Source organism: Saccostrea cucullata, unplaced genomic scaffold (genome assembly GCF_032062105.1).
Source record: "Saccostrea cucullata isolate Sc308-1 unplaced genomic scaffold, CSIRO_AGI_Scuc_v1 ctg2135, whole genome shotgun sequence".
NCBI lineage: Eukaryota > Metazoa > Mollusca > Bivalvia > Ostreida > Ostreidae > Saccostrea > Saccostrea cuccullata.
The window spans coordinates 56366-128454 of record NW_026941106.1 but is presented as its reverse complement, the minus strand read 5'-3'; the positions used below and the strand labels follow the sequence as shown (position 1 = coordinate 128454).

At 33.0% G+C, this 72089-nt stretch overlaps 3 protein-coding genes across 3 annotated transcripts; all 3 read left to right on the top strand.

Moving 5' to 3' along the window:
- Positions 1–2992: 2992 nt before the first annotated feature.
- LOC134257211 (uncharacterized) lies at positions 2993–10466 on the top strand. Its single transcript, XM_062739855.1, has 2 exons — positions 2993–4664; positions 9736–10466. The coding sequence occupies exons 1-2, from the start codon at positions 2993–2995 to the stop codon at positions 10326–10328; spliced, it is 2265 nt and encodes a 754-aa protein (XP_062595839.1). The 3' UTR covers positions 10329–10466.
- Positions 10467–19941: 9475 nt separating this feature from the next.
- LOC134257210 (uncharacterized protein K02A2.6-like) lies at positions 19942–20691 on the top strand. Its single transcript, XM_062739854.1, has one exon. The coding sequence runs from the start codon at positions 19942–19944 to the stop codon at positions 20689–20691; it is 750 nt and encodes a 249-aa protein (XP_062595838.1).
- Positions 20692–24761: 4070 nt separating this feature from the next.
- LOC134257215 (uncharacterized) lies at positions 24762–44307 on the top strand. Its single transcript, XM_062739857.1, has 5 exons — positions 24762–24903; positions 25132–25496; positions 41920–42913; positions 43001–43381; positions 44288–44307. Exons 1-5 carry the CDS (start codon positions 24762–24764, stop codon positions 44305–44307), a joined length of 1902 nt encoding a protein of 633 aa, XP_062595841.1.
- The last annotated feature ends 27782 nt before the right edge of the window (positions 44308–72089 follow it).

The following is a 72089-nucleotide window of genomic DNA, read 5'->3' as shown; positions in this document are numbered from 1 at the left end:
AAAATAAGGAAAACAGAGAAAATTCGGATAAGCCAATATTCAGTTTGGTTAAATGATTTATGTAAATTTGGTAATATCATGCTATAAACACGATATAGTTATATCCTTTTATGCAAAAAGAACAGTCTTTAAACTTTTGAAATAGAAGTAGGCATAACATGATTTGCAAAAGTATTTTTTTTATTCATAATGTCAAGGAAAACAATAATGACCGTGACCTGACCTTGTCTCTAATATAAAGCGGTCAAATTAAATCTCATTGATACTATTACTAACTGATATTATCTTCCTGATTCTGTTATAATTTCATTTATTTTTAAATACAAGAAATATGAGAAGAATCCTACTTTAAGACTTTTTATATGAAGCTTCCAGTTAGAACCAAATACCATTTTTCCTAACATTCAGAGACATATCTATATTTAGCCACCTGATACTAAATATAAAAAAAGGGAAATCCCCTAAACAATTATCCATAACAGCTAGGAGTGTCCAGATCGTACCATTAACATCTCAAGTTTTACAAAATGTTACCTAATTATGCAGCAATTATTACATCTAAATGTTGCCTGAAAAAATGCAATAATCTACATTTTCTCAATTATTCGAGTAATCTATTGTGGCTATGAAAAAGAATGGGAGTCCAAACGCAATATTGTATCAGTTATTGTATAAACACATGTTCATTTAAAGATATATTGTTAAAAACTTTATATTTGTTAACACCTTTTCCATGAGGCTTCCAATTAGCATTAAACTGCCATTTTCCCTAATATTCTAAGATATTTCTATATTTAGACACCTGATACTAAAAATAGAAATGAGAATCCCCTACAACCATCGTCCACAACAGGTAGGGTGTCCATATATTGTCATTAAAATCACAAATTTCACAATGTACACCCTATTTATGCAACAATGTCATTTAAAACTGCCAAATTTTGATTTTTCGCATTTTTCTAAAATATATCTATTTATAGATACATGTTACTAAAAATAGAAACAAAAGCCTAATGATATTGTTTCATGACATGACATAACTAATTCTCAAGTATAATAACACACATAAGATTTGGAAAATTTCCTCGGACAAGTTTTGTTATTTTGCCTTAAAGATATCAAAAAACGCCAATTTCCCCATTTTTCAAATTTGTCAGAAAACATCTCAGTTTGCAGTCATTTTTCTTACAGGTAGAACATTTCTAGAATAAATGGCTATATTCCCTGTGTACCTTTAAGGTTCATGTTATCAAATGATCCAATGATTTGTGATAGTGTGTATTAGATACCAAAAAATATCCATTTACATTTCCTCAATTTTCATAATTTCATTTAGTCAAAAAAGGCCAAAAATGGACGAATTCCATGGATCTGTCTCCATGACAGTGCACGTGTGGAACTTCCAACACCATATTTATTAGTGTTGTACCAAGACACACCTATGGTGAAAATATCATCAAAATCCGAGACATGTCGTTTCCAAGATTTTTGGTGCTTACAGAGAATGTAAAATGTTAAATATGTTTCCTATATGTTCACTTGTAAATTATTGATAGCACATTGCAGCCCCACCTTACTTCCTGTATTATTACCCTGTATGTGTACACGTGATATATGAAGGACTATAACTTTGGTGCAGAGGTGACTACAGATAGTAGCTGGTTCCAGTATTAATTATTCAGCACAATGGGAACATGGTGAAGATATCACAAAAATCCATACCACAATGCAAACACGGTGGTGTGCTCAAAGATAATTCATCTCTCTGATTTTGATTCGATTTTAAAAATCTTTAGCATGAATTTTAATTGTCATATGATTGTAACATATGTAAGTTTTAAAAAAATTGCAGAAAGTAGCCTTATAATATTTAGATATCTCAAGTAGCTAAATAAACTTGTGGTAAGTAATTTTAGCTACGTCATAAAATATACTAATTGTAATGAATAAAAAAAAACTATTGTAAGTTTTAGAACAAATATCACCTTTTCTTTAAGAACATTTCACAAAATATAAAATCTGTAAGAAATAAGGGCTCTATCAAAGTTTTATGATAGTTTATAGTCCCAAATTTATGTTTTTAATCGCTTTCTTTAAAGTTTTTAAGAATCCACCATTGATATCAGATTAATATTTTGTATCAATTACTGTTACAAATATATCTGAACCATTACAAACTTTCTCAGGTAGAACCACACGGTATAGTAGTAATTCTATTATGATTTTCAGTTTACCAAAGAAAGAAGAATGGCCAGCATGCATCACTTAATTTTCGCAACACCTTATTTTCGCGAGATAGACATTGACACCTCAAAGCGAGACAAGATTTTTACGAATTGTGACCATTGCTCTATATAATCTTAAGGAATTCTATAATTCGCGAGAATGAAATTTTGGCGAACATATCGTTTCGCGTAATAACGCGAAAATAAAGTTCTCGCGAATAAAAAGTGATTGACAGTAATTTGCTTACAATGAGAATTTGACAAGGAATCTATATCATCCACGTGATCAAACAAAATCATCATTTTTTTAATGTAAATTACACAGGTATAGATAATGTTTGCGTCAACAAATTAATATATTTGTTCTTGTTTCTTACATGTTTCCTATCAATTGTTATGACATTGTTTTGATTTAGTATTGATTACAAATATCTATACAGGTAGCTTGAGGATAACTGGATTATTTTACCTCCAAATCATGAAGACTGAAGGATCTAACAACACTTTTTAAGTACGATTTTTCTTTGTGAAGAAAACGGAAGACTTTAAAAAATTACATGTAAACATGACTTTTGTTAAGTTTAAAGAGTGACCAGGAATTGTACTCAAAGACCATAAACATATCCCGGAAATTGTTAAAGGTTTAAATTATAAAAGAATGAAACCGATTAGCAATATGCAAGGAATTCATTCCCTTTTTTAACAATTTTGATTTTCTTTCTTTCCTTCAGGAGATTGTGTTCTTAAAGACTAAGATCTGCTAAATCATGGGTTTAGGATCTAGCGCCCAGTATAAGGTCCGACAGTGCGCTAAGTGTCAGGGAGATACAGAATTCTTCTGTAACACGTGTAATCATGATTTGTGCTTTCGATGTAAAGAAAGACATGTTATTGAGCTAGATACCAAACAGCATTATGTTGTGATTTACCGGGAGAAATATGACTTTCTAAAACAAGAGACCTGTATGAGACATCAAGACAGAATATGTAAAAAATATTGTTATTCATGTGAACTTCCTGTTTGCGCCAAGTGTGAAAAATACATACAACATGAAACACTGGACATTAGAAAAGCGTATAAAACAATCCGTGAACAACATAGAGACATCCTTCACAGAATCAGAAGTGAGACTCTCTATAATAGCCGTTTTTTCCTGGCCCAAATCAAAACAGATTTAAAAACTGCTCAAACAGAGATCATCAACCATCAGATGAAAATGTCGACAAAAGCCCAGAGACTTAAGGACCTAATTGATACTGTAATGTGTGATATTCAAGTCAGAAACAAAAAAATCATGGATTTAACGATTTATGGGTTACGACAACAGAAGAGAAATATAAAGAGACACCTTGCCAGCATAGAAAAATATGAATATTGCGATAAACAGTCAGCGGACAGACCTGTAGAATTCCTCTATTTTCTTAAAAACACGTTTGTCCCAAAGATAAGGGCCAATCATTATTGTGCACAATACGCCTTGCTCTTTCTATCTGCGGAAATCAACATGGAGGATGTGATTAAGCTTTTGAGTAAAATACAAATCATAGAGAGAGGACAAAGACGAGTAAGAAATGAATGCTTCCTGGAACTGATGTCTACACCTGTATTAGTCAGATCTGTTAAACTGAAAACGTCTGGTCTAATAACACACATTTCTTGTCTGAATTCAGACCGGTTTTGGATAAGTCAATGGCATAGCTGCATTAGTGATATAATCTTAATAAATACCGAAGGGGGTGCGCTGCATCACCTGACAAGTATAGATAATTTAAGCTGGAAAAATATTTATGGAACTCAGACAGTGAACAAAAAAGGCGAATTAATTTATTTAGACTTTAATAATGAAGTTTACAAGCTTTCTTTAGGTAATACAACAAAGTCTGCACTGATAAAAGGAACAGACACATGGGATCCTAGGTGTGTCTATTCCTCCATCCTGAATGGAGATCTACTGGTCGGGATGTTCAGTTATTTTGAACAAGCAGGTAAGATAAACCGTTACAACAATACAGGACAACACATACAGACAATACAACACAACACCAAGGGTCAGCAACTGTATAATGTACCTTACTACATAACAGAAAACCGCAATGGAGATGTCATTGTGTCTAACTTAGGTCGTTTAGTGGTGACAAATCGTAAAGGAAGACACCGCTTCTTCTACACTGGACCTTCAACATCATCACTATTACAACCGTATGGAATCTGTACAGACGCGCTGTCACACATCCTGGTGTGTGATTGGATAACCAACACAGTACAGATGATTGACAAAGATGGTCATTTTCTGTCACGGATACTGACACGAACGCAAGGAATATACAGACCAAACAGCTTATGTTATGACATCAAAACACATCTCCTCTGGGTTGGATCATGGAATGACAACACACTGTGTGTATATAAATACATAAAAAGAAAGAGCTGTGAGACAGGTAATTGTGGTATATCAATCTAATATATCATTCTTTATATGACGTATATGTACTGGTATCATCTTTCTCACAAGAAATTGTAACTAGAAAATCTTTTACCTTGTCTTTTATGTTCATTGGTATGAAAACAAACTTTGGATTTATCAACATGGAATCGTTTGAGCTTATCTGCTGTATTTCAATTTAAAAAAAAGGAATGATTTACTTAACCTTATTGTGAATTTGAGCAAAAGACACTTAAAATTAACATGGTAAAATATTTGAAAATATTCATGTTTCAGACAACATTTTATATATACATACACTGTATATGGATATACATTTTTTTTAAAAATAATACTTCGTTTACTTTCAGGTGCTGGAAAAGGTTACCTATGAATGCAGACCAAACAGAATATGTCTGGATTTATGTAATACTTTACAGACTTTCATATTGTAAACCACCGAGTTAAGCAAAACACTAATAACTGAACTAGTAGTATTTTCGATCTTTCTCTTTTTAATTTTGTTCCCTGAAATGACCATTTTACACAAATATCAAAATAAGGCAACATTTAAAATCCATTAAACATTTGTTTTCATGAAAGATATAGTCCTATAGCTGCAACGGTGTGTACGTACAAATTGAGGAACGTTCGATGGTTATTTGTTGAAGCATACCTAGCCTACATTTTTCACAAAAGAAAGATTCATTGTCTATACTTACATTTTTAACATTCTCATAAATTAAAAGAAGACTATACCTTTACGTTATGTGGATGCATTTAGCATTTAAGAACAGACAAGACGTTTCTTAATAATAGATATAATTTTCTACGAGTTTCCCATTATAGTTTTGCTATTTAAATATGTTTACTCACAAAAACATTAGGTCCTGTACCAGGCATTTCTGCAATATATCAGGGGTAATTTTTATATATATATAATCCTTCTGATAAGATAAAGACTTTTCCAATTTCAACTGTTTTGTGTGGTTGGATTTTTGAAAGACGTTTATTAACTGGTGTAAAAAAAGCATGTAATTAAAGATTTGATTTTTTTTTTTTTCATAAATTTCAAAGATATGCTAAACAGATATTGAGGAACGTCTCGTCTGATCTTCAATGTCCTTGTTCATTGAGGCTTGAGACTTGAGACGTGTTTCTATCTATAACGTTTCGGACGACTGAATCATATTCAGAATTAGAGCTTTTGACCCACATAATATTATAGTTCTACATATTCATAGAAACATAAATGACTATATACACATATAACACAGAAAGGATTAGTATTACAACAGACATATCACATGTAACACAGACTTCGTTAACGAGTTTCATTAAATAATACCCCGAATTCTAACCCGTAGTGTACAATTTTTCAACATCACATTGATTGGAGGAAAATTTTCATATGACTATAATTTACAAACACTATCATAATTATTTCTTAAATAAGCATATTTCTCAAGATTGTCTTTGCAGGAAATGCGAATTTTTATCCGCAAATTTATCAGTTATGACTCTTATGCACTTTGTTTTGAAAGTATTGATTATGTAACTATATTATACATGTATGTTTTTATGTGTGTCTGAATACACTCAATAGTAAGAATAAAGATATAACTGAAATTGGCAAGTTTTTAATGTTTCATTTTACTATATATAAAAAAGAAATAAAGGTACGACAGTTGCCATCTTTCATTACCGGGGTGCTTCGGTTAAGACTTGATTTTAAAATCTACACTTTTCCTACCAGTGTCAGACAAGTAAGAGTAACCTGAGTCTTGGGTCAGGCCCCCATGAAAGTTAGAATGCCTTGCATAAACCTGCTATGTAACAAAAGGAATGAAGGATTGCGAGCCGAATCGATTTTGCAGTAGAATAAAGTTCCATTAATCAGGATTTAGTAAAGGATATGGAAATAACGAATAGTTTTCAAGGTGAAAAGTTAAAAAAAAAATAGGAGCAGATAAACACGGACCTCTAAAATATCACAGATGGGATCACCTGTAAATTCTGACCTATACTCGGCACTCAGGGATATTTTGATCAAGTATCGACTCCGACACTGGACCTCGGGCTGTACTGTCTCATCCAAAGGACCGATCTTAATATTCCACAGTATGATCTGAATACTGAATGTAAGGATTAACTCCTATAAAAGCAGACATCATATTACTACGCCACGCGGGCGTAGAAATCAATTTTTGCGATCAAGTCATTTTGGATATCTTTTTAATGGACATATACACTTTAAGGACCCGTTCGTGGCGAGAAATATTTGCGATCACGAGGCTCTCGTACATGTAAACATCGCAAAATTTCTTGCACGCAAAAAAAAATTGGTTTTCAGTATTCTGATTGATATCACATCGAGGCTCATATATCGTGATATGTATCGAGCAAGAGGCTCAGGGGCCACATCACTCACCAGAGCAAGGGAAAGACAGAAGATTAATCGGTTCAGAAATGTAAAGTATAAATATGGCAAACCACATTGTTTTCTAGCTGTTCTCAAAGAAGAGAAGATTTCAAAGATTTTTTCTAGGAATTCCTGAATTAAAATTTGATAATTCCTTGTTGTTCCAGCCTACCCAACGGGGCCTTGATTTGAAAACTTGAATCTGCACTTCCTAAGGATACTTCAATTTAAACATGACCAATCACGACATTTATGTTCTTGTGAAAAATGTTCCCATGTATTCCTTTGTTAAGCTTTGGTCATCCATTATTACCTTACGCAGGGGGTCAAGATATGAACAAATTTGAAATCTACACTACCTGAGAATGTCTTCTTAAAAATATTACCATCATTGATTTGTTGTTCTTGGGAACAAGATCTTAAAATGTTTCTGTGTATGTTCATACATAAACTGTGATGGCCAGTTTTGTCACATCGTATTCCGAGGGACATGAACAATTTTGAAATCTAAAGTACCTGAAGATGTCTCCATTAAAATATTACCTATCATGGATTTGCTGTTCTTGAGAACAAGATCTATATTTAAATGTTTACCTTTCAACTACATTATTTACCAAATAATTTAGGGTAGTAAAGGAGGACGTCCAACCGTCTGCTTTCATCATTTCGAAATCAGGAATTTCAAAAATGTATAGTAATTACAATGGTTACAAATTGCTCCTCGTTATTAACATACTTTTTTTTTATATTTAAAATTTTAATTATTTTGAATATTTGTAAAATGCACTATTTTCTAAATATACGTCATTGTGTTTATTTTCTTTTATGCCCGTTAACAGTCTAAATACTACTTTAGACGATTGGCACCCATAAACGAAATAGTGCATTTACAAATATCCAAAATTAAGTCAGCGTTTTATTATATTTAGTAAATCTAGCCATAATGTAACCAGTACACGATTTTTCTTGTCAGCTAACAGAGTTTTCCTGATGAAAATGTAAATGAATGAGTTTTTGTCGAGGGGGTTCTCATGTACATATACATGTAATTGGATATCTTTTGTTATTAAAAGTTAAACCTCATTGACCATAATGACATTCCGGAAAATAGTTTCGGGACAGTGTATGATAAAATAAATTAAATGAAAAGAAAAAGAAATCAATATCTAAATTTCCAAATAATTCAATTTGGAAGCTTTCCATTTTTAACTATTTTGATATGCTTATACTTCTTTCAGGAGATTATGTTCTTAGAGACTAAAATCTTCTAAATCATTGGTTTAGGATCAAGCGTCCAGTATACGATACGGCAATGTTCTCAATGTCAGGGGGGGGGGGGGGGAATTCTACTGTGATACATGTAAACATGACCTGTGTCTACAGTGTAAAGACAAACATTTTACCAACCTCCCTACGAAACATCATCAAGTGATAATGTATAAAGCCTTGACTACACAGTGTAAGATACGAAAGTGTTCTCAATGTCAGGGGGACACAGAAGTCTTCTGTAACACGTGTAAACTTGACCTGTGTCTACAGTGTAAAGAGAGACATGCTACAAACTCCCTTACTAAACATCATAAAGCGGTATTGTATAAAGCCTTGACTAAACAGTATACAGTCCGCATTGTTCGCAATGTCAGAGGAACACGGAATACTACTGTAAAACATGTAAACATGACCTATGTTTACAGTGTAAAGACAAACATGTTATTGATTTAGATACCATTTACCATGATGTTGTGGTTTACCGTGATAAATATGACATTACCAAACTCGAACCCTGTGTGAGACATACAGACAGAATGTATAAACAATACTGTTATTCATGTAAATGTCCTTTCTGTATCAAGTGTGAAAAAACATGAACAACACAAAATACAGGACATTAAAACAGCGTATAAAACAAACCGTAAACATCACAGAGACATCATTCACAGGATTAGAAGTGAGGCTCTCTTTAATAACCCTATTCTCCTGGCAGACATCAAAACTGATTTTAAAACTGCTCAAACAAAGATTTTCAATCATCACTTAAAAACGTTGACAAAAGCCCAGAGACTAAAGGGCTTCATTGACACTTTAATGTGTAATGTTCAAGACAGGTTATACAATTGCAAGATTCACAAATTACAACACAAGAGAGAACTGCTCAAAAACCTCGCCAGAATAGAAAACTATGAACATAAATACGATCAGTCAGTGAACAGAGCGATAAAATTCCTCTTAGTTTGTAAAAACATCTTGGTCCCAAAAATAAAAGACACTCCTGATCTTACACAGAACGCCTTTCTCTTCTTGAGTGAAGGAATCAACCTGGAGTATGTTGTTGAGTTTCTGAGTGAAATTCAAATAATAGAGAGAGGACAGAGACAAGTAAGAAATGAGGATCTGCTGGAAATGATGTCTTCAGCCGTGTTAGCCAGAACTGTTAAACTGAAAACTTCTGACCTTGTAATGCACTTTCTTGTCTTTCTTCTGACCTGATCTGAATCAGTCTTAGTCAAAGCTATTTTCACGGTAAACACAGCGGGGGACCTTCTGTATCATCTGACAAGTATAACTTATTCAAGATCGAATGCTATGTATGGAACACACACAGTGAACAATAAAGGTGAATTGATCTCTATAGGCCCTTATAACGAAATTTTCATTTTTTCTTAAGATACTAGAACAACGTCTACATTGATAGAAGCAACAGACCTATGGAAGCCACGATGTGTCTTTTCCTCACCCGTCAATGGAGATCTACTCATTATACTGGTTAGGAAGTTTTGTTTTAATAGAAACAAGATAAATCGATACGATAGCACAGGACAACACATACAGACAATACGTGACAATAGGATTCAGCAACTGTACAGTAATCCTATATACATTGTAGAGAACCGCAACGGAGATGTCATTGTGTTTGACTATAACTGGTTACGTGGTGCTGTAGTGGTGAGAGATCGCGTAGGACGACATCGCTTCTCTTATACCGGACATCAATCTGGATCACGACTACAGCCACGTGGAATCTGTACAGACGCTCTGTCACATATCATTGTGTGTGATCTTAAAACTTTGACAATACAAAAAATTGACAAGGACGGTCACTTTCTGTCAACGATACTGACAGGACATTTAGGAAAAATTCCACACACCCTAAGTTATGACAACAAAACTCATCTCCTCTGGGTTGGTTTCTGGGACAGCAACAAAATATGTGCTTATAGATACTTTACAAAATTTGGAAAAAATATGTTAGAAAGTTAATTATGATTCATTGATAACGAAGTTTGATTATATGATAAGTATATATACATCCTTAATTGTCACGCATCATTTTTCTCGATCACAGGTATTGTAATCAGAGAATCGTAAACATTGTCGATTTTTTATTTGGTCATAACTTTTTACCATAGCACATTTTGAGCTTCTCTGCGTTATTTTCAATCTTAAAATAATAGATAATTTAGTAAAATGTCCACCTTAGTGAAAGGCATTTGAACTCGACACTCTTAAAACTAATACATTCTGCATATCTGGATAATTTTCATGTACATACATATTAATTTCTGTTGAGTTATTTATTTCATGTAATTATAGTTACTGAGGTTGTTGATAAGTCCTCAGAAATCCAATTCCTGGAGAATATGTGAATTTGTGAAATAGTCCTGCATAGTTTGTCCATGTCCAAATCTACCGATGGACTATGAAAAAAAATAAAGAAAAAGAATTAGAAGTTCAGACCTTTCTTATACCCTGACTTAAACACTTTTAGACCAATGTCAAAAGGATAAGAATATCATCAATCTTGTTTGATACATTCGAATAAAAAGAGAATTTTTATATGAACCACATTATTAAGATTAATAATGTAAATATCGAATAAATTTCCCTACTTTCATGTTTACATGTACCATTGAATGATAAAACAATCCAAAATATATAGATAAATCAGATATACATATACCTGTTATCGTCTTTATCTCATAATTCATGTTACATGTACGTAAAAGCATGCACAAAAATGATTTGAAATAATTATACATTGTTGATTTCCGAGTTTTCTCGTGTTCACTTATAATCAATGCACATAAACGCTAATTTGGTTGAATCTTACAATCTTGTTCAATATGTACACAGTTTGCTATGTATGTATCCAGTTAGTTTTACAAGAATCCAGTTTTTTATGTATGTTTCCAGTTTGTTTTTAATGAAACAAGTTTATTTTGTGAGTATCTTGTTTGTTATGATTGAATCCGGTTTCTACAGTATGCATCCATTTTGTTATTCATGTATTCAGCTTGTTATGTATGTATGCGAATTGTTAAGTATATATCCAGTTTGTTATGTATATATCCACTATATAATAAAATTTAATGTCTCCAGTTCGTTATTTATTGTAGCTGGCCAGAGGTATGTTCCTACAATGTAAATGGCCTAGTTTTTTCAAAGACCTAAGTACATACCGAAAATCTTTACCTAAATATAATTGTACGTAACAGCAAAAACTGACCTTTAGGGCGAAAACTGTGTGATGTGTCCTCTGGATTTTAAAAGAGTCCTAATTCGTTTGGATAGACTTTGATATAACCTTCTTAAATATTGATGAAGCTCCTAGTAACCAAAATTGACGACACCCAATATATCACAGACTGTGCAAGGAAATTCCCATTCTTGTTGCCATCTGTTGGATATAAATAGCAAGGTAGGATGCAACAGACTCAATCATCCAGAAGAGCTTAAAGCTAGTCGGATTTCCTAACCCCAAGAAAATAATGATATCTCATATCACTGATTAAATTTACGAGACTGCTAAGGGAATCACCAATGACTTTGATAGCAGCCTTGAAGGTGTCTTCCCACAGAAAATGATTCAGATGTTTGGGAGAAGAATCTACTACCTTAAGCTTAGCAATCTCAAGAAACTCTTGACATGGAGGTTGAGAAAGAATCATGCATGTAGCCTTCAGTTAATTTAGGAGAAATACTACAGGAATAAAGGAAAGACCCAATACCAGAAAACAGATGAATCCATTAAGACCATGACTGAGAAATCATTCTGGGACTTGAAGATTTCTTTGTGAAGAAGCGCTCTTAAAGAGCAAACACCGCGCTGGACATGCTTTTTAAGTGATATATTTAAGATACGTGTGTGATTTCTTTCCTTTACAAGATCTTGACCTTGATACGTTTATCGCCCAAACAGAATTAATTTATTTATATGAAGCAGTGTTGTTCCGTTCATAAATTTTTTCAATATCTAAAGTGTTTTGTTGCTCGTTATATTTAAGTATAGTGTAAGTAATAAAAATGGTCACAGTGTAAAAATTTAGGTGTTTTACGAGAAGGTAGTAAATCATTTCAAGTCAAAAAATAAAAAATGCAACCCTTACGACGAGTGCAGATACTTATTCGATAATAATTTTTATCAAGCTCGTCTAACCACACGTCGTGCCATTTGGAGCGTCTACACTCTGACGTCACATGACGTCTTATGTATGTTGCATTACAAAACATAAGCCTGAGAATTGCTAATTTGAATGAAAAATCGTCTTCTTAACTATTTATTCATTAAAACAGAGCGAATGTTTTATTTGTTTAACTTTTATGTGATGTTTTAGGGAAATTGTATTGTAGATTCAGAGTTACTTAGGATTCTGATGAATGAATTCCGAATTTTCTCTGAACTGTCAAACTAGAGAAACGATACGAAAACAATTTATCATTGAATGAAATGCTGACTGACAAATTTCCAGATCATGCCAAGGAACAGAGGGCGGATGTGACCGGTCAGAAAGGCTGCTCACTCCTCCAAGACACCTGGTCCCAATCTGATGTTTTGAGACCCGTGTTTTTTCTACTCCTATATTTTATTTTTTTATGGACATTTGATCTAATATACTGTTTGTTATCTCCATTTGTTTCATTTATTCTTTTTGAATGCAATTTAATTGCAATGTTTTCATGAGATATGGTTCCATATTTAATGTTTATATTAGAAATTATGCAAAATTTTAGAAATAAAGGTCCTTAATCGAATCTGCTCGAAGGTTCAGGATTGATCATCATTGAAATAATGTTCGTGTTATCGAGGCTCAGCTATATAAATATAAAAGTATGAATTATATTTTCAATCCTACAAAAGAAAAAAAATATTTAAGTACAAGAACATAAATGATTAAACATTGAAAAATCAATGCTCAAGAGCTTGCTTAATACACCGAATTTATAAAACAACATAAACTTTTGACAAAAAAAATCAGCCAAACACATGTGTACAGTCATCATTTCGAAAGTTCTATGGTCCATATTTTATGAACTTATCAGCAAAAACAATTTTTTCAGGATGTCGAATGCTGACTGGCTGACTGACATTTTCCAGCCATTACACGCTGAAATATCTAAAGGTTTCTCCGTTTAGGAGTAAGCAGTGGGGGTTGTGGGACTATGAACTTGATCTGAAGACTTTTCTGGCAGATGTCCAATTCTTCTTTTAAAGATTAAATCTTACTTAACGAGAATTTGTACAATCTGTTTTTTAATTATACGCTTCATATGTACATTAAGTTTTCAATGGTGATGAAGGCCAAGATTATTTATACTGATTTATTGACTTCTTTTTCCTCCATCTTCACAAAATTGTTATTTCTGCCTATTGCTTTGCTTTGTTAATGATTTTTCGTCATTTAGCTTATTGTAATCTGTTAATTTTTCAATATTTTTCTTTTACTTCATTTAATTTAAACAAGAAAATAATAAATTGATTAAGTATATACTTTAACGACTCAAAAAAAAAAGAAATTGGAAATGGATTGTAGTATTTTTATCACTAGTAAATCTAATCTAATACAAAGCCAAGAAAAGCTGATTTCAGTTAATGCTTATCAAATATATAAATAAGATTTAAATATTAAAATTGTAAAAAAAAAAAAAAAAAAAAATTCATTATATTAAAAGACTTGTTATTAGTCATCAATTCCCTCATCAAAAAGAAAAACATGCAAATCAAATTAATTAAGAAATAAGAATTTCAGAAAAGGGCATTAACACGACCTCCGGAAAAATTTATAAGTGGGATCAGGTGCCCGAAATAGTTAGATTCCCCTGTTGACGAGTCACGTCACATTCACCATAAGGCCTTTTTTATTGATCAAGTAACACATATAAATATACAGGAGGAATCTGCCATTCATTTAATGACAGAGGTTCAGCCTGTGAAGATTGATTGATTAATTGCGCATTTGAAAATTCCACAAATGTGAAGACGTCAAGATTTACCAGTGAACGGCTTCAAATTTTGACCGTTACTCGGAACTTAGGGGAATTGAGCAGTGAGTGATCTTAATAGTGATAAGGGACATCGGTTTGGAAGTTTTCAAAAAAGAATCTGTAACTGTCACTTCAAAGGCCTGTGCATGGCGAAGGAACAGTTGCTACCCCTTTTTGGACTTAGGTAAGACGCGGCCAAGATTCGAAATTCGAACTCAAGATAATCCAATCACGGTGCAACTGCTCTACTGACTGAACTACAGTGAACGGTCATCATTTGAAGATATCATAAAATTGAATTAAAAAAAAATAAAAATGCAAACAGACAAAACTATTTTAAAATGTACAAAACAATACTATTAACGTTTGCTTTATTATCACCAAGGTTGAATTTTTTTTAACAATACTGTTGTATATCTTTAAGATGTAAATTTATATGGAATACATGTCTTTTTTCTTACATTATAACGAAACTGTGTGTGATTGATATTTATGCAGTTACAAATTTATAGCTTTCTTTTATTAAACTATACGACATGTACAGCAGCTATTATTTTTCCATGGTGTTTTCCATCCAGTATTGGTCATTTCAAGTGCGAGATGCCTTTTCTAATAGTGTCATATGTCTTTAATAAATTAATTATAATACAGTATGTTTCTCATCACAAGTTACATATTAAGATTGTAAAGTAACTGATAACAGGCATTTATCACAAGTTTACTTTGTTATACATTTGATTTCGGTCATATGACACTATGAATATGATAAAGTCCTAATAAACAACAGTATTAGTGTACCAGGTTTTGCTAGGTAAAACATGGGACAAGAAAAATATGCTTTTAACTGTGATTGGATATAATATTCATATTAAGTCCTCGAATTAGGATTACATCGGGTAGTTTGATATTTACCAAGTTACACTAATGAAGTATTTTTTTCTTGCTATACTTCAATAATTACTTTCATTATTTTCTGTTAAGAAATTGCACTTACAGACATAATTCGTGTTTTTTTAAATATTGAAATACTTGTAGAATACATGATCTTAAGGAAAGCAATCCCATATATGTTCATCGACTACCAAATCTCTCTTATTTTTCTTCAGTTTATCAAATGCGGATATTTAGTAAATAAATCATAGTAGGGTTAACAGAGAGCGTTCATAGCTGAGTCAACCAAGTATCTTAAATTTTCAATAAAATTAATAAATATTGTTAGCCATGGCTATCCTTTGATTTGGTCCTGTAATTAATTTCAATATTTTTCTAATGATCGGGCTTGATATAAATCTAATTTGGAGTTTTCTCATGAGGCTTTGGGGTAAGTAGATTAGGTTGCCTGTCTGATCCTCGATATCAGTATTGTAAAGAGATCCCTCTTCCGGGCGCGCTCATTGGCTGATAAAAACTCTCGCTGACGTAGTATTTAAATACCTCGGGGAAACCAAAACAGATCGTGCAGAGTGCTATATTATGGATGATTATCGCTTCCTCGAGTTTACTTTGCGTTCAAAAATTGCACTGAGAGAAATGAATTGCGGAAGATATTCAACATTAAATTTTCTAAAGCCTTTGCTTTATCTAAAAGCTCTTTTGCTTAACCAAAAGAATTTTTGAAACAGGTCTTAAATTTGTTATTTTGGATATTTGAAGTAAATATGTAAATACTCCAAGTGCATTGGTCATTTGAAATTTGAATGTTAGAATCATAATTCTGAATTAAAACCAAGATGTGTTCGTGAAACACTATGTACCTGGCGGCAACAAAGTTAAAAAAATATTTTTGCATTAGGGTCACAGTCAAGGTCAAAAGGTAATTGATCTTGATGTAATTTGAAAGGACTTGATTAGTGAAGTATGCATTCCAAAAATTAAGTCTATCTCTCATGGTTCAAAAGTTATGATGAAGGTTCAAAAAAGATATTTTCAGCATATAGGTCACAGTCCAGGTCACAAGGTCATTGACCTTGGTGACATGTGAAAGGACTTATTCGGTGGAGTATACGTGGCAATTATTCCCTTTCTTTCTTCGTTCAAAAGTTATTGCGAAGGTTATTATTTGCAAACAAAAAAACTATATTTAGCATGTAGGTCACAGTCAAGGTCACAAATCTATTGATGTCATATAAAAGAGCTTTATCAGTGGTGTATGCACACCAAATATGAAGTCTCTATCTTTTATGGTTCAAACGTTAGGACGAAGGTTAATGTTTGTAGAAAAAACTATTTTTAGCATATAGGTCATAGTCAAGGTCACAAGCCATTGCCCTTGGGGTCATTTGAAGAAACTTAATTAGTGGAGTAAACATACCAAATATGAAATCTCATCCATTCATGGTTCAAAATTTATGGCAAAAGCAAGCAGACAAACAGACAGACAGTGTAACAAGAGTTATGCCGCTTGTCTTGTGATCTGTATTGTCTTTGTATTTGTGACGTCATTCAGTGTATTAAAAGATGGCTACTGAGCACATGTGTTGTTGAGAATCTTACATGGTGTCAGAAGAAAAATGGACCGGTTAAACCCTCCAGCCGCACTCAACTTAAACGGAAACTTAAAGGAGAATTGGAGGCGATTTAAGCAGCAATTCGACATATACAATATAGCGTCCAGAACGGCGGAGAAAGATGATAAGGTGCAGGCTATGACCTTACTCCACGTGGTTGGCGCTGAAGCCATTGAGGTTTATAATACGTTTACCTGGGATGACAAAGATAAAGAAAAAGTCAAGGACATTTGTGAGAAATTCGAGGCTTATTGCAACCCGAGGAAGAACATTACATATGAGAGGCACATGTTCAACACCAGGGTACAGAAAGAAGGTGAGCGCATAGATGCGTATGTTACTGATCTAAAACAAAGAGCTGCAAGTTGCGAGTTTGAAAATTTACAAGATTCTCTTATCCGAGATCGGATCGTATGCGGGATCAAGAGTGACTCTGTAAGAAAGAGACTGTTGAGAGAAGAAAACCTTACATTACAGAGGGCTGTAGACATTTGTCGTGCTAATGAAGCCAGTGAATCACAAATTAAAAACATCGTAGATGAGAAAGCTATAAATCACGTGGTCGCGCAAGGAGCACATGGCGGGTTCAGACGTGGCAGAGGAAATTCGCGTCATAAAAACAACAAACCGACACGGGATAGAGACAAAAGCAAATCACGGCAAAGAAAATGTAATCGCTGTGGAACTTCTCATGCTCGAGGAAACTGTCCAGTGTACGGTAAGGAGTGCAGAAAATGCAAGAAAATGAATCATTTTGAAAAAATGTGTAAAAGTCGGGGAGACCGTGTGCACATGCTTCAGCATGAGTCCAATTCAGATGCAGACGGAGATTCACTGTCGGACAACGAATTCCTAGCATACGGGATCGAGAACACAGACAAGGATAGGGAACAGGACTGGATGGTTCAAGTGAAAATCAATGACATTTCTGTTGACTTCAAGATAGATACAGGGGCACAGTGTAATGTGATCACGCAGAAACTTTGCAAAGAAGCAGGAATCAAGGATATTCGCAAATCGAAGTTGCGATTATTCTCATACTCCAAGGATGAAGTTAAAGCTATTGGCAAGGCTCACGTTGCGTTAGAATACAAACGGAAGTATTATGATGCCGTAATTCATGTTGTGGATTATGATGTTGTACCTGTACTTGGCCTACAAACTTGTCTGGATTTGAAGCTTGTCCAACGTGTAAATCTGGTCGATGAAAATCATAGTACTGTGAGTACAGACAGTGTCATCAAAGAATACGAACACTTATTTTCTGGCATCGGATGTTTGCCAGGAGAATATGACATTAAAGTGAATACAAACGTTACACCTATAGTACACCCTCCACGAAGAGTTGCGCACGCATTAAAATCGAAAGTCAAGGAAGAGTTAGATAGGAAGGTTAGTGAGAAAGTCATCACGAAAGTAGAAAAACCAACAACATGGGTTAATCCGATCGTCATTGTAGAAAAACCCAATGGAAAAGTAAGAATCTGTTTGGACCCAAGGGACTTAAATCGCGGAATTCAACGGGAACATTATCCGCTGAAAACAGTTGAGGAGGTAGCCGCAACTTTAAAAGATGCAAAAGTTTTCAGCACTCTTGACGCTGCCTCAGGATTTTACCAAATCAAGTTGTCAGAGAGGAGCACTTGGTTGACAACATTTAATACTCCTTACGGGCGATACAAGTTTGAACGTCTTCCCTTCAGAATTTCAAGTGCGCCAGAAATTTTTCAGAGAACAATATCGCAAATCTTTTCCGACATAGATGGGTGTAGTACTATAGCTGATGACATTTTAATTTATGGACGGAATCAAGAAGAACATGATCATAGACTTTCATCTGTGTTAGCAAGAGCACAAGAAGTTGACTTGAGGTTTAACAGACAAAAATGTAAACTCAGGCTGTCAGAAGTCAAATTTGTAGGTCATGTGTTAGGACCTGATGGATTGAAGCCTTGTCAAAGTAAAGTTCAAGCAATAGTTGAGATGAAGAGTCCGGAAAACAAGAAAGACCTACAAAGATTCCTGGGAATGATTAACTATTTAGGAAAATTCATACCCAATATGTCAACAGTGAACAGACCGTTGCGTCAACTTCTAGAAAAGAATGTTGAATGGCATTGGACACAGACACACCAACAAGCGTTGGAGGAGTTGAAAAATGCAATTACAAGTGCACCTGTTCTCAAATACTATGACGTGTCAGCTCCAGTGAAAATTTCAGCAGATGCTTCTTCTGCAGGACTGGGAGCATGTCTTCTACAAGGAAATTAACCGATAGCTTATGCGTCGAGATCCTTAAATTTGGCTGAACAGAACTACGCTCAAATTGAAAAAGAGCTACTCGCTATAGTGTTTGGACTCATTAAGTTTCATGATTACGTGTATGGGAAAGTAGTGGACATAGAAACGGACCACAAGCCATTGGAAAACCTTTACAAAAAGCCATTATCCAATGCACCACTGAGATTGCAGAGAATGATGTTAAGAATCCAGAAGTATGACTTGAGAGTAAAGTACTCTCCGGGAGAAACACTTCACATTGCGGATACTCTTAGTCGCGCAGCATTAAGAGATGATGAATCAGAAGATGACTTTGAGGTTCATATACTCGAGAACAAACCGATTACATGTGAAAATGTGGAACGATTCCAGGCTGAAACTGCAAAGGACGAACTACTTATGAAACTGATGAAAACCGTGATTAATGGTTGGCCAGAATCCAAGTTGAAAATTGATCCGGAGTTAAATCTGAATTGGAACCTCAGAGATGAGATCAACATAACTGACGGACTTGAGTTCAAGGGAGATAGAATCATTACTCCATCATCTATGCGTGATGAAATGCTGAAAAGAATTCATCTAAGCCACATGGGAATTGAAAAAAAGCTTAAGCAGAGTACGAGAATTACTGTACTGGCCTGGGATGAGTCAACAAATTAAGTGAAGTTTGCAATAAACACAGAAATAAACAGCAGAAACAACCACTTTTACAACATGAAGTGCCTAACCGACCATGGCAAAAAGTGGCCACTGATCTCTTTTACTTAAATGGAGACTCTTGCTTAGTGCTAGTGGACTACTTCTCTAAGTTCTTCGAACTGTCAATGTTACAGGATACCAAAAGTCTGACGGTTATCAAATGTCTTCGTCAAAACTTTGCTAGATATGGCATTCCAGAAACACTCATTAGTGACAACGGACCAGAGTATTCAAGCTGCGAATTTCAAGCTTTTGCTAGTGACTTTGGTTTCAAGCACATCACATCATCTCCAAGGTACCCCCAGAGCAACGGACTTGCAGAGAGGACCGTACAGACGGCCAAAAAACTTCTGAAAAAGGCCATTGAAGACCATCAAGATCCATACTTATCTCTTTTAGAGCTTCGCAATACACCACTTTCTGGTGTGGGACTTTCACCCGTGCAACTTCTGATGGGCCGCAGAACCAGATCTTTCATTCCAGCCAAATCATCACTCTACACACCTAACAACTTCCCTGGGAAATCCGTCAGGAAAAATCTACAATCTAAACAGCAGAAGCAAAAACACTACTATGATAGAAATGCCAAAGAAAGGACGCCATTAGCAAGAGGAGACGTAATTAGAATTCGTTCACATCAATCATCATCAACTTCATGGAATCCAGGACAAGTCGTCAAACAATGCGAGGAACCAAGATCCTACATAGTAAAATCAGGAAACCGGATGTTCAGGAGAAATCACAAGGATTTGGTGAAAACCAAGGAAAAGTGTGTTCCAGAAAATTCTAGGGAGGAAGAAGACGAAGTAGTGATCATTCCACCAGTGCAGGCAGATTCAACGCAGACAGATTCAAGGAGTGTTATCGATACTTAAGAGTCGTGTCAGCCAGTAAAGGCAGTGAAAAGTGAAAGTGTCAAAATATGTGAAAATAATGAAAATGTGAAAATGTCAAATCCCAAAGTCCGATTCACAAGGTCCGGAAGAGCGTCAGTGTTACCGGCAAGATACCAAACTTAAAGCCTGTAATAATTTCAGTGTTTTTTCAGTCTACATGTATGGATGTTTCCAAACTCTTTTTATGTTTAAAGTTAATTCATGTGTCCAGTGATGTTTTGAAATGCGGCAGATTTGTTTTATAAATATTTTATTGTTACACAGAATTCTAAATTTGGGATTTAAAATTTACAGTACATTTATTTAGCATTTATTTAGCAGTAGATTGTCTGATTTGTAAAAACTGTTATTTCACAAATATCTTAAAAAGGGAGATGTAACAAGAGTAATGCCGCTTGTCTCGTGATCTGTATTGTCTTTGTATTTGTGACGTCATTCAGTGTATTAAAAGATGGCTACTGAGCACATGTGTTGTTGAGAATCTTACAAACAGGACAAACACAGTATATGCCTCCGATTTTCCGATCCAGGCGCATAAAAATCTAGAATGTTTTATAAGTTAAAATTTCGAAGTTTTTAAGCTAATTTTGTTAAGATTGTTAAGTGTAAACTTTCTAAACAAACGGTAGATTAAAACTCAAAAGTTTAAAATAAAGTTTGTTATTGGAAATTTGAAATTTGCATGTTTGAGGTAAAAGATATAAAAACTTAAAATTCTAAAAACATGTTTGGAAACTTGGAAATTTAGACTTCTGAAATAAGATATTAAAATTAAATATACCAAATAAGTTTGGGTTTTTAAATTTTAAAAATAAATATCAAACAATACAATACAAACATACAATATAAATATTTCTCTTTCTTTTTTTCTTACAGATTTTTGTTTCACGGGAGTGTTAAACATGTGATACAAAGCCAATATATACAATAAACTGGAATTGCCTGTCTTTACCCTACGCACAAAATACCGTGTACTACCTATCGCGGATACAAGAAGGCAAGTCAGTCTATACAAGAAATTTCACTTTGATAAATTTATTCTAAATTTTCAGACGTGTTATAATATCAACAGATCAGCAAGCCCCTATGTCATTGCATGGCCTACTTTTAATTAATTGGATAAAATAGAAGTGCAACAAATCTGCAAAGTAGTTTAATTTATTAGAATTGACCAATCTAATTAACGCAGGAAACATTCATCGATTTAAAGCTGTCTCTCTGAATCAGCAGATCGCCTCATGCTTAGTTGTGTGATCTTATTTCCCAAGCTGTATCGTCGAGTACTCAAGCAAGCAATCGGAACATCACTCGTCCTTTTCCGTCAAGTCAAGTTTCTCGACTTGACGGAAAAGGACGAGTGATGTTCCGATGGTGGTGAACACCTGTCGTTTCGTACGAATAAGATAGGAACTGCAAGTCAATGGGGTAAGATCATTTGAAAATCTTCGGGTGTCTTTACGAACGCAGAAATATTGAGTTCACAAAAGTATCTGCAAAGTTCTAATTGGGAGTATGATTGGAACCCAAGGTTTGTCAGGGTGTCGTTGGTGTACATACATGTGTAAATTTAAGATGAAAATCCATGTTTTAACAATTTTTTTTAATATCTGACAGGTCAGTAATATATAATATTATACTTTCATGTAAATTAGTTGAATGTGATTGGTTAAGAAACATTTGTTAAAAAACACTATTACCAGCTGAATAATGAAGCCACGCACTCCAGCATAGCAACAGTCAACATTGCTTGACGACGGGTGATATTCCACAAAATAGCGACTGCGCAGAATTTATGTGTTCGTATAAAACATTCAGTGTAATATAATAAAAATTGCATGTAAGTGAATGTAACATTAAAAATATTCAACCCCCCCCCCAAAAAAAAACATTGTCAATTATGAATGGCTGCGCCGCGGTTAACAATGGTTTTCTTGGGGTGAAAATTTTCAACGTTACACTCAACTACATGCAATATTTATATATTACTTCCTGAACTACTCAAATAAAAGTTAATGAATATACAGTTCGGTAATACATATACTGTATAATTAGAATTAAATTTTAGGGGTGATTTAATGTTTGCATTATTAGTAAAAATGGTTGGATTGCAAAAATTGAATATCGCTAAAAATTAATTGTGTTTTATTTTGTTTTAGCTTGATTGCTGAGCATATTAAAATCGCAAAAACTTCTTCTCGCTAAAATTAACTACCAAGGAGAAATCTCTAAATTTGCGTCTCGGTTAAATTTCCATTCATGCTGTTGATAATTTTTAGGCGAAAGTACATTGTGAGTGAAGATATAGCAAAATAATCAGTATCTTTTTAAGTGGAATATTAAAAAAAACATATGTAAGGTGTTTTTTGTATTACAATGTCCTGTAAAAAAACTACTTATTTCAATTAAAAATTTTCAAAAGTTTTCTGATGCTTTATGATCCCTGGGTCATTAAATTAAACTGTATATGATAGTGTGCCTAATAATTCGTGAGATAATGTTGTTTGATGTTTATTTCAAAGTCCCTTTAATTTCTTGAAGGCTTTTTTAATCCACTTTTGATTAACATCACTAAGGAATTATTGTAGAAAAAAACATCCAAACTCATCACATTCTTTGTCAGCAAGAAAAATAATATTTAGTAGCACTAATTTATTTATAACATTTTGTTGACTGGTTAAACAATTAAGGTAGAATAAATTGGAAACCCTTTGTTAACATTACTTTCTTTAAAGTTAAAATGAATCTTTTTGAGAAAATTCACTTGTATAATATTCCATATCATCATATAACTAAGATAATCTTCTTATTTCTGATATGTTTTGTAATCATTGTTAAGGCCTTGTTTAATATTAGTTTTGAACACAGATTGTTCTATACAGATGACTTGACTGCTCTGTAGGAGAGAATAAATCTTCCAGAAGTTATAGCAGTTGCTCTGTCTCAATGTATACCTTAAAGGATGTATGAGATAAATCACTATTAATATATTGTACAATTCAAATAATGAACACACAAATATAAAATCTCCAATGTAAAGTAAGACAGTGTTTCCTTGTTAAGGAGATGCAGAACTGTAACGTACCGAACGTAAACTTGACGTGTATCTACAGTGTAAAGACAGACCGAGGTTTGTTTCCTCTCAAAGATTAGGATAATACCACAGTAAATAGCTAGCACATGCTAAAAATTTAAATGGTAAGGCGAAGAAATTACTATTTAATTTGCAAAAAATTCATTTTAGAAGCTTTATTTTTCTTACTATTTTCTTTTTCTTCTATTTATGTCAGGAGATTTTGTTTTTAGAGACTAGGATCTTCTAAATTATGGGATCAGGATAAAGCACCCAGTGTATTAAAGGCCAGCACTGCTCTCAATGTCATAAACATACAGAATTCTTCTGTAACACTTGTAAATGTAATCTGCGTCTGCAGTGTAAAGAGATACACGCTATTGTTTTAGATACCAAGCACCATAATGTGATTTACCAGGAGAAATATAAATATATGTTAAAAGAGGAGACCTGTTTGAGACATCCAGACAAAGTTTATGAGAAATACTGTTATTCATGTGAACTTCCTGTTTGTGCAAATTGTAAAAAATACCAACTACACAAAATGATGAACATTAGAACAGCGTACAAAACAAACCGTGAACAACACAAAGACATCACTCGAAAGATCAGCCGTGAAAATCTCTATAATAGTAGTGTTCTCCTTAAAATCATCAAAACTAATTTAAAAACTGAACAAACCAATATAACCAACCTTAAAAATGTTAAGCTAAAGATATCAACAAAAGCCCAGGGACTAAAGGACGTGGTTGACACGGTACTGTGTGATGTTAAAGTCAAAATTTTCGAGGTTAATCATGAATAACAACAACGGAAGCGAACCCTTGCCAGCATACAAATTTATGAACACAGATATGAACAGTCAGCTTATAGAACGGTAAAAGTCATCTTTTTTCTTAAAAACGAATTTATTCCTACGATAAAAGAAACTTTACATATCACCAAAAACGCCTTGCTTTCCCTGACTATGAATATCAACATGACTGGGAATATAAACAAGGAGAATGTGATTGAGTTACTGAGTAAAATCCAAATCACAGAGAGAGGGAAAAGACAAGTAAGACTACTGGAACTGATGTCTACACCTGTGTTACAGAAAATGGTAAAACTGAAAATGTCTGGTAATGTAACACATAATTCAATGCTTACTCCAGACATGTTCTGGATCAGTCTTAGGCAAAACTGTTTTACTGTGTTAATCTTGGTAAATATCGGAGGGGAAATTATGCATCAGCTGACAAATGAGGCTAATTATAGATGGTATAATATATATGGAGCACACACAGTGAACAATAAATGTGAATTGATGTATAAAGGTACTAGTAATAGTATTATTCAACTTTCTACAGATTACAGAACACGGTCTACATTGATAAAAGGAACAAACACATGGGAGCCAGTGTTTGTCTTTTCCTCCGCCGCCAATGGAGATCTACTAGTCTGCATGCTCCGTTATGTTGACAAGACAGGCAAGGTAAACCGTTACAATAGAACAGGACAATACATAGAGACAATACAACTCGACAACAAGGGTCAGCATCTGTACAGTGTACCTAGATACATCACAGAGAACCGCAATAAAAATGTCATTGCGTCTGACTCTAACCAGATAGTTGTTACAGATGATGGAGGAAAACATCCCTTCTCTTACACAGGACTTCCATCAGAATCACAGCTAGAAACATATGGAATCTGCACAGACGTGCTGTTAAAGGTACTTGGACACAGATTTGAAGTTAATATTTTCTTATTTTTCCTGTATAATATCACGAATTATATATTTTAATAGCATTTCACACAAAAACTAATTAAAAATCTTTTTTCATTTAAAAGTTATTAAAACTTTAAATTTCTTGGCGGGTTTGATTGACACATCCTTGTACTTTCACAAATTTTAACTTTATTCTTAATCATTTGGAAAAGTGGCAATCTTGATGTGTATTAATGAGAGATATTAAAACTTAAATCAAGAAGAATAATTTTAATCAGAGTAGAAATGTTAGAAAGCAGAACTGCTTCACAAGTATCGTCATTCCGTTGTGTACAAGGTTTTGTGAATCGATCACACTCGTGTTATGTACACAGGTTTTTTGTAAACATGTTATTGTTTGGTGTTGACGATTCATCGGGTGCGTTAAATCGCCAAAGTCTGTTCACCACATCTGCACGGACTGACAATAAATTGTGTGTTTGTTTTGTTTTAGTACTTGTCTACTTTGAATTTTCTGGATTGTTTTAATATTTTTCATTAAGACACAACAATATGGCCACTTTTCCTAAGTATTAAGAATAAAGTTAAAATTTGTGAAAGTGCAAGGATGTGTCAATCAGACCCGCCAAAAACTTTTAAGTTTTAATAACTTTTAAATGAAATAAGATTTTTAATAAATTTTTGTGTAAAATGCTATTAAAATATACAAGTTGTAATATTATAGAGAAAATATTAACTTCAAATCTGTGTCCAAGTACCTTTAAAAATCCTAGTGTGTGATGGACAAACCCACACAGTACATATCATTGACAAAGATGGTCACTTTCTGTTACGGATACGGACATGAGAGCAAGTCATAAAGAGAACATACAGCTTATGTTATGACAACAAAACGCAAATCCTCTGGACTGGATCATGGGAAGAAAACACATTGGGTGCATATAGTTACTCAAAATAAAAAAAGCTATGAGACAGGAAATTGTTGTTCATTGATTAGATAAAAGTACCTATCCTTTATGTCATATATAATCTATCTCAAAGGAAAGTGTTATTAATTAGAGAACCATTATTATGGTCTTTAAGCAAATTAATTGTTGTTTGGTTATAAATTTTGATGTATCAAACAATTATTTATTTTGAGCTTATCCATTGGAAAATGGTGACATTGACTGTACAAAGGTAAAAAGTTAAAAAGTGTGTATCTGAGTGAGAGGCACTTAAAACTGGAACGCATAAAACGAATACATGCTACAGGTCACATTGCCATAGGAGTTCACCATGCATCGGACACATACCTTGCTTCGGACAACTTTAGGCAATAAACTCTCTTTCAACTTATGAGTTCTATGTATTTATTTGTTTCTGTCTTAAAGATGAAGATTTGATTTTTTTAATGACACCGATTGTTTTTATCATGTTGTGATAAAAATACCCCAAAATGGCCTTGAAGTTACGTCATATTTTAAATCATCAAAGGGGAATAACCAGAAATTCATGATTTGCAATTCTTAGAGTTATCGTTCTTTTAAATTCGACTTTCACGGAACGAGTCGGAGCGAGGTGAATTTTGTCAGGGATTGGTTATTTTACATAATTCGTAAAGAAATTTCACTTCAATGTTTGTTTGATTCTTATTAGAGCTGGTTTTTACTAGTATACTCATTTCACCGTACATCGGACACAAATTAACCATGCATCGGACACTTTCTGATGCAAAGTTAATCACTATTTTCATACAGAACACAATTGACAGTTGTTTTTTTTAGGAAATAGAAAATAAAAACTCTAAATTTACAGTCAAAATACAAGTTATTGATATATTACGTCTAGAATCTGACTCAATTGATTTCTACAAACCAGATTATTTTAACGCATGAGAAAAAGGCGCGAATTACCACATTACAAGCATTTTAAAGCCTTTCTTAGGCAGAGTAAGGCATCTTGAATCTTTCCATATTTGTGCAACGATATCGTCAAATAAATTTAATTTGAGGGTTATTTCTTAGATATAATATAAAAGTATATCAATATCAAGGATTGTAATGCACTGTGATAAAGGTATATTTTTTTCGGTTGAAATACCGTCTTTCCGATGCATGGTAAATAATGTCTGATCCATGGTGAATTTTGATTTTTTTTGGAAAATATCAATTCTTGGTGATAATTTCTCAATAAAAGGCACAAAATTGTGTCCCAAATTTATATTTTAATCACATACTATTTTGTTGAGCTCCATTTTGATAATTTTCCATCGGTAGCGATATTGCTAGAACTTGTTAAAGTACAAGGGTGTCTGATGCATGATAAATTCAACCTAATTATAAACATATATGCACGTACATTTATGTTGATTCATGCATTTCATTTGATTGCAGGAAGCTGACCAATTCCTTTAAATGCAATCTAAGGAGAATTTATGTGAGTTTATAAAATACATTGCCCAGCCAGTCCAATACATTCATCATTTATTTCCTCTATAAAGAGATACAGAATTAAGAATTAAGTTAATCAACACATTAATCTATGTACAATTCAAATAATATTTTCAAATAAATGATAAGCATAAAGTGAAAAAAGAGATACAAATGTCACATTTGCTCTATACAAGTCATATGCGCGAGAGTACTGCACATACCCTTTGGTATTGTGCGCATGCACGAACTAACAGTTTCGAGTTTAGAATCCTGAAGTTTCTTTCCTGAGATACAGATAAAACGGTTAGTGGTTCGCGTTCCAGGAAACCAGAAAAAGATCCATTCACAAAGGCCACACAGTTCTGCTCCAAGATCAATATGAAATGAATTGACAATTGTGTTCCACCATTCATTGTTGCAGTCAGAGAGAGCACTGCAAGACAACGTTACGTGACAGAAAATGTCCTCAAACGTGGAATTGCACAGATGACAGATTGAAAGACATATGTATTTCGCTGATGCAATTAACTTGCAAGTGAACTTTAAGTTTCGAATATCACTTGCGTTATCCGCAAATGACCAGATGTTACAAGGTTTGTTATGTTGAAAGACGGAGTTGAAACGGTGAAAGTCGGGATCCATGAGCATTCTTGCTTGTCTCTGTTGAATGTAGAAGTCGTTGATCGCGGATCGGACAATAGTTTTCCAAGAATATTTATGCGGGAAGGTACCTGTGGTCATCCAGGTAAGCAGGTAAGTGCGTATGTTGTATTTCCTGAGAATATGGATGATATCTGGAATAAAGCCCCTTAGATCGGCAACCAGCTGTGTCAGGCAGGAGAAAAGTCTTGAGATGAAGGTTTGTTTGAGAGACAACGAGTGCTGATGTTGCATAGCCTTCCTAAGAAATAAGTTTTCTTGCATCGATTTCGGCATGGATGGGGAGTATATCCATAAGCTGTTCACACATATCAGATCGAGTGGGCTTGGGCAGATTTAGGACAGCTTTGCAAACCCCATGTTGAAAAGTGCTTAAACGTCTGTGATCCTCTTGTGTCAAATTGCTCCACAATTCACAACCGTAGAGTACAGATGGAAGGACAATAATTTTATAGAGTCGAGTCATAGTAAGAGGATTCACACACGAGATATCGATGTCAGATAGGACATAGAAGGATGTCCACCCTTTGTTGCATGCGTACAAGATGCGGTCTTTTGTTTTTGCTTTGTTATTTATGATAATATCCAAATGGTTGTATGGTATTTCAGGGTTCCCAAGAAGTATTGGTTTATCCGGAACACTGTTATATTTGACACGGAATTTTAGGAATCTGATACATTGAATGTAAAGCGCCATCTGCATGCATATGCGTAAGCTATATCCATTATGGACTGAAGATTTGCTGGGGATGTGGCAATGCAGGAGATATCGTCAGTTAGCGTAGGACTTGTGCATTTTGGATCCAAAACGCATTTTAGTGATGTTGAGTCGCAGAGTTCTAGTTCGTGTAAGAGCTTGTTGACAAAAACAAGGTACAAAAATGTCGACAAGACGCCACCTTGCCTGACTCCTTGATAAACACTGAACCATCTGGATTGTTTTGGTTTACGATACCAGCAATTACAGTATTGCAGTGACTGTCATCAATAATCTGCCATAATTTGCCTTTAATACCTAGGTTTTTGATTTTGTAGATCAATCCCTGTCTCCAGACTGTGTCGAAGGCTTTATTTGTGTCCAAAAACCTGACATATTCCAGATTATGGTTCAATGTTTCATGAAGGTTGAATAAAGCAGTTATACATCCCAATTGTTTTTGGAAACCTTGTTGTTGTGTATTGGGGAAGGTATTTGTTGTTTCTAAGGTAGAATTTCTATTAGACAGAATTTTTTCAAACGGTTTGTAAATACAAGGCAGAAGAGCAACAGGCCTGTAGTTATTGCAGGAAGTTTTTGGTTTATCGCCACCTTTGTATATGGGGTCATTATCGCATTGTAAAACTTACAGAGGGAATTTGTAATGAGATTGCGAACGCAATGTGCTCAATTGTTACGCCATCAATGCCTGGAGCTTTGCGCATTTTAAGTGAAGAGATTGCACTCTTTACTTCATTTTTTGTTATGTCATTATCGCTGGAAGATTCAGAAACACTTGTTTTTATGCGTGTATAACGACTCTCGATGACAAGTTTAAAGCGATTGTCAAAGTGATCGTCTTCCAATGGGCGGTAAATCTCCTCATTAAATTCAGCAAAAGCATTTGCTACGCCGTCAGGATCGTTGTGGGTTATACCACTGGCGTCGCAAATTTCTGGATATATTTAAGAAGGTCGAGGTCGCCTTTGTTCGACAAGACGCCAAAATAAACGTCTGTCTATCTATTTCCGCTGCCTCATCCAGGTCTCGGTGAACAGATTTTAGATATTCCTCATATTCCAAGTTTGGGCGTTTCTAAAGTTACGTTTTGCTCGTTTGTTGTCCCAGTATAATTGAAAACACGTACCTCTGGGCCTGCCCTCGGAAACCCATATGCGGCGCAGTGACCTTTCTATTGTATTGAGCTGCTTTTCGTTCTTGGTCCAGCTAGATTTTGTGAATGGGTTCATTTGGTTTTCGGGATAAAGAGTTGGCACATGTCGTTAGGATGCCTACAATTGTTTGATTAGTACTTTTCAATGTTTTGTATCTTTTGTATGTATTTGCTCATTAAGTATCTTGTACAGCTTCTGTTCAGTATGTTGTTTATAGTTATTGATAGCCTCAGGACGAGCCTTATGCCAAGCTGCGAGTTTGCAATGAGAATTTTCCAGGTAGTGCAGTTTTGCTTTTAGACTGAAGGAAACGAAAAATGGTAAATGGTCAAATGTAATTGTAAGTGTTCCTTCTTTGAAAACAGAGTAGAGATCTAGATTACATGCAATTTTACAGTCAAACAAAATGTAATCGATCATTGTTTCCTTCGGTGTGAAGGAAAATTGTTCACATTCAACGCGGAAGTCTATCATGTGAGTGCACAAAGAACATCGTTCCACAAAGTTGCGTAAAATTTCGAATTTTTTTTAATTAACGTGGATCTCACGTAGGAGGCTTGCATTGAAGTCACCAGCAAATAACACTTTAAATATACGGAAGTGTCAATTAAATAGAAGATATGCGGAAAATATATTTCAAAAAACATTGGAAGTTTGACATTGTAAAATTTTATTGCAAATTCGTAATTAACTAATTTAAACAAATAAAAATAAATCATTTTTAAACTCCTTTTGTTCATATTTGCTATTGAAATTTTTTATTAGCTTTGATTGAAGCAAAAATGAATTATTTTCGTCCAGTACAATAATGATTTCTTATATAAAACTGTATATTCGATTGTACAGAAATATTTTTCTTCTAAAACATTTTAAAACTTTATTTTGGTTTCGATTTAAATTACATACAAATAAATCATAATAGCACATTTTACAAGCAACATAAATACCTTAAAGATACAGCTCTTATTGTTTTAATTTTAGAATACGCATCATGTTAAGCTTGACCTGGTATCACTAAAGTAAAAAACGTATTTTATGTGCTGTGCATGGCAGATTTTTTTTCTCCTTTATTGATAACAAACAATGATATAAATAACGCACAGATAGACTACATTACACATTGACATTTGATTATTCTTTTCACATAGAATAAAGAAAAAAGAAAAGCATTGACATTAAAATTTTGATGATTCTTTTCACATAGGATAAAGAAAAAGAAAAGCTATAAATAATACGTACACAGATAAACTGATTTTTTATACATAGAATAAAGAAAAAAGAAAAGCTATAATCAATTTGAGACAATAAGTAAAATGATAATTATACTAATAATTATGATAATAATAATGGATAAGATATGAGAAGCTATGACAACTGTGTAAATACTTGTATAATGGAATTATAAAGAATATAGTATGTTCCTATGTTAGCATGATAGGCCACCTTCCATACTTTCAAGAGTCCATAATGCCCTCATGCTAACACAGAGACTCCACAACTGGTTTTGTGGATCTGCTGGTAACATATATTTACATTTACAAATTAATACAAACTTTTCTCAGCAATTTGTGAATTTGTACATTTTCATATGAAAATTCTGCAATATAGTGATATGTATTTAAAGATGATTTAACAAAATTAAACAGGGAATCTTTGTTACAACTTGTATCTGTCAATCTACACTTCATCTTATATTTAAAAAAAAATTAAGGCAATGTAAGATATCAATGTATTCATGCCGTTGGTAACATCTGTGTTTTCATAAAAACCTATTACAATGTGCTTCCAACTTATTTTGAAACCTAAAATTGTATTTATTTTGTGCCATATAAAATTTGAGTCATAACAGTTAAATAAAAGATGCATTATATTTTCACATCTCCACAGTTAGCACAAAATTTTTGCACATTTGGATTCCATTTGCTCACACTCAGATAATTGTTTAATAATTTATGAAATAATTTATAATTAAATTCTGCTATATGCTTATCAGACATTTTCGAGATTTTCACATGATAAATGGAAGATACGTAGGAGTATCAAACAATTCACTCCAATAATTTTCCGTTACTGGACACAAAAATTTCTTTTCGATGAATATTTTTTAAAAAACAGATGATTTTATTTTATTTATTTGTGTATATCTGATTCCTTTTAATAGTACAGTAGTACTGCGTCTTATATTAATATACTGTGCCTTTTCACACTCATATCTATTTGAAAATTTATTAAAATAGTCTTCATAATGAGGTATTCACACAAGATATTATTTTTGTATAAAATTTTATCATAGAAGTACCAAATATATATCCCATCTGCGCTATAGAGGTCTCTTATGTACAAAATTCCTGATTTGATCCAATTTTTAAGATAAATTGGTTTGTTTTTATGTTTAAAAAGTTTGTTTTTACATATTGGTAAAGATAAAAATTCATCCGTGGATAGCTTTGGAAGATCTTTAATCATTTTACATGCATTGAATGCACAGATTGATTCTTTGTAAAAGATGGGAATGTTTTTTAGCTCTTTGAATTTATCTACATTTGTTAAATTAGTTTTTAAAATGTATTCTAATGACAATGTTTCCCTGTTAAAATGATAGTTTAAGAATGATACAAGACTAGAATTATATTACATGTTTTCGAAATAAATCCATTATTTTTTACTCTAAATTTGGGGTTTTTTTGTAAAAATTTTATCCAATTCATAAAATTTGGTCCAAAATTCAGAGCTTTTAATGTTTCAAACATGAAATACCATTCAGTAGTATCGAAGCTTTTTTCTAAGAAAAGTAGGATTCCGTTTTCATTTTGATATGATATTCACATTAATTAAAATTATCCTGAATTAATCTGGCGTTTCATCCAATATATCTACCTTTTATATAACTTGATTGGTCATTGTTAATGAGTTTTAAAATAACTGTTTGTAGTCTTCTAGCTAGAACAAATGCTAATATCTAATAGTCACAGTTAGTAAGACTTATAGGTCTTTATTTTTTTAGAAAAGATTTATCGCCTTTTTTATGAATGAGAATTATGATTGACATTTTTTGTGTCCCAGTTAACTCCTCAGCCTCAAATGATTTTGATAAAGCATCGTAAAAGTATGTTTTTATATCATTCCAAAATAATTTATAAAACTCTACTGGTATCCCGTCTAACCTTGGTGATTTATTATTTTTCATATTCTTTTTCACACTCTTTTAATGTGGGAATATTCATCACAATAATTTTTTTCACTGTCTGTCAATTTTGATGAGATGTCTGTTTTCGAAATATAGTTTGTGATTTCCTCCTTCTGAGGGATTTTAGATGTTTAAAGATTTTCATAAAAATTGCACAGTGGTCATTGTTTTTATATAACGTTTTTACCTCGTCAGTTATTTTTTCAATTACATTACTTTATTGCCGTTTATGTTCTAAATGCAAGAAATATGGTGTACATTTCTCACCGTATATGATCCATTTAGCTCTAGATCTGATGTATGCACCTTTTGATTTTCTCTCATAAATCTCGTTTAATTCTTTTTCAAGTTTTTGCTTTTCTTGGTTATTTATTTCATGAAAAGGTCGATTTTCAATTTCTTTGATTTTTCTTTCTATCAATTGAACTTTTTAATTCAAGCTGCTGCTTTTTTGCTTTGAGAAGTGTATTGAAAATTCTTTTATTAAGTATTTCAAAGTTTCCCATCGCTCGTGCGGACAAAATATTTCTTTAAATTCAAAATCTTTATCTTTAAGAATTTTTCTGAGTTTAGAAGTGTAGTCTTTATCTAGTAAATTAGATGTGTTCATTTTCCAATATCCTGAACCTCTTTTATTTAGGTTCAATATGAAATCTATTCTTAATCCAAGATGATCACTCATCCTATTTTGTTTAACTTGTGGAGAATTTATCACAGTTAATGAGTCAATGAAGAGGAATAGTTATCCGAGATCAAAATATGTATAATCAATTCGACTACTTGGTATATGTTGTGCATTGCACCAAGTAAATCCAGGTTTGTTTTCATTTAAATTTCTCCATGAATCAATCAAGTGAAGTTGTTTAATTAAGGAATAAAATTGATGTGTACTTGTGTCAAAAGAATTATTTTTTTCATCAAGTTTACAGTTTAAATCTCCGCCAATGAGTAAATTATCTTTATTTATAGCATACTTTCGTACCAATGATTTAGTTGTAACAAAAATAATCTTTTTTATCGAGCACTTTGATAGGAGCATAAAGGTTTACTATACAGTATGATTCATCCTTAATTTTAATATTAAGTAAAATTTTTCGACCATCAGATGATTTATGACAATTGATGAATTCAAATTCTAATAAGAATAGAAACACTAGAGGATGAACTCAAAAAACAATGATAGCTGTTTCCTAGCCATCCATTATTCGTAGTTCATAGAGGTACCTTATTTGCTGTCAGGATGCTGGCTGTCATCCTCTGCATGGAGGCTATCGCGTGAGCGTTTGGTTGGACCGTCTTTCAGCTGATTGACGAAAGAGGTTATCTCTTGTTGTACATTTTTCGGAGCTTTTCGTGCGGGTTTTTCGGGACTGAGAAACTGCAATTAAGGAAAATTTTTGGGCGGTGCTTCTGAGCAACAGACATGATAACCTGACCCAATTTGTTTAAGCCAGGCCATGCTTTGGGTTTGGTATTCAGTGTAGTATGATCATGCAGACCACTTCCCCAGAAATTGTCATATGTCGCTTCGACAATGACACATTTTGATTCACACTTTGTAATTTTCTCACGAAACGGATCAACTTGGCTGAATTTAGCATCAATGATATTTGTCATGACCTCTGACTTTTCAGTTTCCCAGGCGGAATTTGTTGTAACGGTGTCGCCGATACGCTTTGCTTCAAGGGCTGTAGTCGCTGTTCTTACTCTTTTTGTGGCATTAATGTCACCACTACGTAATGCTATTCTTAACTGAAAAGCATGTTCGGCAGATCTATGGATTTCACCGAAGACTTTAATATCTGTGGTGTAGAAATTCGATAGAATACTTTTATGGCCGTGGAAAGCCACGACATTATCATTTTGCTTTTCGTGGTGTTGTCAATCCTCTGAGCCAGGATCATGACCTGTTTGTTTGCAGACTTTGCATCGCTGTTCGTTTTTTGCAGTGGCCTGCATGGTGGCCGTTTTCCCAACAGTTCTTGCACTTTATGTCTTGATTAGGTTTATTTTGACCATAGTGAAAGATACGGCATTTACGACCGGCACAGTATGCACACCTAGGCAAAGAGGTTCCGTCTGGTAGCGGAACGATATACCGGTATACGAAACGATTCCCATTAAGAACGCTGGTCATTTTTCCTGTGACAGGATTTCTGATATTTTCAAAGTGTAATTCACTTTTAAGATTAACATTAAAGCCAAGTAGCATTTTATTGATTTCTGTATCTTGTACTGACAGAGGAATACCAGACACCTTTTACTTTCAGCACAGGGTCATTTGGATTCTTGGAACCTGAAGAGAATGGGTTTGAGTCGAATACAAAAACAGTTTGGTTCCTAAACTGTAAACTTTCGAGAAGCAGTTTTTGTCTGCATTCTTTGTTTGTTAGGTAAATGCGCCAAGTATCTCTATCTAGTTGTAGACATCTCACAGTGTCTCAAACACTCAATATAACTGATTTAAGAATATCATAGTCTGCTATGCTTTGGCTGTCAGCAACCAATTCGCTATTTTTTTTTTAAATAAACCGGTTTATCTGTCCTGTTATCCATTGTCCAGTGATCACACTGATCGCGCTGATCAGACAGGTAAATGCAAGTGAGAAGTTACTCGCCTGAACACTCCATAACCAGGTAAACAGAAGTATATACACACAATGGAAAATGAATAAATCACCAAATAATCCAAAGAAACACAAAATTTGTAGGAAATTAATCCATATTATATACAATGAATACAAAAGCACTGGCTAGTGCAATAAATTCGAGTAAAACCTCGAGTTTAATAGAAAAGTTTGGTCAAAATAGTCATTATTTCTATTTATAAAGTTTGAGAATTATTTTTCTTAGATCCAGAATTTAATATTACCAAGGTATCAATCACAGCATTTTGATTTTCTTATTGGATACGGATATTCTCATCGATGGGGTATTCTCAATATGTACGTACATATAAGTCAATTATATTATTACATAATTTGAGTTTTATTTCACTTACTGAAACATAATTCACACAAATCAATTGGTAGATCTTCTATTCGTGGCTGAAAAAAACAACTATTTTCATGTGAATTTTTTATATCTTCTTGCAAATTGTAACTGTCTTTTTATTCGTTCTTTTGAAATCAATAGCTCTTCGCAGAAACGTAGACATTGGTACAGTACATGTACTGTAACTTTTATTTTCTATACATTTTGACTCTTTAAGGATAGATGATACAAAAAAGATTTAATATCATGTCACAAGTTTAGAAAAGTGGATGGTTCTTATAATTATTTTTCTCCTCAGAACTGGAATATGAAAAAGACTTGGAAAATATTACTAATATTTCAATGAAAACACAAATATAGACAAATCACATTCAGTATAGGTTTACAGGTGAAAATTAATTTCAGAATATGTTATCATGGTGCTAAAAGTGTAATATAAACTTAAGAAAAATATACCACAACAGGTGAATTATGTTAGGAAAAGCTAAATGGTAAAAATCAGACTATTTGATATTGCAGTATTTTTGTCATTTTGATATTCCTTTAAAAATGATATTATATTAAATCTTTTTCGAAGAAAAAAATATGTTTGTATTATCTGTCCTTAACTGGGAATGGTAATAGTATTTTTCATCTGTTTGACTGTTTTCTATGTTAAAAAGGTGGAATTTTTAAGCGCCATCTTCTAAAATCTAGAATCATGAAAGATAATCCCACTGCAAAATTCTAACATTTCAAACCGTAAATGCAGAAGAATTTTCCTTTTCATAGAAGGAATTTACTATTTAAAAAATAAAACAATATTTCATTATCCTATTTTTTAGTGTGGATTCCTTTTGCAATATTATCCCTTTTTCGGTGCTAATTTTCGACGAAATATTTCTGAGTAAGGTAAATGAGCAAAGCTTTTTAAAAAATACTCACATTTAAGAAGAAACTTTGAAAATTTCAACGACTTGGGATCAAGGAAAGTTCGTTTATACAATTTGTAAAAACCCATTGTAGAATCGTATAGTCGGAACACTACCATTTATTTTTAAATTTTCCTTTAAATCATCCACTTTGGAAACTTAAAATTATAATTGTAAAAGACATCTACGCTTGACTTTATATCTAATATAATTAGCAAATTCAAAGAATATGGTCCCCCGCTTTCGGTGTCTTTGTGGGTGAGATGTTATCTTTATGACATATTGTGTGTAGTATGAACATCCTATCATATGTCATTTATTTAGAAAGTAACATTGAAGTTGATTTTTTTTAATGATGAAAACCCTAATCCTGACCATTAAAAAGTTATGGCAAAAGTAAAAAGTTTTTTAAAAGTAGGTCAACTGCAAGGTCAAGATCAAAGGGTCAAAATTGTTGATATCCAATGAAAGGTTTTCTCACAAGGATTACATATGTGAAGTATAAAAGCCCTAGCCCTTCCTGTTCAAAATTTATGGTCAAGGTTAAAGTTTATTTCATAAGTACGTAAATCTTTAAGGTCAAGGTCAAATGATCAAAATTGTTGATATCCAATGAAAGGACTTGCCACTAAAAATACATATTTGAAATATAATAGTCCTAGTATTTACCGTTCAAAAGTTGTGTTCAAAGTTGAAGTTTTTTTAAAGTAGTTAAAACTCCAATGTCAAGGTCAAAGGGTAAAAGTTGTTGGTATCCAATAAAAGGTCTTCTCAAAAGGAACACATATGTGAAGAACGAAAGCCCTAGCCCCCACCGTTCAAAAGTTATAGTCAAGGTTAAAGATTTTTCATAAGTACGTAAATCTCCAAGGTCAAGGTCAAAAGGTCAAGGTTGTTGACATCCAATGAAATGTCTTGCCACAAGGAATACATATGTGAAATATTAAAGTCCGACTATCTACTGTTTAAAAGTTGTGACCAAGGTTAAAAATTTTAAAAAGTAATTAAAACCCCAAGGTCAAAGTCAAAGGGTAAAAGTTATTGGTATCCAATGAAAGGTCTTTTCACAAGGATTACATATGTAAAGTACAAAAGCCCTAGCCCCCACCGTTCAAAAGTTCGGGTCAAGGTTAAAGTTTTTTCATAAGGACGTCAATCTCCAAGGTCAAGGTCAAAAGGTCAAGCTTGTTGTTATCCGATGAAAGATTTTGCCACAAACAAAACATATGTGAAATATGAAAATCCTAGTACCTACTATTCAAAAGTTATGGCCAAAGTAAAAGTTTGAAATTTTTGTGTAAAAGTGGGTCAAACTCCAAGGTCAAGGTCAAAAGGTCAGATTTGGTGATACCCAAAGAAAGGTCTTGTCACAAGGAATACACATGTGAAATATGAAAGTTATAGCTCCACTAAATCAAAAGTTATGGGCAAGGTTAAATTTTTTGTGACGGACAGACTGACGGACAGACAGACAGACGAATGAGATTTAATGTCCCCTCGCTTTCGCGAAAGCGGGGGACAATAAAGGGTTATGCCATTGTTATGCAGTTCGAAAATGGTAATGTTTATTACAACAATGTGACCTTAATTTGTGCGAAAAACCATGTGAGTTTACAAAGTTTGTTAAGCTGTAGTTTTTGCTTGTTGAACATTGAGGCGGCTTTTTAAATTGCCTTTTTGAAAGTATATATCTTATGGATTTTTCATCATACCTATATTTCAGTATATAATGTTACAAGGTTTAAGCAAATGTAATTAATGTACATGATTATACACAAGTAATGAAAGATGACGCTATCCGATACAATCTAGTAAATACGAAAGCATAAACATTTGGCATTAAACAATGAAAGTTTTCATTGTTATGTGTATCCACGGAAACTAAGGGAGGCGGAGGGGAGGTGTAAATGTCAACGTGATCTGAGAAAAAATCTTTAAAGTTTATTCTTCCGTCTTTCTTGTCCAAATTTTTTTCTTATAACACAAATTATGCAAATTTTTAACTTATTTTTCAGTGTTGATAAAGACCGACAAGATAAGTCAGAACGCATTAATATAATCTATAGGTATTATTCAATGCATGGTCAGGCCTTCTTTCCGTAATCTCCACACAATTGTTAATTTTGTATGGGTGGTGGTTAGCTTTTAGACTGATTCAGATAACGGTTAGTATATAAGGATCTTGTTTATGATTTTTTCTCTGTTTTGGAATTCAACAAAAAATTAATTAATTGATTATGTATATGATTAACGTTTTAGATAAAGAAAATGACAATGAAAAATATAATTTTTATTAAAAGTCTGAAATGATATAAAATTTATCCTCTCTAATTACCTGCACCGGGCTATTTTCATGACATGTATATTTTAAGTTCTACGGGTATGAAATAGGTAAATGTCAAACGTTTATTTTTCATATATACTTGACCACTCTTTTGATCGGCTGCATTTCATTTCCGCAATTTTTGGTAATTATCAACTTTCCATTTCCGACATTTTTTGATTTTCATTTCCAACATTTTTTTGTTCTCATTTCCGACATTTTTTAAATACATATGTAGTACGTTTAGTAACAGATCTGAATGCCGCCCACGTTGCGCAGTGGTTAGAGCGTCTGCTCTAGAGTCGCGAAGTAAAGAGTCGAATCCCACTGCAGGACGTGGAGGTCGGTCCTTCGGATGAGACCGTATAAACCGAGGCCCCGTGTCGCAGTAGGTGCTGGCACGAAAAAGATCCCTCCCTGCTCAATGGCCCTGAGTGAAAATGGTGGCGTCTCCATATGAGTGAAAAATTCTCGAGAGGGACGGTAAACAATATACTATCAATCAATCAACAGATCTGAACACTTTACTTGTGAAAATTTTGAATAAAAAATCCTAAATAAATCATTAAATAATTATGTGAGTTTTGTAAATCTATCAACGACTTGGACATAAGTGTGCTGCTGTCACTGGCATTCTATTTAGTACTCTTTAGAAGTGGTTACATTGAATTCTTTTACCTTTGGATATAAAAGAGTTTACAATTAAAAAATCAACATTTTTTTTATAGTAGCTTTCTGACACTGCATTTTCTTTTTCAAATAATGTCTCTGATTAACTAAACGGACACATTGTGTATATATTAATTCACCTGTTTGTTTATTCAAAAACATACATTTTATTAGGCAAATTCTATTAAAAATTAAGAATAAGACATGTGAACTTCGCTAAATAGACAATGTAACAATTACATGTAATTATAATTATGGAAATTAACAATATAAAAAAATCTTCAGACTTATTCCACGGATTTCTGCATTGGGCATTTTCCTTATTCCTGTTTGTATCTTAATGAATATATTTTACATCATAAAACTTTTGACAAAAACAAGAGGCCCATGGGCCACATCGTTCACCTGAACACATCGACTAAGAAAAAGCACAAAACAAATCTATATTGTTTAGATCACCGAGGGGGTCTAGGGTGAATTTGAATACTAATTGAGAATGCATCCTTATCAATTCTTTAATACCTTCTTCAGAAAATTCTTGAGATACTAGTAAATATTTTATAATAGATTTTTAAAAACATTTTGTTTGTTTATATTACTTTGTAATAATTTGAATTTGACCCCCATTGTTTCCCTCTCTACTTCCAAGGCTACTCATAATTTGAACAAGTTTAAATCTTCAATATATGAGAATGCTTATATGTCAATATGACTTAACATAGCTTTTCTGTTATTGATATTTTTCTTTTAATTTTCTATGTAAGACTTTGATCCATCACTGAGTCAATTCCCTATCCTTGGAGGTTATAATTTGAACAAATTTGATTCTACACTACGTGAAGATGTTTCAATATAAATATTACTAATCATGATGGCTTTGATATTCTGTATAGATGTTTTTTTTTTTTTTAGATTTTTTTAATGTCAGATTTAAATCCCCCATTCTGGCTGCACCCTATCCCTAGGGGTTATGAATTGAACAAACTAGAATCTACACTATCTCAAAATGCTTCCATATAAATTCAACTAATAATGGCTTTGCCCAACTTGAGAAAAAAATACTTACTAATTTTCTTTTTTATTTTCCTATGTAAAAATTTGATCGACCATGGTGGCCGTACCCCAAGGTGTCATGATTTGAACACATGTGAATGTACACTTCATGAGGATGATTCAACATTTTTCATCTTTTTTGTCCCCATAGATCGTGAGAAAATTTTAAAAGATTTTTCATTGTATATTCATTGTAAAAATTTGATCGGCTATTGTGAGATACATATTCTTTTTTTCGTCAACTGGAGACAGTTTTAAACCTTAGGTAATGATAAAAAAAAAACATAAGGTTTTCATCTATTGATTTTCTTCTATTTTTCTCATGAGATTTTTTTTCTTACAGACCTTCTTAATTATGGGATCAGGATTAAGCGCTAAGTGTGGAGTCCGGCATTGTTCTACGTGTAAAGGGGGCATTGAATATTACTGCAATACGTGTAAACATGACATGTGTGGACAATGTAAAGAACGACATTCTATTGATCTAGATACCATGTACCATGATGTTGTGATTTACGAAGAACTTCAGATGATTTTAACGCGCGAGACCTGTATAAGACATCCAGACAAAGTGTATGAAGAATACTGTTCTTCATGTAATCTCCCAGTCTGCGCCAAGTGTGAAAAACACGAAAAACACTCAACACTCGACATTAGAACAGCGTATAAAGAAAAACTTGAAGAACACAGAGACATCCTTCTAAGGATCAGAATTGAAAATATCTATAACAGCTGTTTACTACTGTCAATCATCAATACTGAAAAAATCAATATTTTCAAACTGAAACTAAAAATGTTGACAAAAGCCAATAGTCTAAATGATCTCATTGACACGATGATGTGTGATATGACAGTCAGATTGAGATACAAAAATCGCATGAGGCATAGATGGCAACAACAGATGAGAACTCTTGCCAGCATAGAAATTTATGAATACAGATATAAAGAGTCAACAAACAGAGCGGTGAAATTCCTCTTATATCTAAAAAACACGTTTTTCCCTAAGATAACTCCTAATCTCACACAAAGATATATGGAGGATGTGACTGAATTTATAACTGAAACCATAATCATTGAAAGGGGACAGAGACAAGTAAGAAATGAGGATCTGCTGGAACTGATGTCTACACCTATGTTAGTCAGATCTGTTAAACTGAAAACGTCAGGTCTTGTTATGCACATTTCTCGCCTTACGTCAGACCGGTTCTGGATAAGTGTTAGACACAATTATATTATTGTGTTCAACTTGATTAACACAGAAAAGGGCATTTTGCATCAGCAGACAAGTGAGGCTTTTAATGAATATACTATGTATGGAGCACACACGGTGAACAAAGGTGAATTGATTTATATAGGCACTTGTAATAGCATTTACAAGCTTTCTACGGATGGCAGAACACGGTCTACACTGATAAAATAAACAGATGCATGGAAGCCATTGTGTGTTTATTCCTCCACCCTAAATGGAGATCTACTGGTCGGGATATTTAGTAATGTTGAACAGGGAGGCAAGATAAACCGCTACAATAACACAGGACAGCACGTACAGACGATAGAACATGACGACAAGGGTCAGCAACTGTATAGTGAACCTAGATACATAACACAGAACTGCAATGGAGATGTTATTGTGTCTGACTTAGACCGTGTAGTAGTGACAGATCGTGAAGGAAGACATCGCTTCTCCTATACAGGTCCCCTAGGAGAATCACGAGTACAACCATATGGAATCTGTACAGACGCGCTGTCACACATCCTGGTGTGTGATTGGATCACCAACACGGTGTATATAATAGACAAAGATGGTCATTTTCTCTCACGGATACTGACACGAACTCAAGGAATATATAGACCATACAGCTTATGTTATGATAACAAAGCGCATCTCCTCTTGGTTGGATCATGGAATGACAAAACGGTGTATGTTTATAGATACATAAAAAGAAGGGCTGTGTGATAGGTACATGTAATTTTAGTTTATTTAATAGATATAAGTATAGATCCTTAATTATCATATATCATCTTTCTCATTTTAATTTATAACTATATATTTACATTTGCAAAAGTTTTCCTTTTTAAAACACTACTAAAGACATTGCGTATCTATATCTGTATACATGTACATACCGGTACAGGTCAAGAGGTCATAGATATGCGTTTGGAAAGATGTTCGACGTAATTTCTCAGTGATGTCATCAAGGGTTAACGCGCGTTCAATGGGTTACATAAATGCCGGTGGGATTAAAAATATGTTTTTCACACAATAAAAGTCACAATCAGGCAAATAAAAAGTATGAGTGTCACAAATGTAAATATGTTATAAAGTATCACTTTAAAACATCTATCGAATTATAAATATGGGTTGGTACGAGATCAAATTCATCATAAAGTCCTTCAGGCTCTGTGGAATTAAACTCGTGACCAACCCGTTTTTATATCCCGATAGATGTTTTTAAATGATACCTTATTTCTGGATTAGAGAACATTTGACCATGTTTTTTTTCTTTTATTTAGTAATATGATTTGATGCAATCAACAGTGTAGCATTTTTCTTATCTACTGTATTTCCTTTACAAAAAGGAAAAATAAGTGCATATGTATTTGAGTGAAAGATATTTAAAACTGCTCAAAACTAATACAGGCTACTTATCAAATTTTGTTTTGATGCATGCTCATTTCTATTATTGAGTAATCATTTCATTTAATTGCAGGTGTTGAAGTAACTGACTAGTCCTATGAATCCCATCCTACACTGTAGGAAAATGAGTGTAAATATAAGGAAAACTTTTCAGAGCGTTTCCATGTCAAAATTCATCTATAGACACTGACATAAAAATACTTCTAGTTTTGATTTTTTTTTTAATTTCAAATCCTTACTTTGCCAGTTTTATAGCAATGTCAAATATAGAAAGTGTGATTAAGTTTAGTTTGATGTAAATGATTACAAATAACAGTGGGAAACAACAAACATTTGAGGATAAACAAAGGGAAAGTTTGGATATCGGCCAGGCCATTTCGTCCTCCTCTTTCATATGTCTCATTTAATAATACATGAACAATACTAAGTTCATAATCAGAAATTTGTTTCATCTTTCTTTCAAAATCATTATTGATATTTAGTATTAGCAAACACAAAATTTTTGAAAAGTCAAATCATGCATTTTTCTTGTATATTTCCGAATTCTTACATTTGTAAATACTAAGTACATGTATATCCTAAGCAATTATTTCTAGAATAAAACAATTAGATAAGCAATAAGCTGAGAAACATTGCAGTAAATGCTATCTGTCTTTGCGTGGATTTGATAATATTCTGTCTTAATAAAGCGTCATATTTTTACGTATCAAGCCTGTGATATATGTGTTCAGTTTATTATGTATGAATCCAGTTTGTTATGTATGAAACGATTTAAGGTGTTTTCCATCCTCACACTTTTATAGGTTCAAAGTACAAAAACTGCATTTATTTTCATTTATTTTACTTTAAATTTTCCAATTATTGCAAAAAATGTATAGGTCACCATATTATTTAAGATGCGAAACACAAATAAACAGAAGTGTATGTCAACATAAAAAAATCACATTTTTTGTAAACAATATTATGAATCAAAGTACTCAGAAGTACAGAGAGCCGGGCTCATTTACAGAGTAGAATGGATTTATTACATGAATCACGTTTATATTCTGATGAAAAAATTATTTTAAAACTATCAATATAAATGATATGACACTGACAGTGAGTTTTTCAATCATATTACCACGGTCCGATTTTGTAAGAATCAGAATTAATCTGGTACCGCAGCTGAATGTAAACAAACAGGCCAGTCTGGTTCCCTCTCCTGCTTTACCTCGTATGTGTAGAGAACTACGGTAACACTGATTATCAAAAATCCTTACGCTAATGAACTATGTTCTTTGCCTTATGAAATTTTCAAAGTCATTACTACTAATATTTATTTTATATTGATAAAATTTCGTTTTATTTTTGTTGCTTTATTTAGCGTTTGTATTATCTCAAAAGCGGTTGAGAGTAAAAACTATATTTTTGCACGTAACTTTAAAATGGCGACTATGGGGTCAACATCCTGCCTTGAACAGGATCACATAAGCCGGCAATTGCTCTTTGAGCACTAAGCCCGGCTAAAAATATGTAAAAACTGGTTAAAATGCATAATTCTGATTCCGAATGTTCCTACATGTACAACCTTGTACTGAAAAGTTACTTTTCAATTGTGAATATCAGGGAAACTATTTTACATTAGAAGTTCAATAAAGCAAATGCCTGAATGAAGAGACCTTAGAAGGAGTTATTGCCCTTGTCAACATTTTTTTAAAAGATTGAATAATTGATTAAATATAGAAAATATGCATTTTTCAAATTCTTAACTTGACAATATTTATCATTACATCAATTGTAAAGCATTCTTTCAAGAGATAGTGTTCTATTAAGTATGACTTTAAACTAATTACACTTTTTACAAAATCCTATGACATCATACGAGGGTGGAATTACCTTAAAGACATATGTATCCAATTTATTATGTATGTATCTAATTTGTTATACATGTATATATATCCAGTTTGTTATATATGTATTTTGTTTTTTATGTATATATTTAGATGGTGTATTTTCCCCTTTACCAAAGTTTTCTAGTCTGACCTGAAAATCACTATACCTTTCATAAATGCACAGTCAATATCTATTGTACAAAGAAAACTATATGCGTCATATTTGGGTATATATTTTTCATTTATGTTTGTTAAAAGTGACACAAAGGTCCGATGGGCAGGGTGTTTGGATATTAATTTTTACTTTAAATGTTTGTGTACTGTATATTACATGTTACTATAATAAACAATTTACTTTCTTATAGTAAATTTACATACTTATAGATCGTGTTCTACTGTAAATCACTTTTTATTCGCGAGAACTTTATTTTTGCGTAATTACGCGAGACAGTGAGCTCGCCAAAAATTACATTCTCGCGTATAATAGTCTATCTTAAGATTTTATAGACAAGTAACAAAAATTCGTGAAAATTGTGTCTCGCTAATAAAGAGTAATTGACAATCTCGCGAAAATAAGGTGTCGCGAAAATTTAGTTATCTAAAGTATATATGTGTGTCAAGTTTGATATGTATGTGTTTAAGTGAAGGATATGGAAATAACGAACAACACTCAATCTCAAAGTCCATAAAACAACACAAAATAGGAGCAGGGCAAACACGGACCTCTGTAACATCAGAGGTGGGATCAGGTGACATGGTGGAGTGAGCATCCCCTGCTGACCGTTCAGACCCCCCGTGTGTTCCTTGTCATGATAATGAAAAAACAGAAAAATCCGCCTACAATTCAGTGCTTAAATGGACTAACATTAAGTAAAAAAAAACATCAACCAGCATTTGACTCAATGATAAATTGTATTTGCTGACAAAGTCATTTTATCGACCATAGAACAAGACTGCTGATATTCACATCATCATTGATTTATCAACTTGTCTGTCCGTAATTTACCTCGTTTAAGAAATTGTTCATACTTAGAGCATGCTCGTATCGAAATAACTGAGATATATAAACAAGGTGTGCAGGTGATGAAAGTATAGTACTGCATAAGTAAGGGAAGTTAATGATAGAAAATTTAAAGTCAACATGTTTATCATGAAGCTTGGTTATTAGAATACTATCAACGTCTTCTTCAAGTAAAATATCCAAGTATGAAACAGATATGTAAGAATCTATGATACGTTTTATCTCAAGCTCACCAGGATTTATCGCATCGTCATAGGAATGAAAAAAAACATTTTTATTGACAATACGTCGTCGACATATCTAAATGTTGAGTCGAAAGTCATAGGAAGTATTTCCTTCTTTTCACGCATAAGATTTTGCACAATTTCTGCTTTTTATGAATACAAAAATAGGTCTGCTAATTACTGAGTGCAATTGGTACCCATGAAGTTCCAATAAATTGTTGAAAGACCAGGTCTAAAAAAAAACAAAATATTGTGAATCAGATACTCAAGCATCTTTTTATATCAATATCAGAGCAGTTAGGTGTGCAATCAGAATGTGTTTTAACAAAATAATTTTACAAATATTAATTATATAACTATGTTATATCACATAATTATGTAAGTGTGCAATTTGTTATTTACATATCCAGTTCATTATTTGCAAGTATGCATTAATTTCACCAAAGATGATATTTTTGCATACAGTATGCACACATTTCCAGATGACAAACGCATCAAAAGAACCTGGAATGGATGTCACAAAATATGCAACTCTATTTCCTCTTATTTATAATTATAGGTATCGACCTCGATCCACTTTAGTTATATTGAAACATGTATATCTACTGTCATATATGTGTATTACATCATTATCATGTATGATAAAAATAATGAAAGATTAATGTATCTTAACATTCACTTCCTGAGTTGTTTACGTATTTTGACATGGAGTCGACTGTGAGTGATTACTCCCGTATGGCATCCAATCCATTCTCTGACTTTTTAGACGATGGCCTGTGCTCTACTTCCGATTGTACTGTGACTTTAAATATGATAAGTCATATTTATATGGAAGCATCCTGCCCCTGGAGTCACAATTTCAACCATCTTTAATTTACTCCACCTGAGGATGCATTAACATAAACATGATCAGTCATTCTGTGCTGTTCCGGAGGAGAAGATTTTAGAAAAAATTCAATATAATCCTATGTTAAAAGTTAAGCGTCCTTTTTTTTTCTCCACATTACCCATGGGGTCATGATTTGAAAAAAAAATGCAATTACATTACGAGAATATGATTTCACCAGAGTTCCTTTTTTCCTGGCCAATTGGTTATTGAGAAGATTTTTCATTGATCTTATTAATTTCATGATAAGTATTTTTTTCTCGATTAAATATTCTAAAGACATGAATTAGAAAAATGTATTTTTATTCTGATGTTCAAAAGAGATATATGATTTATTACAAATATCTGCATTGGTCAATTAAAAAAGAGAAAACAAGCTGTTTTTAAGTAAAATAAGTCAAGAAGTGTACATTTATAGACACCGTATAATCAATTCAAAATTTAGCAAGACGAAAATTTAGCGATTTGTTCTTTAAAATAGGCATTTTTTAGCGAGATGTAATTCTAGCGATTTTAAAATACTCACTACAAGTAATATTTAGCGATATTCAATTTTAGTGATTTTGCAACCCAAACTATTAATGCCAATATGAAATCCTTGCTAAAAATTCTGCTTATACATGTACGGTATATAGTCTTTTACATAAAACACTTAATATATGTATTTGTTTTGAGGCAAAGAAATTGAAGCATTGTTAACACGTCCCCGACAATGCCCAATCTCACCCACACTTCCTCTTTTCAATCCGAGGAAGCATACAGCTTTATCTATGATTATCACGAAGAATTGATTCGATGGCGTACTTTAAAAACAAGTATTGGTATGTTTTTTTCTTTTGAAGAAGATAAGTTATTTACATGTCATAGACAAAAACTTAATACTGCCCAGCACAATTTTATTTTTGGTTATTCGTGTTTATACTGGTTCTTCTATTTGTAATTTTTAAGAATGTTGATTAATTGCAGGGCAAAGAAATGAAAGAGATGTTTCTGAAGATCGGGCGGAAATTTCTGCCACTGGGTTCTCCCAAAAAGACAGTGAAGTTGACGCTACTCCTTCTAAAATTGCAAAAAAGTTGAATTCCGTAAAAGACATGGACCATGATATACAATGTACTTATTAAATACATCAAAATTAAATTTTTCACAAAGTTGCAGACATATTGATATCGGCGGACTTATGAAGACCTCAGTGTTTCGTATAACAAAGTGAATCGTGAATGAATTAACGGATATGAATCAGATGTTCTCAACTCAGCTATTGAACGCTCCTACGAAAATAAATGTACTGTTCGAAATCCGATATAAAGATTTTCCAATGTTCAATGACCCTTAATAAGTGCTTAGGAAGATTAAATATTAAAGACGTACCTATATATCTATATCTATGTAAAAGATTCTCGAATAGAACATAACTCAAAATAAAAAGCGACTAAATGGGGCGGTCCTTCTGATGAGACCGTATAAACCGAGGCCCCGTGTCACAGCAGGTGTGGCACGATAAAGATCCCTCCCTGTTCAAAGGCCCTGAGTGCCGAGCATAGGCCTATATTTTTGCAGCCCTTCACCGGCAATGGTGACGTCTCCATATCAGTGAAATATTCTGGAGAGGGACGTTAATTAGTAACAATCAATCAATCATAACTCAACATTCAATTCACCAATCTGGTTGCCGTCTTCCGACAGATCCAATCTCAGAAGCACTTCAAAATGACTGGATTTATATGGACATTTTGAAAATAATGATAAATGCAACTACGGGTTAAAGTTAAAAAGAAGCCTTAGAATGCCTAAATTTATGATATAGTTATCAAGCTAAAAGAGTTTTTAAAAAATTGGGTTTAGAGCAACCCTAAATCTCTAAAACGTTAGATGTGGAATCAGGGGTTATGGAGCAGAGAATATCCCCTGTCATTCAAAGTCCAATCAAATTTACTGATTTTAAAAACCTTTAGGATTTGTCTAGAGTTTGAAGAGTAAATTATTTGACACAATAAGAAAAAAAAGACATTAACATACTAGAAGAAATCCCCAAAACAAAAACTTTATAATAAGGAAGTGGAAAATGTACATTTACAATAAAGATTTGAAAAAAAAATGCTTTTGTTATTTCGCGAATAAACGTTGTACAGTAAATCTTACTTTGTTAGCTTAGGATATATATCTTAACAGTAAGTACATAAATTAATAAATAATGCACCGCCCGACTTAAAAAAAAACATGATATTGAAATTTGGTAAGATTTGTATTTCATGCAATTTTGATAAAGTTCATAATTTTACTTGATATATACATAATTATATCTAATTTCCTCTCATCCGGAGCCATTTGATCAGAGTGACAGTAGAACTATCTTCCCTTCCCAGCCATTAATGTGTCCTCATCATTTAAACACAGAGCACGGTTTTTTTTTTTCGGAAATTGATCTGGTATGAAAAGGAGTGTCAGGAAATTACCATTTATTTTCAGCAGGCGGATGCTCTTAAAGTAAAATCTTCGCTACATTGGACGGTAGCTACTACACAAGATATGTTCCAGTTTGTCTGTACAGACTCCATTAGGATGGAATCCAGACTGAAACTGGTGTCCAAGGTAATAGAACCGGTGCTATCCTGATCTTTTCGCCACCACCATATGATGGGCAGTTTAGTCTGCTCCTGTTTTATATTGATTTATGGACATTTAATCGATATCTCCATATTTGTCATGTACAGATGTCACCGTTGAATTTCTCTGTGTTAAAGATTATACTCTTCTAAAGGTTGTTGCTATCTTGAATTCTTTATTTTTATGCATCTCCACCAGTATGTCTCCATTAATATGGGAGGAGTAAATGATCCCTGATCCACACTCCTTCAATGAGATTATTCTATTGGTGGTTGATTTACTAGTTACCTGGCAGATTTTTCTTTTTTCCTTTTTCTCTAGTTTCTTTTCCACATTTCCTCTCCTTGACAAATAGGAAAAAATCTCCTCAATTGTTACTGGCCTAGAGATTTACCGCAGATAAAAGAGATATATGGTATGCCAGTGCATAGATATTAACGTTTTTCTGGTTGCACGTGTAATAATGGAGCTTGAATATAGAGTGACTTTATATTCTGTTGTTTTCTTCTTTCTCCCTACTTATAATTGGTAACATATGCTCCTTCTTGTCGACAGTAATTTAGATCTTTACTTCCCATTTAATTCCCCAAATTGTTTTTTTTTATATTCCTCTTATTTGTTATACCTGTAAGAATTGTTGGTAATGTTGAATGAGCTGTTGTAGATACTTGAATGATTACCAGTCCTGTTCAAGACAGATACTATGGAATTTAAAAAAAACAAGATGCCCATGGCCCACATCGCTCACCTGAAAAGCTTTGACCATTCTGTTCTTTACCAGATTCCGCCCTTGTAATACATAATGCATCCTAACTATACACTGATCATAATTCAGACATTTTGAAATCTACACTACCCCATGTGCACATAAGTTTCAGCTTTTCTGGCCAAGTGGTTCTTGAAAAGAAGATTTTCAAAGATTTTTCCTATATATTTCTATGTAAAACTTTGATTCCCCATTGTGGTCCCGCCCTTCCCCTGGGGGGTCATGATTTGAACAATTTAGAATCTACACTATCCAAGGATGCTTCCACATAAGTTTCAGTTTTTCTGGCCCAGTGGTTCTTGAGAGAAGATTTTTTAATGACCCCAACCTATTTTTGTCTTTTCTTGATTATCTCCCCTTGTGAGGGGACTTGGCCCTTTATTTTAACAATTTAAATTCCCCTTCACCCAAGGATGCTTTGGTCAAAATTGGCCCAGTGGTTCTTGAGAAGAAGTCGAAAATGTGAAAAGTTTAGAGACGGACAGACAGACGGACAGCTAGACGGACGACGGACAAAATGTGATCAGAAAAGCTCACTTGAGCATTCGGCTCAGGTGAGTTAAAAAGCTGTATGGTTTCAATATTGCAAAGTCAAAATTTTTATCAGTTTTTTCAGTTTCAATTAAAACAAAGGCTTCTGATTCAAACTTTCATTTTTCTGCTTAATTTAGAATTAATTTTATCTATGCAGCAAGTACAATGACCTCAGCAGAAAGAAAGGTATTTACAACTACTACTACGTTCATCTCTGCAGCTCTTTACATTATTGATAATCTCCACACATTAAATGTCTCGACATCTTTACTCATTCTTTCTGTGAATTAACTTTTTTGCCAGGAATCGTTGTCAGTATACCTTAGCATTGTTCAATTTTATATTGTAAACAACCTGCAAATCAGACCTATGGTGATTTCTGTAATATGAAGCAGAACATATGAACAAATAGGATCCCCGCAAAAGTCACAGTATATTCAAGGATCTAGTTGGATGGATTGGACATTTTTATGCCTGCAAAAACAATTTTTAATGCCGTCTATTTTTGTCGTCTTTGTGATGGACAAATCTGTGCTGTTCACATAAGTTCTGCTGTCAGTTGTAGCAAAAGAATTTTGAGCTCTCGCCGCAAATGACACACCCTTTGTGTTGCTGAGAGGTACCATGGATTCTTCCACTCAATCTTTCACAAAAAATTTATTTACACTTCAATGTTTCATACTAATTAAGAATTAAAATATTCGAAAGGAGTGGTTTAGGAACGAATTTCAAAAAAAGGATCTATTAATTTCGAAAGCAAGTGATAAAATCATGTATTTTTCTCAGGAAGTATTTTGGTGGCATATTTTCATTTTTGTTTTTAAAAACGGGTTCAATTCAAAATTTGTCAAAAACATTCGGAAATATTGTTTTGGTTAAGATAAAATCTTATCAACAACCCTCTTTAACTAGTGTATAGATGTGTTTCATATATATTGAAACATTATTTTCATTAATAATCATTTTGTTTAATCCCACTGAATTTAAAAGCACAGGTAATGTTGGATGTTTCATTTTCATTTAATATATTATGATTTCTTTTTTGAAAGTGTTTTGACAGTAACTTTTGCAAAATTTTGCAAACATTTTTGTTGTCTGCATATTGCAGTGGTACAGCGTCGGCAATAGAATCACAGAAAGTTGATACATGCATCGCGGGTTCGAACCGCTTCTTGGGACGTGATAAGAGGTCTTTCAAACTAAGGCCCTGTGTTGCAGAAGATGCTTGCGCGGATAAAATGCATCACTGCTTGATGGCCTGAGTTCCGAATATATTTCAAAATAAATTACCAACATGAAATTTGCAGCTAAACAATTTAGAAAATATTTTCTATATAGAAAATTGAATTTGGAAACTTTTTAAAAATTTTTTTTTAATTTATTTATTTATTTTTTTTTAAAGGGAATCAATCAAAAAGGAAAAAATGAAAAGCACCTTAATAGTCCGGATGCAATATTCCGGGTTTTTTACATTAGGGCAAATTTATTGGACAAAATTTACTATGCCTGATTTCTTTGGGCGTTTAACGAGGATAGATTCTGAAATTTAATTTTTATCAAGTATATTTCTAGTTTCTACACCCAAAGCTTAATTAAAAACCAAAGTAAATAATTGTGTTTGATATGCTTGTTTTCACTTTACACTTCAATAAATATTACCTTTTTGCACTGAAATGTGTATGAAAAATATCTTAATCAAAAGATACGCCTTCGATGTTTGTCCTCCAATAATTTTATAGAAAATAAATAATGAGAGAAAATAGAATATCAGTAGCAGTAAAAAAAACATTAAAATTGTGACTAAAAACTTTCAAATTGCTTTGAATAATAAAAACAGGAGGTAACTTTTGCTAAATTTAGGTCATTTGAAAACTATCTATTATTAGAGTGTTCTGCACTAATAAAATACGACTTTCCTGGCACTGAAAATTTAGCTAGCAAGAAAATCATTTTGCTCCTAAACGATTCCTGAATTTCAACTCATTGATCACAGCTATCTCATGAAATATATGGTGATAACAAACAATATCCAAGCTCAAATACCATTAATTTTCACAATACAAATTAGGAGCAGAGCAAACTCGGATATTTTAAACATGAGAAGTGGGATCAGGTGCCACTGAGGAGTGAGGATCTCCTACCGACTACTCACACTCGCCGTGTGCTCCTTGTAATAATTGGAAAATAATGGAAAATCCGTCGACGTACAATTCAGTATGTAAATAATGGCCTAACAACAAATTGTGTATGTGTACTTAAAATTGTGGGCTTCATATTTTAGCGGCTTTGGCGCAGACGAGGATGCGCTATTTCATGAATACTGCTAATTATTCAATTATAAATAAAATATATACGGCATGAGCATCTGTAGCGCTAATACAGGCTTACGCCAACAATTCATTTTCCATTGCTCGCGCTTAATTTTTAATACGCCATATCATGTACACGTAGAGTACTAGTTTGAAAACTTCAGTCAGTATTTAACTCAATGTTAATTTGTATTTTTTGTCAAAGTCAGTGTATTGAAAAAAAACCTATAAAATTATGACTTTAAACGAAAGTTCTGATGTCCATGTTTCATAATCTTGTTTGGCAATGATTTATCTCGTTTTAGAAATTGTTCATACAAGAGCATGCTTTTGCGTATGGAATCAACTGAAAAATATTCATATGGCAATAACAACAATTCATATGAAGGTGATGAAGGTATATTGCTACATACCAGGGTTGTTCAGAAAGAAGCAAAAGACCCTTTTCAATGATTTAGTCTTAATAATTTAACATAATATTCTCTTTCAATTAAAATTCATGTGGATAAAATGTTTTATCCATTTTCTGATTGTTTTTAAAAATCATTTTTTGGTATTACCCTTAGTTTGTTGAAAAATGGCAGATCTTATGATTTTCTGGACTAGTTTCTTTATTCTGAAAGGTGTTTTTTTCAAGTTTGGAAAATGAAACAAGTCAAAAGGCGAAAGATCTGGCGAATATTGTTAATGTGAGAAAAATTACTTTTTGCTTACTCCCATAACTTCTTTACTTTTATAACGTGTGGGTTTGGACCTGTCATGAGGAAATTTCATGTAATGGATTCCCGATTCCTGTTTCGTCCTCTCTTAAACTTTTTTTTCAAGAACTTTACTTTCTAGACCCTTCCAGAAATTAAACTGCCTACCAAAATACGAATTTAAAAAGACCACTAATATTTAAAAACATTGCATGTAAAACTGTATTTGTGCTCTTGCAATTTCCTTGCTCTTCCTTAGACCTTTGCTGTTTTTCTCGAGTACACATTATTGTAAATTTTGTTTCAATTTTCATTTGCTGTCTGAATTTCAAACAAACTTAGATAAATAAAATTTTTCATTTTTTAAAATGATTATATTTAGATATTCTTACAAGCTCTCTTTTTCACTTCTTTTTCGAAACAAAGGGTGACCTTTGAGAACTATTCTGTTTTTTTACATGTCAAACGTTTCTTTAAAACAGTAACTGTGAACTACTCCCGAAATAATGTCTACCAAATGTGTTATATGTCTTAAAGTCAATCATTCATCATTAGTGATAATTTGTTGAGATATGGCAAACAGTACATGAGTTGTTATAATTTTTGTTGGCAAGGACGGTACCCATTTTTTATGCCCATTATATATTTTTTATCATTGAAATCCACCTGTTCATTTCGCTATAAAACAAACATTGGATGCCGTAAATGTTACATGTACATATTTCAGTGAATATTACTTTGGGATTCTTAACGAGTTTAACAGCAGCTTGGATGAAGCGTTTAATTCACTCTAGTTTACTGATTCTTTACCTTTTCCAGCTTTTCACAATGAAATTATATGATGAAAAGTGTTCACATAAATTGTTATAAATTCATTAAAAAATTCAAAAATGCGAAAAGTCAAGCTTAATGTCATATGATATCTGTACTGTATTTTATACAGTTCAGGACATTATTTATTGAACAGACCTCGTAAGTAAGCTAAGTTGACATTTGGAGTTAAAGCCATCATGTTTATCATAACGCTTGGTCGTTAGATTATAATTAACGTCTTCCTTGAGTATTATATCCCAGTGTCAGACTTACTCGTATATTATCTTTTATCTCAAGCTCACCGGGATATATCGTATCAAAATAAGAATGTAAATTAGCATTGTTAATTGACAATACGTCCTCGATCTAAATGTCAAGTTAAAGGCCACAATGTTCAAGTATTTCTTTCTTTTCACATATCACATTTTGTACAAATTCTCCTTCATGAGAACACAAAAATAGGCCTGCTAATAACAACGCATGTGTACAATTGGTACCCACTTTATTCCAAAAGATTGTACGAAGGAATGATCTCCAAAAAACACATAGATTCTTCAGCATCTCTATAATGTCAACTTCAGAGTACTTGCTGTGTGTACAGTCAGGATGTTTTTGATCAAAACGAATCTAAACAAATGTATGCAGTACAGTTATTGTTATAAATATAGATATCGGCGATTTTTAAGATCAAAGTACTGAAAGCACTCATGGGAGTTGAACGTGGCGTTAAATACAAAATAAAATCTTTGATCAGGAGGTGAAGTGAGTGAACAATATTATTATTACAGATACAGACAACTGTTTCAGATTTTTTGAGTTGCAAAAATTTTGAGAAAGACATTCAGAGACATTGAATAGCATAAAATGCAGGGGCCATATTGTTGCCTCCCTACATTAGTCCTTTTTTATACCCCCTGCTTGAAAAGCGGGAGGGTATCTATTAATCTGGATTTCCGTCTATCTGTTTGTTACGATTTAGGTATACCCATCTCTTATCAGCAACTCCTCTTACACCACTGAACGAAATTTTCATAGAATCTCTATTACATATTGCCGTTGTGCACCTTCTATTACTTTTCCATCCTACACATATTTTGGGTTTCCCATTGCAAATACATGGACACTGCCATTATATTCATATTAGAGGCGGTTGATCATTTATGTAATTCACTGCTCACAGTCTTCAAATTTGTAAGATATTTTTTCCTTTGCACCTTTGCCCATGTGTTATGAAAATTTCAGTTTCGAAGGAATAATATCAATGTTGATAAAATGTGGATTTTAACACAGCATCCTTTTAAGAGCTTTAAGGTTTGTTATATAAAACTTCTCTGTGAATATAAATGTATTTCAATTACACGAACATTATACATGGAGTATTGATTGATTGTATACTGTTTAACGTCCCTCTCCAGAATATTTCACTGATATGGGGACGTCACCATTGCCGATGAAGGGCTGCAAATTTAGGCACTTATGGCCTTTGAGCAGGGAGGGATCTTTATCGTGCCACACCTGCTGTGACACGGGGCCTCTGTTTATACGGTCTCCTCCGAAGGACCGCCCTATTTAGTCAATAAACGTCAACTTACCGGTAATCTTTTTTAATATTGTGAAGAAAAAAAGCAATACCAAGTTTAAAACAAATATTTAATGACCAAACATAAAAACAGTGGTATATGTGAGAGTTTGTGTGCGTACTATTTATCTGGTATGTAAATGAGGTTTTCCTTTTATTAAAAAAAAAATTCGTGTTGTTTTTTCCGAAATGATTTTACGAAAACATCAGTGTCATTTTTTTGGTTTTAACATTTATAACAGAGTACTAGATTTACCGCTTTTGGCAGGTGATACTGTTGATTTAGTAATAAATACGCATGTTTCCTAAAAATCCGAGACCGTCGGGCGTCGAAACGACTAGCTTTACCGCTTGCCGTTAGTATGTAGAGTTGTAGTCTGGTTCCCTGTCCCTGTTTTGCTTCATTTTTTCCGCGTCTCCTGCTTTAGCAAGGATGAGACAGGGGACCAGGCTAGTAGAGTTGTCGATTGTATCTTTTTCAGTGTATGACGCCACACAAAAAAATGAGTTCCATAACGAAAAACTTTTGAGGTTCTTTATAATTTAGTTTTACTTTGAACGAAATATAATATTCAATATAAGATTACTTTATCATTATTACATTTACTTACATTTCAAATTATGAAAATTAGATCAATTCAGGAGAAAATAACATGAACTATTTGCGGCGGATATTTATGCATTTTTTCTGTTGAATATCATCGGAGTAAATCAGCCGACACAGTAGCCTCGCTTTCGGCTCTATATAATCAACACACATTACTGCGCATGTTAATACGTGATGACCATAGGAGATTGAACATAGTTCAACTCCCAATAAAAATTATATATTTTATAAGGATGAGCTATTTTTTTTAAGGATTTCACTGCTATAACAAGATGCAAAATGGTTCAAATCTACATGCTGAGGATATTCAGATTATTTATTTAGACATGTCACGTGATGTTGAAGTCACATGATTTAAGCAATTATATTTGCAGTTTGAGATTATCTATAAATTTCAATATTGCAAGGACATAACCAAATTAAAAATCTTAGTTTTTTTTAATAATCCTTTTCAACACCATATGTAGTTTGTAAAAAGTGTTGTGAACCTATGTAGATACCCACGGAAGCCCATTTAGACCTATCAAAGATATTTTTGAATCCGATATAACAAATTGTCGAATTAGTTAAAACGAATTTAATTTGTTATAACAAAGCTTTGACTTCCTTTTAACGAATATATTGAGACATTGAGGGTATGTTCTTGCAATAGCTCGATTTATAAGGCCCCCTTTTTTTACTTTTCAATGAAATTGCATACAAACAAACGACAAAATCACTTATCAGGAGAATATACGGGCAGTTTATAAATAAATTAGTAAAATAAACGTCCTATCCAAGTTAACGGCCATTTATTTAATTGCAAAAAATATTTTATTTGAGAACAAAAGATTTTTTTCTATGTACAAAATGTGACTTGATCAGCCTCTCACTGTGCACAGATGAATCTTTTTTTTTAAATTGTTGCGTGGGATTTAAAAAAAGGACACAACTTCATGTTATAATAGGTTTAAATGTCTATATTCTATCCAGCAGTTTGAAATAGCAAATAATTTCATTTTATGGTATTTTGAAGACCTCATTTATTTTGTGTGACGTCATAGTAGACATTTCCCGTATACATTATAGACCCTGCCTCCTTACTGTAACCTTAACTGTGCTTCGCACTGTATATAGCTTCAAATTGAACATTTGTCATTTTCTTGTAAAAGAAACTTCACAACAAAATATAGTCCTATTTCAATAAAATTAATGTGCGGTTTGTTTTATTAGATATAGTTTAGTTTCTTTTTATTATACGATCCATGTTTAATATTTTAACTTCAAAATGATGCAAAGTGAAATAAAGGCTATGGCCAAATCTTCTCAAAAGTTCATGATTGGTCCTCCTTAAAATTAAGTTGGGGTTGTTGAGGTTCGTATATAGGAAAAGTATAATATTTTAAATCCTAAAAAGGATTTTTAGGGGGTACAGAAGCCAATGATTAATCATTGAAAAATTAATACTCAATAGCTTGCTTTCGGTACAAACAATTCACAAAACAGCACAAACGTCTTACAAACAAGTCAATATATTTGTATGTGAAAATTCATCATTTCAAAAGTTGTAGGGTTCATATTATGATTTTATGAGCAATGACAACCTTTTAGTCTGTCGATACTGATTGACACTATCCAAACAAATTGTTAGGCACACACTGAATTATCTTAGGTTTTTCCGTTTAGGCGCAAACAGTGGGCGTGCCCGGTCGTCAGGGTACCTTATATGGCACCAAGCCCCATCTCTAATGTTTAAGAGGTCTTTTCTTTGATCCTGATTTGTATTTTTTAATAAATTTATTTTCGATATACTTTTAACAGAATGTTACCAAGCGTAAAATCAATGGACATAATGTGCAAATAATTAAAGATTGCGCAATATCCGACACAATTTACGTTAGGAGGAGAGAAAATGGCATCAAACAAGGAAGATATCATTTGTTATGTGGATGTATTCAAAGTGTTTTTGGGCGTGTGACTATAAACGTAATCTGGAAACATTATTTATCTGTCAGAAGTCCAAATTAACGCTAAACATAAGCACATATTTCTAAGTAGAATCCCTTCAGTCTTACGTGTCCTAAAGTTATCTAAACACATGACTTATGTACTGTACATAAAGATTACAATGGTGATAAAGGCCGACATAATATTTCATAACGTATCTATTGACCCTATTTGCTTTACCTTGACTACATTGATATGTCTGTTCATTGAATTGCTTTGTGATTGATTTAACTTTATTTGGTTCATAAAAATCTTGCATTATGCTCATAATTCTTTTACCTTATTAAATTCAACATGAAAATGAATAATTGATTTCGTTTATACGTTAACGACTTAAAACAAAGAAAGCGGTAATCGAATGTAAAACAATAGACGTGGAAATTTTAATTAGACGCAAATTTAACGAATTGTCCTTAAAAACTGGTAGTTTTTTGCTCGAGGTGTAATTTTAGCGAATTCAAAAGACTCAGTAAAGAGTATAGAAATTATAATCAATAAAACGGAATTAATTTTTCTCGCTAAATGTTCTGTTTATACATGTGCACGATATCTTTAATCATAAGTATGTCTAATCTAATACAAAGCAAAGAGTAGCAGATTGCTAATGCTTATTAAAAAATTATATATTAAAATTTCAAAAAAAGACATAGGAGATATAAAAGAAACAAAACGCGTGACACTGCATAATAATTCTCAGGTGCAGTAAAAAAAAAGTACTATAACTAGAGCAAAGTTCGTTGCAAAGCAACGAGTAGGTCTTCCGTCCTGTTTTGACCGAACGTGACGTCAACAAAAGGAGACAATGAGCTAAGTCGTCTCCAGTCACTTTATAATTTCAATTTTGCATCAAAATCTAAAAAAAATAAACTATTTTTGGTTACTTCCGGTTTGACCGGAAGTGATGTCGACGGACGGAAATTTAGGTTTTATGCTTCAAGTGACATATGTTACCCCAAAACTTGCCAAGAACGGCAAAAGTATGCATTTTCTGATGACTTCCGGTTTGACCGAAAGTGACCTCCCCGGATGCATTTTGACGACTTCAATAGATTAAGCCTGACATTTTGAACAACTTTGCTTGTTGGACGTATTACAAATTCTCAATGCTTTTTGAGACATCTGGAAAAAACTTTTGGCCCCTCTAGATCCCTTAATTTAGGGATCAGCCCTTTTTTGGAGATATCATTTGAAAGATCTTGTAATTTTGCACAAATTTTGTTCTATAAATTTTAACAAAATATTTTAAGTTTAGAAGATAAAAAGCAAAATATGTGTACATTTTCGTTCTTTTAGGCGTTCTAATTTTTGACCCCTATATAGCACCATTTTGAATCAAGAAATCGAAAAACAAAAACCGCTATGCACAAATTCAATCCTTCTATTCTGTAAAATCAGTAAAATTTCTGCTCCAGCTTTTGCCATCTCCGAGCCTTTGTCTTGAAATGAAAGCCTATAAATTTTCGTTTAAAGGGAAATAACTCAAAACCGGACGTGAATTTTTGGAACACTAGACAAAATTCTGATAGAGTTTTGTAACGTCTATAAACTCTGAAAATTTGAGCAAAATCCATTGAGAAATGAGTGAAATATGAGGCCTCAAAGTTGGCTTCTAGGAAAAGGAAATAAAAAAGAATAAAAAGAATAATCTCAATCATCAGAATTAGTAAGAGGTCTTCCGTTGGAAACGAAAGACCTTAATAAATTAAAAATAAGAGAGAGAAACAAACAATGAACAAGGTGAAGAAAGTGAACAGCGGTTGAACTCCTAAATTCTACAAGCAATAAGAAGTAAAAAAAAAACGCATTGTAAACATGGACCTCATGAAAAATTCAGATGTGGGATCAGGTACCAAAAGTGGTGTAACCATCCTCTGATGACAAATCACGTCACATCCAACGAGAGCCCTTTTATATGGTCAAGTAACACATGTACACAACAAACTTCCATTCAATTAACTGAATGATAGCATTGATTTATCCTGTTAAATGTTTTAAAATTGATTTTAAAAATACAAAGAAAGATAAATAAAACTATTAAATAATCTATCAAAAATCAAATTGATATTTGCTTTAAATACTTTCGGCCGAAACCAGTGCATGTCTTTACGATTTTAATTAATATAAAATGAAAGTCATATTTTTGATTTTTTTTTTTAAACATTTAAGAAAACTGCATCAAAACAATGTTTATGCAATTTTTGAGTACCTTTCGTTAAGTAAACTATCAGGTGGCAGCTGTTTATTTTTTCGTGATGTAGTGTCGTTCATTTCAAGTAGGTAGGAGTCACAAGCCGTTTCGATTAATATAATACGTTTCTATTCACAAGTTACATATATCACTATTGTAGAGTGTCTGATTACAGACATCATCACAAGTTAACTCCATTATACATTTCATATCGGTCATATGACACTATGATCCTGATAAAGTCCAATAAACAGCATTATCATTGACCCATGTTTTTCAATGTAATACATGGGGCAAGAAATATATCTCATAACCTGTGGCTGAATGATGTTATACCCATTATGTGAGGTCCTCAAAGTAGGATTACATTAGATATTTATCAAGGAACTGACGAGGTATTATTTTTTTTTTTTGCTATAACTAAATATTGGCTTTTATTTTGTGTAAAGAATTTCCATACATAGCTAGTTTAAAATCCATGCATAGTAATTCATTCTTTATTTGGATACCCAAAGACTGAAGATCACTTTTCCTGACAACTTATTTTCTCGAGATAGTCATAATTCCTTTTTAGCGAAAGTATTTTTTTTTTAAGAATTGTGGTTATTTGTCAATATAATCTTTATCTTAAAGAAATTAAAATTCAATAACATGTAAATAAAAATTTTGTGAATAAATATTTATTAACAGTAATTGTAAATATAAGAAAATTACTACCGGTACCAAACAAGTTCACCGATTAGCAAAACTTATTTCTCTAGTCGACCATATACAGATATTTATGGGTAATCTATATATTTTTTTACAGTTGGGTAAACATAAAGCCGTCAAAGCTGAATAAACCATTTTTTTTTACATAAATAAATTAAATGAAGATTATCATACCATTATTGATATTTTTCCTATATAAATGTAAGGCAGTACAATGTGAATGATTCCCTGGAAATCTCAGTGAATAGACTAACTCTCCTTGCGTTAGTTCAATGTGCTAATCCCTGCTTCGGAAGCTTATTCCCTAGTAATCTATAATCCTCTAGAGTTTACTTTTATATCGGTCTAATATGCTAATTAATTATTTCCCCGTGTGTTAGTCTTGAAGTTAATTCTCCACCACTCGCATCGTTTTCCCTCTTACAGTTTTTCATTGATTTCAATAAAAATTGGTACACACGTAGAGAACACTTACACACACAATCCGTTATTTAAGTACGAGGGGTGATCAAAAGGTTCGCGAACTAATTGAATAACTTCCATAAAAGAAGCAATATTTGGTTTTATTGTTGATTATATTTTAAATTAATCCAAATTTTCCATGTGAGTGAATTTTTATGACAAGAACAGTTCATTTGTCAAAAACTGTCATATCTCGGCAACAGAATGGGTGGATAAGAATATACTTTTCAAAAATAAGCATGGCGACCAGTAAAACACAAATCTTCTGTCTCAGGAGAGACCTTTCTTCAAGGTGGATAGAGAATGGGTGCCTCCTTTTTATCATATGTAATATGTTTAAAATCTAAAGTATACGATATCTTAGGTATTTAATACTTATATTATTGGTCAAATAATCAACTATTTTTTTCAAGGTGTTAATTGGAGGTCTTTCATAGTAAATTGCTTTCATCTTAACAAAAATTAAAAATACATATCTTTTCCAACTTGCTTTCACTGGGCAAGATGACAAGTATCATTTTTAACCATCTGCCTTCCTACACTAAAACGATCAATCAAATCATTAATTGAATTTATAGGAAGAAGGATATGGAAATAACGTACAGTATTCAATCTCAACGTCCATTAAACAATATACAAAATAAGAGCAGAGCAAACACGGACCCCTGAAACATCAGAGGTGGGATCAGGTGCCATGGAGGAGTGAGCATCCCCTGCCGATCAGTCACACCCGCCGTGTGCTCGTTGTCATAATCAGGAAATAACGGAAAAAAATCGTCGTCAATTCAGTGTATAAATAATGGACTAACAATTGGTATGAAAAATGTCAGTCAGCATTTCATTCAATGATAAATTGTATTTGCTGACAAAGTCATTGTATCGAACTTACGAAATGATGACTTTAAACGAGACTGTTGATATTCTAGTTTCACCAACTTGCTTGTCAATAATTTACCTCGTTTAAGAAATTGTTCATACGCAGAGCATGCTCTTGCGTATCGAATCAACTGAGATATAGATACTCCGTATGCAGGCGATGAAGGTATATTGCTGCATAAGTACGGGAAGTTGACGATAGAAAAGTTAAAGTCATCACGTTTATCATATAGCTTGGTTGTTAGATTACCATTAGTGTCTTTTTCAAGTAAAATATCCAAGTATGAAGCAGAAATGTCGGACTCTGTGGTATCGTTTATCTCAAGTTCACCAGGATATATCGTGTCGACGAAGGAATGGAAATTATCATTATTAATTGACAATAAGTCGTCGATATATCTAAATGTCGAGTTGAAGGCCACAGCAAGTGTTTTCTTCTTTTCACGCATAAGATTTTGCATAAATTCTGCTTCATATGAATATAAAAATAAGTCTGCTAATAACGGAGTGCAATTTGTACCCATGGGAATTCCAATAGATTGTTGGAATACCTGGTCTCCAAAAACCAGGTAGATATTGTCAATTAGAAACTCAAGCATCTTCTTGATGTCAACTTCAGAGTACTTATGTGTGCAATCAGAATCTGTTTTAACAAAATAATTTTTCAAATGACCAATGACGAGGTAAGAAAATTTACGAGTTCCTTTTTTGTTGAAGAAGCAGCTGTCAATGATATCAAAAAGCCTGGATTATAATTTGTCGTGGGGAATTGATGTGTATAAAGTTGAAAAGTCGTAAGTTTTTAAGCTGTTGATTTTTGTAAAGGCTTGTGATTTCAAATTGTTCAAAAATTCTTTAGAATTTTTAAGTATCCACATCTGATTTACACCACTTCTTGAATATATAGTTGTACAAAACTCTTGAAGTTTTTCTTTCTCTTTTGACAATATTTTAGTGAGAAGTAACGAAAGAGGTTTGGTTGAACATTTACTGGAACCTGCAATGTATCTTTGTTTGTAAGGATTCTTATGAAGTTTCGGAATCAAATAAATATAAGATAGTTCAAATTCATTTTGGCTATGTGGAATATTAAAAGTATTCAAAACTGACAAGTGATTTTGAAGAATTTCTTCCTTAGAAAGAGAAGTATGAGTATAAGTAGGATTTCCACTTGTAGAATTAAATCCAAGTTCTTCTAGAATACAATTTATATAATGAGCCTTGCAAACGAAGACAATATTGTTACCTGCTTTGTCGGCAGGAACAAGTACGTACTGATCGTGTAATCTATCTAATTTTTTTTTTCACTTCTGGTTTATTGAACACAGAAGGATAGATGGTTTTCATTTTGCCCCTCAATCTTTTAATACGTGACTTTAACATGGATCTGATACATTTAATCCATTCTGACAAGGTGTCAATGTCTTCTTTTTCATATCTGGCCCATCGTCTGGCGTAATTTTTAACAAAATCCATAATATTTATGAAATTCCGACGCCAGTTGAAGGATCGGGGTTCCCTATATTTAGGACCTTTTAAAATAAGTGATCTAAGGTCCTCATTACGAACTATTTTTACGTCACCTGTAATAACGTGTCCAGCAGGACTATAGTCATAGGGCGAAGAAAAAACATGAACACGAAGGGGGTTATTTTTCAGATAGTCGATATCCAGGCCATGTAAAGTGTTTTTGTAATTGAAAAGTTTGGAAGCTATGGTCGATGTATATTTGTAGGAAATACAAGTTGTAATCTTTAACTTGAAATATGGTGGAATACAAGACTGGACCTCATTTATCTCAATAAACTGTGTACAAATTATTATTTGCTACTGCAGAGGGATTTCTAGGACATACAATAAATTATAAAGTTGTTTGTTGAACGAGTTCGACTGAGACAACCATTTTTCGTCACAAGTGACCTGCATAGTGATGTCATTTTCATATTGTGACGTCACAAACAAGGAGAAAAACTATTCAGCATATGTTTTTATAGACCTTGTGTATGGCTATGTGTGCATCGAATTCATTATAATATGAATTTTGGTTTTGTAGATATAAAGATATTTCGCGAACTTTTTGATCGCCCCTCGTACTTTCGTTTCAATAAAAACTGTTGCCTTGGTTACAAAAATTGGAATTTTAAAAATAGGACATCTTAAGTTTTGTTATGTTTTCAACAAAACATGAAATTTATATCCAATACCATGCTGCACACTAAATTGCAAATAATATTACAAAAATTGACATTTATAAAAAGTTGTTCAAAAGGAGATGAGGAAAAATATTGCTTTGAAGAGTATCACATTTTTGTCAGTGAAATGATAATAAAAATGATTTGATGTAATTAGAATCCTACCAAAAAATATCTGGCTTCAAATACCCGGTTTTTTGCACCTTGGGAAAAAGGTCACTTGCATTTAATTGATTTAATGAAAAATTTTAATGTTTCACTCACAAATAGATGTCACCAAACACCGCCGAATTGAAGGGCATCAAATTTTAACCTTTGACCTTTATCATGCCAACGCTTGTAGTGACACGGGACCTCGATGTAAAGGTCTCATCAGAAGGACCGCAGCTTTCATTCTAAGTGCCGAACACGTGCCAAAGGAACAGTTGCTACCAAATTTATATCGACTTAGGTTAGTCGCTGCCGAGATTCGAACTCACGACCTCCCAATCACTGCATGAGCGATCGCTCTACCATGAACGGTGCCACGTGTTTAATATGTACATGTGTAATGCCCGGTCGTTTTTGACATCAAATGCCCCTCCATTTACTAGAGTTTTACTATAAAATAAAATCATTTGCCTGCAGATTTCAACAATCTGAACTTGAGAATTCCCAATATCTTGTTATGTACTCGAAAATACAATATCATCAGTTTATAAATCAACAAGATTCAAAAAAAGGTTATAGGGTCATGGCAAAGGACTACGCACACTAACTTTCGATTCAATCCTACATAACACAATCCCTGAGTTCAATAAAAATGAGAATTTTACTGCATTCACTTTAGTGATTAAAATATTTTTTTAATACGGTGTCAAATTGTTAATTGTTCTTAATTACGACTCTTTTCATAAGGGGGTTGGAAGAAATATATATAATTTTATATATTGAAATCAAGCTTTTCAAACTCCACCATATGCAGGCTTTAGTACTCAGATTTCAAAAATACTTATGGAAATGGATAGATGATATGTCATTTTTTCCTCCATTTTTATGTTTAATTCATATAAAATCAAATATATATACAAATATATATTTGTTAATTAACAATTCATTATATAGATGAAAGGATTTCCCTTTTAAAATATTTTCCGTTGATTTATGTTGTTTTACCAAAATTGTGTAGCTTCATCAATTTCCCAATACTTCTGATTTAACTTTCAATTACATATTTCTACAGTGTTTTAAAAATATTAAAGCGACTTTTGATTTCCAATGGCGCATTTTGCTATTTGGCGCGATCACCTGGTACATATTCTACATACTCGGTAGGTTTTATTTATTTTTTGTAAAGTATTATCAACTCTCTCAGCTTCCTTTATATACATACTGACTATTGACATACTGACGTAATTCTATCTAATCTCTAAAAAGAATATTCAACAAGGGATTTTTTAATTAATCCCAAATTGTCTAATTTGTCAAGTTTGATAGACTTGTTTTTAACTCTGTGAGGACTGACATAATTTATTTAGATGAATACGTGTAATAGTTCATTGGAATATGTTATTCAGACTGTAAACTTACATACATACCTCCCCACAGCCCTGGGGAAAAACTATCACATTGTGTGAAATTTAAAAAAAAAAACAAATGTGGAACTTGGTAGCGAATATTGCAAAGTGTAAAATTTCTGCATCCCGATTTAATTATAACGATTTAGTTAAAGCACTAGTATTCAAGTGTTCATGACTTTTGCACCTTTTACTGGTCTACAAATGAAATGAAAAAGGTGAAGACTATGACCAATCATTGACCTGAAAAATGTACAATACAATTCAATACACATTACATGTATACAATACTAATACAATTTGTGACCAGGAAAAAACAAAGAACCCTGGGAAATCCAGAAATAGGATCATGTGCATATAGGAGGAGTAACCCTTCCTTTAAGACTGGTCACACTGTGAGCCCTATGTATTGATAATGTATAGTTGGACACTCCTTATTCTAATTTAGTGCTAAATCAAAGCTTAAAAACTTATTAGACATGCAAAAAAAAACCAACTGTGCAGTAACTAAAAGAAAATTATCGGACCTTCTTGCTGTGGTATATATATATAATATTTATTACAATTGTACACATGGTTCTGAATTAAAATCCTTACTCCAAACTTACTCAATAAACATCAAAAGTGTATTCCCATGTGGCCTCTCCCCATCCCCAAAAATACGAGTTTGCATCTGTTTGAGTTTGTTGGGGTGATGCTCTCAATAATGCATAATTTCTGCTCAAGGGTACCTGTTAATTTGCTAATATATTTTATTCAGGAGGATTATGAAAAGCAATTTCATTGAATTTTATTTAGGGACGCATCGTGTTTATGCTTTTCTTCGGTAAAATAAATACATTTGAAAAATGTTGTTCAGGTGACACACACGTTTTTTCTATAACAATGCTATCTAACAACGGCAAAAATGTAAGAATAAGACCATCTTCTATTATAGGGGCAAAAACTGGATTAGGAATCATGGCTGGAGATATGATTTTCAATCAAAATACTTGCTTTCACACACTTAAAGTTCATATGACACATGTATAAAACACATTTGCATGCAAGTACATGTATTAGTATATTTATAATAGATACAGAACCATTGATTCTAGAAACGCTTTACAGTTCTGTAAAAAAATAAACTGCGAAATTTAAGCTGGAATGTAATGGGAAAACATGAATTTTAATTATCAGAGGGGGCCCTGACAAACAGACAGACGAGTTTTGTTCGTAAAAAAAAGCCAGGAAAACGTCCGATTTTTCGAACTACGTGCAACTAAGTGACGACATCTCTCTCTCTCTCTCTCTCTCTCTCTCTCTCTCTCTCTCTCTCTCTCTCTCTCTCTCTCTGTGTTTGAAAATACATTTTCCCGCTATTTCATTTATGCAAAGTCGCAGAGGAAATGAGATTTTCACTGATAGCTCTTACATGGACGTTCAAGTTTAGTTCCCCTCTGTGTACGTACATTATAACTATGGTAACATTAAGGGAAATAATTCGAACAAAAGTGTTATGATAAATCATTTTATTATCGCCTAATTTCCAATTCCATGTTATTTGCATATGTAACTAATATGTATTCCCTCATCAACAAGAAAAAGTAGACCTGTAAGTATTCCCCGTGATTTCAATAAAAATAGGGATGCTTAAGTTATTTTTTTATTTGTTATATCATAAGAAATATCTAACTGCGGTACATGTATATATAGCTTGTAGCCTTCATATTTTTTTATACTCTCTTCAAAGTAAAAAAAAATATAAGGGACGAAAAAAGAAAACTTTTTATTGATTAAAGATATGTATGCCTTATTTTTGCACAGCTGAAACCAAACAAAAATTTTTGAAGTATGATAAGCTATCAAAAATGAAGCATTCTCTCAAATTCGACGAAATATTATTCGGTATTAACAAAGTACTGGTCGGGAAAAGAACACGATATTCTCATGCATATTTATAAAGGACTGACGTTTATGTTGGATCTGCGCATGTGCGCGGGAAAAGCATCACGAGAATCATCATCATATTTTTTGTGACGTCTGTTTAGCGAGGAACCAACAGGACTAACAAATCGACCAATTAGCGCAATGAGTTGTTTTTAAGGAGGCTGGAGGGTCAACAAATTAATCCCAAATTAACCACCAGATTTAACTTATTTTTTTAGATACGGTATCTTTAGCTGTCAACTATCATTTGGCAAAGGAAAAATTCAATTATCTTGATTTTAAAATTTGGTCATTTTTTATATCTTTATATGGAGCTCTCCATTTAAAGGAGATTGAAATAGTCTAAAAATGGCTGCCACCCTCTAGCCTCGTTAATGCATTTATGGGTTACTACTCAGTACATAAATATTTCATGTGTTTTTCGAACAGGCTATTTTTTTAAAATCGCTCTCAGAGAGACGTGGTACATTTCCCAAGCATTTACACGCTTAATGCATTATGTACATTATCATCTACAAATCCCATGCTAACATTTGCATACAAATGAACAATGATAAAAATAAGAGTTTCCCCACTCTATCGTACAGGTCCGTTTGTTTACAATTTCCCCGTGCTCTACTGACAGTGAAAAGACAATTTCAAGTGACTATATATTCCTCGGTACAAAAAGCAACTAACTCTGAGGTGTGCTCACGTATTGACAATGTTTACAATGTGTACAACTTCGAAACATACAGTATGCTAACAAGAAAAACTGCATTTGTTTGTTAATGTGAGCATGGGAATTCTCAATTAGTAACTATTCTTCCTATTTTTCTAAAACAGGTTTAAAAATATGTAAATTGGCTTTCCAGCCGTCAATTGAACTCGCACCGTACAATTCCCTAACCCACGTGTTTGTAGTGAAAACGTAGTAGACCATCATGCTTTTCGGCTCATTCAAGTGATTGGACTGGTATTGTTTGCTGTGAGCATGCGAGACCACGTGTTCATGAATATTTCAATAAGAGGCGGTTTAATATCCGATTCGGAGAGAAATTAATTTTTACAAAATAATATTTCATAACTTTTAAAATTGATGGAGTGGAATTGTCTTAATTGCAGAAATTACATAACTTATGTAACTTGATGAGACACCACATATATTTATTTCTTTAGCAATAAATCACTAATACGGCATATATATCTTTAAGTGAAATATCAAATTATAAATATGCTAATTGTATTATAAATATGCTTGTGTTTTTTTTAATTCTTTTTTTATTTTAAATGTTATGTAAGATCGTTACGATAATATTTAATTATTTGATTAATTGTCTTTAATTACTTGTACAAATAACACAAATTTGACAAAGATTTCTGAAATGGGTGCTCGCCATCAGGGTGCTGAGCTAATGACTATTACTAAATACATATATCTCTCCCAAGGCTATGGAAAAAATCTTTTATTGTAACGTATTTACAACTAGTGTTAATTGTAACGGGAACCGTTACAGATGTTTCCCAAACGCTCCCCAACTCCTTTTTGGTGCCATATTCCCTGTAAGCTTTATTAAATAAAACAAACTCTGTGCATTTTTGACTTTAACAACGTTTTCTCAGAAGAATACCAATTATATTCAAATTTTGAGCATTGCGCACGTGAATGCATGTGCGTTATGATCATATCATCTTGTCTACACTATCTACATATTCTAATATACAATGTATTAAAGCATTCAGTCCAAAAGTATGAAAAATAACTCTTTCAAGTGTATTTTTCATTTTACTCGTTCCAAATGCACGAGATTCGAACTCACGACCTCCCAATCACTGCATGAGCGATCGCTCTACCATGAACGGTGCCACGTGTTTAATATGTACATGTGTAATGCCCGGTCGTTTTTGACATCAAATGCCCCTCCATTTACTAGAGTTTTACTATAAAATAAAATCATTTGCCTGCAGATTTCAACAATCTGAACTTGAGAATTCCCAATATCTTGTTATGTACTCGAAAATACAATATCATCAGTTTATAAATCAACAAGATTCAAAAAAAGGTTATAGGGTCATGGCAA

Bases quoted from the DNA above. Each gene is read 5' to 3' on its own strand.
- LOC134257215 (XM_062739857.1), top strand. From the start codon at position 24,762: ATGACTGGGAATATAAACAAGGAGAATGTGATTGAGTTACTGAGTAAA. The intron at 25,497-41,919 runs GTACTTGGACAC...TTTTTCTTACAG, and splicing joins GCACAGACGTGCTGTTAAAG to ACCTTCTTAATTATGGGATC. The intron at 43,382-44,287 runs GTCATTTTCTCT...ATTTAATTGCAG, and splicing joins GTATATAATAGACAAAGATG to GTGTTGAAGTAACTGACTAG.
- LOC134257210 (XM_062739854.1), top strand. From the start codon at position 19,942: ATGTTACAGGATACCAAAAGTCTGACGGTTATCAAATGTCTTCGTCAA.
- LOC134257211 (XM_062739855.1), top strand. From the start codon at position 2,993: ATGGGTTTAGGATCTAGCGCCCAGTATAAGGTCCGACAGTGCGCTAAG. The intron at 4,665-9,735 runs GTAATTGTGGTA...TTTTTTCTTAAG, and splicing joins AAGAAAGAGCTGTGAGACAG to ATACTAGAACAACGTCTACA.